At 41.1% G+C, this 72,089-nt stretch overlaps 1 protein-coding gene and 1 pseudogene across 1 annotated transcript; one reads left to right on the top strand and one right to left on the bottom strand.

Annotated features, from left to right (window-relative positions):
* Positions 1-2,114: 2,114 nt before the first annotated feature.
* Positions 2,115-3,788, bottom strand: LOC143638113 (cleavage stimulation factor subunit 2 tau variant-like; annotated as a pseudogene).
* Positions 3,789-19,494: 15,706 nt separating this feature from the next.
* Positions 19,495-24,640, top strand: LOC143638112 (spermatogenesis-associated protein 31E1-like). The gene is made up of 2 exons (XM_077105625.1): positions 19,495-23,194; positions 24,522-24,640. Exons 1-2 carry the CDS (start codon positions 19,495-19,497, stop codon positions 24,638-24,640), a joined length of 3,819 nt encoding a protein of 1,272 aa, XP_076961740.1.
* The last annotated feature ends 47,449 nt before the right edge of the window (positions 24,641-72,089 follow it).

Genomic DNA, 72,089 nt, shown 5'->3' with positions numbered 1-72,089 from the left:
TTAAAAAAAAATTTTAGTTGTAGATGAACACAATATAATACCTTTATTTTATTTATTTATTTTTATGTGGCACTGAGGATCAAACCCAGCGCCTCACACTGAGTGCTCTACAACTGAGCCACAACTCCAGCCTGCCTTTTAGTTTTTATGTGCAGTTTTCACATTGTTTTACTCAATATTTTTAAAAAGTATTTAGCATATTATAGAGACTGTAATATTGCTGCACTCTTTGTAATCTGATATAATCTGATATAATCTGATATAATCATTTTCAGAGTTATTTTTGTATATTTACAGAGACTTAAAGTGAACAGATCCACTCTCTTTACCCCCTACCTCAATTAAAATTGAAAACACAAAGACAACAAGAAATGTGATTAAGTTCTAGGAGGGAAACTCTCATCATTAAAGTGTAGGGATGAAGAAGTCAACTTCTTACACCCATTTTCTATGCTACAGAATAAACTTTATGAAACTGCAGCCAAGTATTTTTAAGAATCTTTCAATTTGCTCCAATGGATTTCTTTTTTTTTAATTGATTTTATTTTTTAAAAAAATACATGACAGAGGAATGGATTACAATTCTTATTTAACATATAGAGCACAATTTTTCATATCTTTGTATATAAAGTATGTTCATGCCAATTCATGTCTTTATACATGTACTTTTTTGCATGACAATTCTTATTACACATATATACTACAATTTTTTATATCTATGGTTGTATATAAAGTATGTAGACATTATTTGGATAATGATGTCCATCACATTCCATCATCCTTGCTAATTCTTGTCCCCTCCCTTTCCCTCCCACCCTTCCTCCCTATATAGAATTAATCTAGTCATCCCATGCTCCTCATCCTAACCCCACTATAAATAAGCCTCCTTATATCACAGTAAACATTTGGCATTTGTTTTGGGGTGTTTGGCTAACTCACTTAGCATTATCTTCTCCAATGCCATCCATTTACCTACAAATGCCATGAGTTTATTCTCTTTGATTTCTGAGTAAAATTCCATTGTGTATATATGCCACATTTTTTTTTAATTCATTCATCTGCTGAGGGTCTCTGCGTTGGCTCCACAGTCTAGCTATTGTGAATTGTGCTGCTCTAAACATTGATGTGACTGTGTCCCTGTAGCATGCTGTTTTTAAGTCCTTTGGGTATAGTTTGAGGAGAGGGATAGCTGGCTCAAAAGGTGGTTGCATTCCCAGATTTCCAAGGAATCTCCACACTGCTTTCTATATTGGCTGCACCAATTTGTAATCCCACCAGCAATGTATGAGTATACCTTTTTCCCCCACATCCTAGCCAACACTTATTGTTATTTGTCTTCATAGTAGCTGCCATACTGACAGTGAGATGTTATCTTAGAGTAGTTTTGATTTGCATTTCTCTGATTGCTAGAGATGATGAGCATTTTTTCATATATTTGTTGATTGATTGTATATCCTCTTCTGAGAAGTGTCTGTTCGGGTCCTTGGTCCATTTGTTGATTGGATTATTTGTGTTTTTTTGGTACTTAGCTTTTTTTTAGTTGTAGTTGGACACAATACCTTTATTTTATTCATTTATTTTTATGTGGTGCTGAGGATCGAACCAAGGGTCTTGCACGTGCGAGGTGAGCGCTCTACTGTTGAGCCACAACCCCAGCCCTGGTGCTTAGCTTTTTGAGTTCTTTATATATCCTAGAGATTAGTGCTCTATCTGATGTGTGAGGGGTAAAAATTTGCTCCCAGAATGTAAGCTCTCTGCTCACCTACAGATTGTTTCTTTTGCTGAAAAGAAACTTTTTAGTTTGATTCCACCCCATTTATTGATTCTTGGTTTTAATTCTTGTGCTATAGGAGTCTTATTAAGGAAATTGGGGTCTAATCCCACATGATAAAGATTAGGACCTACTTTTTCTTGTATTGGACCAAGAGTTCCCGGTTTAATTCCTATATCCTTGATCCATTTTGAGTTAAGTTTTGTGCATGGTGAGAGATAGGGGTTTAATTTCATTTTGTTGCATGTGGATTTCCAGTTTTCCCAGCACCATTTGTTGAAGGCAGACTGGTAGACTAATGGTACAGAATAGAGGACACAGAGACTAACCCAAAAAATTACAACTACCTTATATCAGACAAAGTTGCCAAAAGCATGCACTGAAGAAAAACATGCACTGGAGAAAAGATAGCTCCAATGGATTTCTGGATTTGCTCCTTTAAAATCAGGATATTCTGCTTTTGCTCAGGTGGCAGTATGGCAATCTGATCTGCAGTCAGCTGAAGAAGCTGCATGATCAAAGTTGCTTTGTATTGATCCTCTGGAGTTACCTGGCTCTACTCAGAACTAAAACTTCTTGGCTGGCCTCCACCTTGCTTGCTTGCCCCCTGAATACCTGCTCCCTGAATTCTTCCCCCTTGTATGCTTGCCCCTGTGCATGCCACCTCCAGGATTTCCTACTCCTAAAATGCTTGGGACCTGTCTGAGTCCGTCAGGGTCCCTATATTAATAGGACAAGGACCCTGGTTTCCACCAGTCCTGGGGCCTCTTGCATTAGGCCCAGGGCGTCTCAGCTCTAATCCTCTTGCTTCCAGCCCTATGGCTTCCATGGCCAGCTTTCCACTGCTCTTGTCTCCATTACTCTTGTATCTAAGACTTCTGTTTCCATGGCTCAAGCCTCATCCCTTGAGAACCTCTGCCTCCTCTACTATCCATAGATAGACCCCTTCAATCTATCATGGGTCCTGTATGCTCTCCAATTAGTAATCTGGGATCTGATAATGGCCCTTCTCTCACATCATGAGAGGAAGGACCACAGGTGTCATGACCAGAGTAACTGTGCATGTGGGGACCCTGATGAGGTGAACTCAGATAACCCCTAGGTTCTACTTCTCCAGTAACTAAATGCAGAGTCCCTCCATGTGGGTCATTTGGAGCACCTCCTGACAGTCCTTGAGGAGGTAGGCTTCCACCAGTCATGGGTCCCTGAGGCACAGAAGCTCTAGGATCTGACATCTGTACTTGTCCCTGTTCTAAGAGCACTGGGCCAACTCCTGGTATTCCTTGTGCCTGCATTGCTTTTCCAGGAGTGAAGGAACCAGGGCCAGTTCCAGGAACTCCTGCTGGTATTGGCCCTGGAGCTAGAATTCCACTCCGGATAGGAGTCTGCATCAGAGGAGAAATGTTCTTAATGAGTCTTCCAGCCATGTATTGAGGCTAAGGAGCTGGAGGATACTGTTCATTGAGTATAACATTAGGTCCTGGATACAGCCCAGGGTAAGGACCAGCACCAGGGCTGGACACAAGACTGAGATTTGCCTGGGATCAGTAGTGTGACATATACCTTGTAATACCGAATTTTCAGAGCAATTGCAGGATCCATGATTCACATCATTACTTGTGCCTGCAGCGCATAAGCCTGTTGTGGATTTTGAAATAATCTGTTTGGAACTTCTTGGTGATTACTCTGGACACAGGGCTTCATCTGCCTCATTAGCTCAAACATCTGCTCTGGGTGAAGACTAGCAACTGCTTTGGTATTTGATTCAGGAGCATTTTCTGGATCAAAGGGGTCTCCATAGGGTGAGTCAATAATGGGTGCTGAAGCCATAACCTTTGGGTTTTTCCCATCTCTCTATCACATATTAGATGGAAACTGACAACAGAACCTACCTCTGAGAAAATTCCTTTAACTGCTTCTCAGTTGCTTCATCCAGTTTATTACCCATAAACACTGATCACAAAGACCAATACATTGCAGGGTTGCTCACCACCACACTAGACACGATTCCAGTCATGCACACAGCTGATAGCAAATTCTTCTATGAGTCGCTCCAGGTATGTTTCAAATTTACAAGTATTTTTTCCACTTTTTAACCCCTGAAGCACCTTTCTGTCATGTGGACAGGTCAGGGCTCGTTACCCTGGAGAATCTCTGGCCTCCGTTCGTATACATTTATATTCCCTCTTCTTTGTGTTAATAAGTGTTCACCCATCAATGAGGTCTGGGCTGATCTGCTTTCTGTCTAGTCATCATCATCCAAGCCCAAAGGCCTGGACTGTACCTTGGGTGGAGATCAGGTACTGCTGCCACAGGCAGAGTAGGTGAAACAGATACTGCATTAGTCCAACACCTTCATTTTATTGATGAACCTCAAGAAAAGCACCATATACTGAAGAAGAGCAAGGACCCTAATTTGAATGATCACAGTGCTTTTGATAGAACCCAAGTTATTGTAGAAAATACAGTAGGGAGATATGAACACAATGATTAAAAACCTAATGTCACATTTGAATCCTAAAGGTTCTGGGAATGAAGATATGGTTCTAGAGCAAAAGAAGTTGTAGAATTCACTTTTTGTTGTCTTTTAATGCTTTCTGTGAGATAGGACTCACAGTTGGCCTTTTTTTGTTGTTAAGTTTAATTTTATTTCCTGTGCAGTTTGCACTGCTTTGTGACTTTCCATTTAAGACATACAAGATATGCATGTTATTTTGTATGTCTTAAGTGGAAAGATGCATGGAATAATAAAAAATATAAACCACAGATATCCCCAAATGCCTAAGGAATAAAATATTGCCCTTTCATTGGAGGGGCTAAGGAATCCTCCACAAATCACATCTGATTAGTATTCTATTTTCTTTATGCTTTTACCAAATGTAATGTATTCATAAACAATGTATTTCATTTCGTCTCATTCTGAACTTCAGATAAAGATTACCATGCTGTAAAATGTTACTAAAACCTGCTTCTCATAGCTTAAAAGTGTGTTGACATGATTTGTTCTTATGGTGCTTAGTTGGACACTGAGTATGATAATCTAGCATGTTTCAGAGTTGTAACTTCCTACTTGATTGAACCAGTTGTAGTTTTGCATTTTTTCTATAACTAAATGCAGCAATTTGTCTGAGCCATATGTCCAGCAGTGAAGCTCCTTTATTAATGGTTTGAAATCTTTAGCCAAGGCCAGGTTAAGACAGTGTTTTCTGATTGTGATGATACTGACCCATAGCTCTATCACAGTTAACTACAGTAGATTCACATCACCTTTTCTGGATATTGGCTAATTTTTAAATTTGGGCTATTTTTTAAATTTCTCATTTTTGATTAATTTTTATTTCCAAATGAAGAATTAAAATTAAAAAATCAGTTAGCAATAACTGTCAATAATATAAAAGAAGCATAAGTGGTTTGTTAAGGAGCTGGGAAGCCCCCTGTAGAGTTTCTTTGAGTTGAGATGAGTGACAGCAGAGGAAGCAGTCTCTAGCTCTATGATTTCTTTCTGAATCATTTCTTTTTAAATACTAGAACTATATAAAGAAGCTCCTCAATTTATGGTAGAACTGTGTACCAAAATAAAACTTCATAAGTTGAAAATATCATGTTGAAAACACATTTAATACACTTAATCTACCAAATGTTACATCTTAGCTTCACCTATCTTAAATGTGCTTAGAACACTTACATCAGCCTACACTTGAGTAAAATCAACTAACACAAAACCTATTTTGTAATAAGATGCTGAATATTTCTTGTAATTTATGGAATACTATACTGAATGTAAAAACAAACAAACAAAACCAACAACTCAGAATGGTTGTATGGGTACACTTTGGAGTCAATTCAAAGTTGAAAATAGTAAGTCAAATCATCAAAAATCAGAAATTCTCTATATTCTTCTCCAATGAGTTAAGAAATCAATATAAAAAAACTCAGGCAGAGTGGGAGTTATAGACAAGGAGAATCAAGGAGCAAATTTTGCTTTAGCTATGAAAAGAGAATGGCTACTCATAGGGTTTATTTATCCTGTGACTGGAGTAGATTTATCACATTTAAACTATAAACTATGCCAAGACAGAGAAGAAAATTAAAATAAACAAATCTGAGAAGGATCCACCTTTGCATAAATTACACAAATATTTTTAAATTATAAAAAATTAAGACATTTATGAGTTTTTAAAATGTGTTTCATTAATGAAAAAAATGTGTGAATTTATACAGAAAGTTTGTTAATTTTAGTCCGAGATAGAGCATTTCTAACCCTCATTGTGAGGCTTCCTACTGTCTTCTGAGCTATCATTTCAAAACAACCCAAACCCAGTGTATGAGAACTAGCACCAAGGTGGCATGAAATCAGAAAGAGACATAGATTGATCCAGGATTGCAGAGTGCATTTTATTGGGAATTTCTGACAAAACTGTGGTCCTGGATGGCAGCAAGATTGGTTGTATTCCCACAATTTGGGTGTGAAGTAGAGGTGTATATAGGGTTTGGTACAAAAGTGAATGTTTTAGCAGAAATGTAGGTTTGTCAGAGCCAGGCATATTCCTGGAGCAAGGGTCTGGTTGTAAAGCTCTATGTATCATTCTGATGGTTTTGTCTACTTATACTATGCTGGGAACCTCTACAGGAGTAACTAACAAGGGCTATCCTGGGGAATCATGGCAGTTAGGACTCAAGGTGACTGCAGTCATGTCAAGCTAAGTGTAAATGTTTCACCTTTCATGGCTGGCTCTTACAATCTCATGTGCCTCTCTTTTGTGATGTCACCTGAGCCTTTGAGAGGTTTTAGCATTATGTAAATAGCATGCTACAAGGCCATCTGACCAGCTTGTAAGCAAAGCTGATAGCAGCAGTAGAAGCACATGCACAAAATGAAACAGAAGAAATATTGAAATAGTAACAACCTGGGTTTTGTCCCCTAGGAGTCCCAGGAACCAAATAAATGACTTATCATCTCTCTTCCAGAGGGAACAGAATCAGACAAGGCCTTAATTTGGGCTTTCATGTGGGATGTGAGGTGCTTGACATCAGGGGAGCAAAAACTCTTTGTTTTGATAAAAGCATAGGTACCAAAGAAGAAAGCAAGAACAGCGAAAGACTGCAAATATAGATGAAAAAGTAAATGCTGAATAAGGACTTGCAAAGGTAAATCTGCCATCCAGCAAGATGGCACTGATGGGCTTGGCACAGTGGTGCACACCTGTGATCCTAACAGCTCAGGAGGCTGAGGTAGGAGGACCACAAGTTCAAAGCCAGCCTCAGCAACAGGCGAGGTGCTAAGCAACTCAATGAAACACTGTCTCTAAATAGAATTCACAATAGGGCTGGGGATGTGGCTCAATGGTTGAGTGCCCCTGAGTTTAATTCCCAGTATCAAAAATAAAAAAATGAATAAATAAAATAAAAAGATGGCTCTGGTGGTATCATCTCAGTTACACATCATAGCAGCAGCAACTGGAGCTAATGTTGACCAACAGGCAGGGTCTGTGAGTGATTACTAAATCTGAAATTGAATGGCATGCCAGACCAGGAGATCAACTGTAGTGCCCCAAGGTATTTTAAATTTTTTTAAGTCCACTCAGGGGAATGAACTGTGACCACAAGTCCAAAATCCAACAGAACCAACAGGGAACAAGTTAGGAAGGCTGGTGGCTTTTGACATTCTTGCAAGAAATTGCTAACCCATCCCCAGGTAAACAAGTCCCTTGAACTCCAATTGAATTGTCCTCTATCCTGGATTTAATGAATGCAGTATGTAAAACACCAGCTCTGCCTGGGTATCCACTCTAGCAGTATAACATTGGGATGCACAGCTTCGACATGCACAGCTTGTAACAGGGGCCAGAGCACCCAGGTGTTCATAAGGGGATGACATACCAGCCTTTTGAGTTCTTAAATTTATTTACACGTCTCCAAAGACTCTAGCCCAGATGGCCAGGGTGGGTTTGCTTAGTATGGCCCATATCTATTACTTTAATTAGCCCTTTTCTCTCTCCACCAACCCTTCTTCCTCCCTGAGGGTTACATGAAAGATGAAAGTGCCATGACATATCATGTGCTTAGTTTCATAGGTGAATGAGGGGCCAAAACTCCAAACCTTAATTCTTATGTGCTGGCAAAAGATAGAGTCAGACATGAAAAGCCAAGCAAGAGAATTTGATTATAAATGAAAGTAAGTGTCAAACAGGGCACTAGTAGGTCATCCCTGAGCAGAGAATGACACAAGGAACTTAATGGCAAACTTATGTTTACCATGAGAACTGGGATCCACTTTCTGCACTCTTCACCAATCAGATATTTAACTTCTCCTTCATTTTGGGTGGGGGAATTTTTTGACCCTAATTGGTACTTTCCAGAACTGTCACAGACAACAATCCCATGGGGTGGGGGGTGGGGGGCTTCATCTACAAATCAATCCAATGTTAATGTGGGTGCTGGGGTCAATAATCTGGCAAAATTTATCTTAGTGCACTTGCTCTGCTAATGAAATTTCCCTTCTGAAATACATGGAGAAATCTATGACCATTAACCCCAGCCTTACAATGATCCCAGTAGACCCTGTCAGGAGTTAGTTCCATTGATTTTTCTTCCTGATATTTTTCTTAACTGGCTCCATTTATTTCTGCCTGTTTATTCTCAGGTTGTTTTGTACAAATTACTTAATTATTTATTAAAGGCAATTCAAAGAAACCCTGTACCCCTGCTACATTATTGGACTTCTACCTAACACTTAGGGATGCTCGTGAAAAGCATGGTCTACAAATGGGTATCCTAGTCACTGTCAAGCCAGTATGGATATCCATATATTACATCAACTTCTCAAGACCTTTGCTAGTGATGGTTTGATTAACTCTCTTACTAGAGAAACCTTGAAAAAATTCATCAGCTCCTAAGGCATATTTATGTCATTTACTGTTTGTCAAAGTGTCAGTATAATCAATATACCAGTCCCACACTGGTTGCAAAGCTCACTGTTTCTGTTCCTGTCTGTACTTGGGTGAAAAGATGGTTTGAGGGTAGGAGTATACCTGCCAGTGGGTCATAGCCACCTCTTCAGCTGTGTTCCATCCTACTTTAGCACTTTGATATAAACTTTCTATGTACCACAGTACCAGGCCCACTGCCTATATTGGGGCCAGGATGCACACCTTAATCAAAGCATTTGTCTCCATATTTCCAGGGATAAATATCTGAATATGAGTAGGTTCATGATATACAGTGAACTATATACCTTTCATGTAGCTCTTTCCAAATTTGTTGCCCACTCATGGCTCCCCAAAGAGGATTTACTAGTATAAAACTCTTCCATTTACCTTCATTCCATCCACAATGTAAAGGCTCAGTACACTGCCCCATTGGGCCACACAAATAAATAAAATTATGTATTTTAAATAGGTACAGTATGCACAGTTTACTGTAATTGTACTTTAATAAATCTGTTAAAATAGAATTAAATAAATAAGATAGTATACAGAATGGAAGAAAATATATTTGCAATTTATATTTGATAAATGATGGGTACAACTAAATATCAAAGAAGCAACTTAGTCTGAAAAATAAATTGAACAAAAATTTTTCCAGAGAAGATGTTCAACTGCCAATAAACACAAGAAAACATTAGTAGTCATTAGGGAAAAGCAAATCAAAAACTCAGGGTACATGGCTATTGTAAACTATGTGGAAAATTAAAAATCATGGTAGGACTTAAGTTGTGGCTCAGTGGTAGAGTGCTCACCTAGCATGCAGGAGGCACTGGGTTCAAGCCTCAGCACCACATAAATGTAAAATAAAGATATTGTGTCCACCTAAAATTTAAGAATAAATATTTTTTAAAAATCATGGTAATATGGAAAAATGGGATCCTGTTGTTTTCTGCTGAAAATGGAAATTGTGTAACTACCCTGCAAAATATTAAGCATAAAATTATCATGTTATCCAGCAAATCCACTTCTAGGCATTTACCCAAGAACACTGAGCTCAGTGACTCTCACACACCAGTGTTCATAATAGCATTATTCATATTAGCCAGAAGATGAAAATAACCCAAATGTCCCCAGATAGGTGGATGAATAAGCAATATGTTTTATATACACGTAATGTATCATTCAGCTGTGAAAAGGAATGAAGTTTGGATGTACGCAGAACATTAATGAACTTAAAAACATAATGTTAAGTGCTAACTATGCATAGAAAGACAAGTATTAAACAATTCTACTTAAAGGAGATATGTAGAATAGAAAATTTCATAAATACATAAACTACAACAGAAATTGGCAGAAGTTCAAGGAGAGGAGGGATGTGGATGAATTTTTTTAATTGTATAGAATCTTTGCTTAAAAAATGAAAAAAAAATTAGGAATGGTTAATACTGAGTATTGTTCAGCACTGTGAAATCAATTAATGTGACAGAATTGTATACTTAAAATCATTAAAATAGCATTTTATTTTATGTGTATTTTTCAACAAAACTCCCATTATGATATGTTTTTAGTATCAAAACACCATCAATTCAATATCATTTAAGGTTATTAAGTATTTTTCTTAACTCCTTTCCTTTATAAACATGGTGATTGTCATTCTTCTCTGACCTCTCTTTTCTTCCTCACCCCCAGTTTTTTTAATGATGAATTTTCCTATTCTAAGTAAGCACAAGCTGCCCCAAGACCTAATGGTATTTCATAACGAAAAATCTGAAAGAAGAAATTTCAAAGCAGACCCTTCTGAATAGGTTGAAAGGGCACCAGTTTTGAGTGTCACAAACTATTTCAACCTAAGTGTGTACTTAATGGTAATCCCACAGTTCTCTGCAGAAACCTGAGCCTCCGCATGCTTGCCTCCAAGAACCATAGATTAACACAAGGCAGTGAGTTGCATAACAAGGTATGGTATGGCACCCATTTTTTTAACTTGTTATGCAACTCACTGATCATATGACCTTGGGAAGGTCCTCTAACATCAAGGCACTTGGGTCTCACCTGATGAGATGTGCCATGACCTAAGGAACTGAGGGCATCTTGATGCAATTTCAGTTGCTTTAGAATATACCAGTGAATAGCTGTGCTGTCATTTTTTCATTGTAATGAGTTATATTGCTTGGGTTAGTCAATTTTTTATCACTGTGATCCAAATACCTGACAAGAACAACTTCAGGAGGAAAAGTTTTTTTGTTTGGGGGGGATCATAGTTACAGGGGTTCAATTTTTGGTCAGCTGACTCTATTGCTGTGGACCCAAAGTGAAGAGCATAACAGATAAAAACTTCTCAGCTCATGGCAGCCATGAAGGAGAGAGAGAGAGAGAGAAAGGGTAGTGGATAGAAAACAAAGAACAAACAGCCATGGACAAAATACAACTCTAAGGATGCGCCCAGTGATCAGTGACCTACTTCCTTTGGCCACATTTGACCTGTCTATAGTTACCCCAGTAATTCAATCAAATTATTATTCCATCAAGTGGATCAACTCATTGATTATGGTCCTGCTCTCATAATCAAATGATTTCACTTCTGGACAGTCCTGAATTAACACAGGAGGTTTTCAGGTGACACCTCATATCCAAATCACAATATTACCAATAGATGGGGCTGGAGTTGTAGCTCAGTGGTACAGTGCTTGCCTAGCATGTGTGGGGCACTGGGTTCAATTCTTAGTGCAGTATATAAATAAAGGTTTATCAACAACTAAAAATAATTCAAATAATATTACTATTAGAAATATTTATGTTACAGGTCTTCTTTCCTTATTACAGAAGCCCACTTAGAAATAGACCCTGATGCTAAGCAGGTTTGGGCAAGTTATGTGCTTCTAATTTGTGGATCTCTCTCCCTCCAACCCCCTTTCTCTATTATATGTTTGCTGTAAGATGTTTCACTCAAAGTAAATCTAAAGTATTTGTTTCCTCACAGTGAGCACTGTGTTTCAGCAAGACAGGTTCATTTTCTTGGACTTTGTACTCATTTAATTTGCTTTGCCTTTAGTCTCAGTGAAATAAATTGCAGCAGAGTTGACCCAATCCTTCTTGTGTTCACTTAACAAGCATACACTGGGCAGCTGCTAGATACGAAAAATTGCTATGGTACGTACACAGATTAGTTAAATTTACAAACAACATTAATTTTTAAAAATGCTGTATAACTCCCAACACATTATCTAGGAGAAAACTCAGGCACATATAGAGAAAACTCAAGCAGGCCAATGATTATGAGGGACTTAAAGGATTTTTCAGGAGTTCGTGGAACATGAAGAAGGAGATTGCTTTTCAGAGTCCTTAGAAGTGATTTTCTAAAGTCACTATATAAATGTTGTGAGAGTACTATCAAATATGGACTAAGGTAAGCTCACTTAGTTACATCCTATACTTATATACAGTAAGCAATTATGTAGTGCATAGTATTTCTTATACAGGAGTTTCTATTTTTTTAATCACCATTTAGCTCACTAAGTGAAACTTGAAAGCAGCTTTTGGTACAAGAGCAGCCAGATTCATGGCATAATTATCATCACTGGGGGTGTGTGGCTTTTATCCCTTTAGTGGGCTTGTCTTGATGCCTCAGAGAAGGCAAAAGAGCTCTGCATCCTTCCTTCAGTCTCAATGCTGAGATCCCTAACAATTCTAGAGCAGGGTAAAAGAGAAGATTTTCTAAAAAGAACAATTCACTAACACAGAAATGTTAATTTAAGATAAAGTAATGGTCTTTCAAATTTACAACTACACCCAATATTTATAAATAAAAGTCAATAAAAATAATACAACATATTTTATCTTAGCTGGGGCATTTAAGTAGAGCAAAATCTAACATGAGCTTATACAAGCTACTATAAAGAATTTAAATATCAAAATTGACTTCCTTTTAAATCCTATTCAAATTATCAGTGCTGAAGGCAAACCTACACAGAAACCACCATTGTGGTTCAGTTAACCATTGCTTCACAAGAATCCATCTCAAAACATAGTGACTTCAAACACTACTATTTTAATGCTTGAGATTCTCTGGTTTGATTGTGGTTTATTCAGCTAGTATTGCCATTCAGGGAGTTACATTTAGCTGATGAATTGACTTAACCAAGAATGTTTAAAATGGTTTCCCCCACATATCAGGGTTCTCAAAAGGGTACTGGAAGGTTGATGCCTGTGCTTCCTATGCTCACTCATCCTCCACTAGGCTAGACTGAGCTTCAGTGGATGATAGGTGTATTCTGAGAGAGCAAGCCCAATGTGTAAACTCTTTTGTAGCCTCTCTTATATTACAAGCTATGATGGACCATTGACCAAATCAAATCATGGGGCCAAATTGGAAATCATTGTTAGGAAACCACCTAAAGGTGTATTTACTGGAGAGTGTAATTCATTGGGATGTCATCATTGTATAGCCCATCACAATCTCCTTATATGTGCAAGATACCCACAAGAGGATAAGGGTCATGTCATGCTTCCTTCTTGTTTTTAGACATTTTTAAGGGGGTTGAAACACTAACAGCATATCAAACCATAACCTTAATGTTCTACCTCTGTTTACTTTGGAAACTTCAGTAGCTTCTTCTTTAATGTGGTCTTTCTGAGCCATTTTCTTTACTTTTGTTCTGGGAACTAGGTAGTCTCCATCTTCAGAACTACTTCTCTTCCTTGTTCCTGTTATGACTCTAGGTAAGCTGGACACTTCTCTTTCCTGTTTTTTTTTTCCTCTTTGTTGCCAGTTGTATTTGGAGTTCAGATGTTTCAACTTCAGAGTCCTTGGACATGAATCCTTGATCTTTCATTTTACACATGATTATGTTGCTTGTGTCTGTATTTAACTCTTTGATCTGGACATTGTCTTCCTTCTTTTTCTTTTTAGATGTTTATGGACCTTTATTTCACTCATTTATTTATATGTGATGCTGAGAATTGAACCCAGTGCCTCACACATGCTAGGCAAGTGCTCTACCACTGAGCCACAACCCCAGCCCTTGTCTTTCTCTTTCATTCAACCTTGCTTCTTTTGTTTTCTTCTAAACAAGTTATCATTAATGTTAGTTTAGTTTAACCTATTTCAATATTAAATAAACAGCAGCACTTTGGTTGGAATAGGCTTGATTTTCACTGTTTTGGCAAGTATACAAGGTTTTCTTGGTGCTGCTTTGGTTAGGATGTTGAGAAACTGAAATGATTGCAAAAAATTCTCCTACTTGTGATCTTGTTACATCTTTTGATTTTTTTTCTCTCCTTAGGATCTGGAGGCACCACAATAATTTTTGCTGCTTGTTCTTTTGATTTGAATTCCACAAAGTCCAATTACTTTGCATCTCCAGTAGATTTATAATGTGGGATACTTACATAAATCATATTGCCACATTTACCAAATACTCTATCATTCTAGCTGTGATTAGCCATTTGGGAAGTAAATCTTGTAATAAATTAGAAGTAACTTTTGTATGTAAGGTTTTACTAGCTGTAGCCTAAGATTTTCATAATTTCTATAACTTACTTAGAATGTCAATAATTTTAAATTTAGTACAAAAAAGCAAATAAAATGAAAAGAAAAAACAATATAATAAATAGATCTCTAGACAGGCTAACAAACTAAATAAGTACAACTCAAGAATAACAAAAAATTAAGGAAGCATCATTAATACTGAATCCTATGGACATCAACCAGATAATAAAGGAACAGTCTGAACAACCCTTTGCCCACAAATTTAATGAACAACACAAAGTGGACTAGTTTCTTGAAAGACAAATCTGCCAAAATTCACACAAAAGAATAGACAATCTGAACAGAATTATGACTATTGAAGAAATTGAATCGATACATTAAAAACCTTACAAAGCCAGGCACAATGGTACATGCATGTAATCCCAGCAGCTTGGGAGGCTGAAGCAGGAGGATCTTAGGTTCAAAGCCAATCTCAGCAAAAGTGAGGCACTAAGAAACTCAGTGAGACCCTGTCTCTAAATTAAATACAAAATAGGGCTGGGGATGTGGGTCAGTGGCTGAGTGTCCCTGAGTTCAATTCCCAGTACCAAAATAAATAATCTTCTAAAACAGAAATACTCAGGCCCAGATAGTTTTCTGGTTAATCCTAACAAAAAAAAATTAAGGAATAAATTCTCTATAATCTCTTTCAGAAAGTAGAAGCACATGAACAATATTTTAACTCATTCTATTGGGTCTGTATTACTCAAATGACAAAATGAGACAGAAATAGTATAAAATACTACAGACCAATATCTTTCAAAAAGAGATGCAAAAGGATTAAAATATAGACAAACATTCTTCAACAATTAATATAAAGAATTATATAGTAAAACCAACTGGGATTTATCTCTGTGTCAACCCTCATAAATTAATTAATTAATGTAATCTCATTTTAAAAGACTGAAGATGGAAAATTATATAGATTTGGAAGGGAGAAATTAAACTATCTTTGCAGGTACCAGGATTGTCTAGGTAGAAAATTAAACACAATCAATAAGAAAACACATTGGATGAATAAGTAATTACACAAAGTTGCAAGAGAGAAGATTAATGTAGAAAAATCTGTCTCTTCATCACATGCCAGCAATGAATAAGTAGAAGACAATTTTTTAATTATTATTTTTATTATCCTCCAAATTAAATATTCAGAAAGAAAACTAACAAAATATTTATAGGACCAATATGAGGAAAACTTTGAAGCTGTGATAGAATAAATCAAGGAAGATCTAAATGAATGGGAAGGTATTTGACAACATGGATAGAAAAACTGAACATTATTAAGATGTCACTTCTTCCCAATTTGCTCTCTATATTAAATGTGATCCAAACAAACTTCCAACAAGTTCATTTGTGAAGATAAAAAAAACAATTTTAAAGTTTATAAGGAGAGACAAAAATCTCGGAAGAGTTAAAACAATACTGGGGATAAACAAAGCTGGAGGGTGGACAGTACTTGACTTCAAGACCTACTGTGGAGCAATGGTTATCAGGACAGTGGGATAATGGAGAAAGAATAGACAAATAGGTGAGTGAGCAGATTGGAGAGACCAGAAACAGATCCGATCCACATCAGTCCAGTTAATTGATGTATATTCAAGGAGCAAAGGCAACACAGCAGCATGGAGCAGAGATCCTTCCAACAAGTGGTGCTGCATGACCTGGACATCCCCATCACCACGGCTACTGACACACGTGGAAGGAGAGATCAGAGAGAAAGGAGGGAGAAGGGGGAAGAAACACTTGTAAAATAAGGGCTGGAAACTTATCAAATTTATACACACACACACACACACACACACACAACCCCACATATATATGTTTGTGTGTGTGTGTGTGTGTGTGTGTGTGTGTCCTCTAGATTCAATGCTTTGCCTTTGTAAAATAAAAACAAATAGATTCATTCCTAAGCACATCACAAACTGTGAAAAGGCAAAATCTCTCTTTAGATATCTCTTAGAAGCAGCAGAGGAAAACTTCTGGACCACAGTAAGGTTATCAGTTGACTCCCAATCAGAAACAATGGAAGGAGGTAGTGGGGTGGCATAATCAAAGGAAGCCAGGAAGGATCACCTTGAGATTCCATAACCAGAAAATATGTCCTTTAATAATGAAGAAAAATAAAGATACTCTCAAATAAAGAGAGCATGAAAAAAATTTGCTGCCAGCAAAATAAATCCTCTAGATGAAGATAATAAAATAAATTTGAAAATTTTTATTTAAAATTTATATAACTAAATAAAAATAGAAATGATTTTAATTCTATGTTGAGTTGATACAAGGCAAGAATATATTATATGGAAAAGTTGGAATTTAAAAGAGAGGTGATCCTGAAAATAATAATCCCTGAGATATAAAAATTACAGAGATAAAACAAATTTCCAAAAGCCATGAAATTAATGGAGCTCAAGCAGAGATCTACAAGGAAGTGGGTCATGTCTGGGTTCTGGGGGGAAAGAATATGGAATGGACAAAAGGCTCCTCTGACAGGGTGAGTAGGTGAAGTTGAAAGGAAAGATCTAGAAGGCACAGGAGGGTGGAGGAAATGCTTGGCCAGAGGGTGGGGCAGAGGTGTGGTGCTGCCTCTTCTTCTTGCTACTCCCCTTCTCTCAGGATCCCTTTGTGATGAGAAGGCACAGCCCTGTGACACAGGCCAGGGCACTACTCCTTACTGCTGAAGCAAACTCTCAGGGCTCATTTGTCCAAACAGGACAGTGTGATTCAGATGATGGAGAATCCTTTCTTTCCTCTGAATAGCATTAGTGCCTCATGGATGAACTCCAGATTCACCCCCTGGGAAATGGATATGATCCTTGCCTTTGTGTGTGGACTGGGGCTCTTTCTTCTCTTATTGCCCTTCCTCCAGAGTGATCCATTCTTCCCACCACCAAGGAAAAAGAAAAAACTCAAGAAGGTAAGAAACCCTCAGACCAGACTCAACAAAAACTAGATTCTGTTTTGTCTACTCTTCTTTCCATTTTTTCCAAAATAAATAGATGCACTTCAAAAAAGATAAAACTCAGGACAGAACAGATCATCATTCTGGGACAGATGGTTCAGGTCAGAGAAAGACTCTCCCTAGATATAAGCAAAAATAACCAACATGATTTCAGCCCCATAATGAAAATACAAATAACCAGGATGGAAGCAGACCTCAAATGAATCAGAAAGCTGTCCTGTATGCTGAAGCACAGTCAATCCATCAGGCACTGGGAGGGCTCATTTTCTAGGTACAAAAATGACCCATGGGTTACAGAAGGAGTCTGAGTTCTATAGTTTACAATGAGGGTGAATTAATCACTGGAAACTGTGAATGGCCCTTCAGACAGTCATGGAATTAGTTGTGCAGGTTAAAATTTTAACTCGGGAAGGCAGGTGTAAAAAGTTTGAAACCCTTTGTTACTGGCAGACACAGGAGTTCATATCCTTCCCATTGCTGTTCTTTTTCCTGTGAGATTCATTGATTCCCAGATAGCTATTTACTGTGCCTCCTCTCAGAACTCATTTGCAATGGTGGAAGGTTAAAGTCCAGAGCCCAGCCTTTCCTCTGTGTTGAGCTGAGGTGAGGGCTGTGCTGAGCCCTGAGGACTCCATCACCCACTGGAGAAACCTCTGGCCTCAGGTAGCAGAACCCTGTGCCGCAGCTGAGAAGAGCCTCTGTAAATAAGCCTGTTCCTGAGCCTGATCAGTGATTACACCAGGGCATGCATTGTGTAGTTCATGTAGAAAATACCAGAGAAGAAAAATGAAGCGTTGTGCCACTTTTAAAATGTTCTCTGAACAAAGAGAACTAGCTAACTGTAGAACGTGATGCTGTTCAGAAAAAAAATGGAATGTCTGCAGCTGATGTAGGAGTGCGGAAGGAGAACTGGGCCACAGCCTCTTTTTCTTTCTTGTTGGTTAGCACCTGAAGGTGAAAAAGAAAAGGAAGAAGAGCAACATTCTGAAAGGTAAGGCCCTGCCCTTCCACTCCAGAGGGGACTTGTGGTCACCTGTCCCAAAGAGACCAGAGCCATGTCCCAGAGGAAATCAGTTGCAAAGATTTGAGAAGGAGGGTCCTGGAAAGGAAATCATCATACCAGACACACTTCTCAGGTCCTGCGCTGGGAATGAAGCTGTGGTGGGCAAGGAGTGGGTGATGTCCAGTAGGGAGGTATGGGCACTATTGGAGCCATGCTATCTGTGATCCTGCCAGTGAGGAGAATCAATCAGGGCCAAGTTCTGTTTCCCCAGGGGTGAAGACTGAACACTCAAGAAATGCAGAGGCAAACATAGAAAGCAAGTTTTACTTAAAGGATAGAATAGAGACAGACTTCTCCACAGAAAAGGGGCCCCAGGGCTGGGTATTCAAAAAAGTGGGGGTGTCTTGTCCCTTTTGTACACTTTAGAATTCCTCTGTTCTCATAACTTCCTTTTTCCCTTATCTTGCCTCTCCTCTCCCATCCTGCATACATGACCCAAAGGTGGGCCCAATGATGAAATGATCCAGGCAGGAAGGGAACAGCACAGGAGGCATCAATTAACAACTCCTACAACTCCCTGCAGGGAGGAACAATTCCTGGGGCAGTTAACCTAGCAACAGGTTGGAGGAGAAGGGGGAAGGAAACATGGGAGGAGGAGGGGGAAAGATCATTAGATTTCCGGTACTTTTTACTAACCCCCATCTTCCTGATTGGAACAGTCATTTATATTGACAATGACTTCCTTTTGTTCCCATGCTTCATGTGGATAAGGGGGTGGGACTTCCTGGTCAAAGTGTAGACAAGCTTTCAATTCCCTAAGAAACTTTCCTCTTTGAAATTGTCCAATCTTTCTCCCAATACTGTGGTTATTAGTACAACGGAGGCTAGTGGAGATGGAAGTAAACGACAAAATGCTGCCTCCTCCATGTTCTTTGCTATCCATGTCACTTGTCATGTAGACTTGAACAGTGGTGCCTTGCAACCAGAGTCTACTCTCTTTATCTGCCCCATATGGACATTCCACTCATCCTCACTTCTCCACAATAACCAGGTCTTTATTATCAGATTATAGTGATTGCTGGAAGAAAGAGGAAGAGCCTGAAGATCTGCTTTCACTTCTACAAAAGTGAGTAACTTTCCACTTCATCCTGAGTCCTTCCTACTACTACCTGTGACATCATCCAGCAACACAAAGCTCTCATAGGGGAGGAAGGAGCCTCAGGTGGGGCAGTATATGTCTAAAGCTCTGGAGTTACGGGACAGCAAGGGCTTTGTGATATTAGTGAGTGGGGCAGTGAGGAGCCATAGATGACAGGTGTTTACCCCTGCACCACCTGCCCTACCTCCTGTGCCCATCTGCTCCTGGCTGAAGCCTGTGCCTCTATCTTTTGCAGCCACCTACAGAAGCTCCAGGATGACAGCAGCTTTCATCAGCTCATAAAAGGAGATTACCCAGATAAGTCAGCTGGAGTCCACAAATCACGTACACTGCCTGTGGAGGATACTTTGGCCACTGCCTTCTTCCCTTTGGCTTCCCTGATTTCTTTGAGCAAGCGCCCTCTGCTTCTGGCCTCTACTTCCTCACCAGACCTAATGACTTCCTCCAATACACTTGAGTCTCACTCATCCCTGAGTGCCTCTAAATCACGAGAGTCTATGATTCCTCTAGAACAATGTTCACCTCAGCCACACAGAATTTCCTCTCCCCAATCTCATTCTCCTGATCACATGGCCCATTGTGCATCTCTGCCAGACCCCAGCCTGAATTCTTCTCAGTGTGACTCAATGACACTTTCACCGGGAACCAACCCACAGAGCTCCTCTCCACCCAAAAACTATTGGTTGCCTTCTCCTGTCCCACTGCTATCTCCTGTCTCATCGCCTTCTCCTGGCCCATCATCCTCTCCTGTTCCATTGCCATCTCCTGTCCCACTGCCATCTCCTCTCCCAGCAATTTCAGGCCATATTCTCTCCACCTGTCCCATCTCATCCCTCTCCTGGTGGCAGATGACTGCCAGAGTCTGTGACCTCTCCCACTCCCCACACAGTGAATCCAAGAGAGATCATGCTTCTCACCCACCAGAGGACTCACTCTGGGGAAACCACCCACACTCTCAGGTAGAGACTGAAGGGACCTCTTTCATTAACCCCAATATCCAGAAACTGTTGGAGATACTTATCAGCAAGAGAGCAGAAAGGAAAATTTGTAATGTGAAGACAAAAAATGAAACAGTCTACTCCCTGAATTCTCAAGGAAGCAAAGTAAAGTCACTGGGCAGGGAGCAGAATACTACCATCTGGAACACAAAAGGCAAGTCAGAGAAGCTTTCTGATTCTCAGCAGCTCTTTTACACTAGGGTCCTGAGGGACCATTTACAGAAGAAATGCAGCCAGTTCTTTTGGGGCCTCCCCATTCTGCACAGTGAGTCCCTGGTGGCTACTGTCAGAATGTCTGGGCCCTCAGCAGACTTTTCCTCGATTGCATTCAACGAAGTGCCTAATTACATTCCAGTGCAGGTGCAGACTACACCTGGACCACTCTTTTCCTCTCAGTTGCTCCACCCTCTTGTTCAACTCCAGCCTGTGATTCCATCCTTATCCTGGTCACAGTCCCCATCACTGGCTCAGATCCACCATCAGGAACATCTCACATTGTCTCTCCCAAGCATGCCATGCCATTTTCAATTGAATACTGCCTCTGGATTTCCATGCCCCACAAACCAAGAGGGGACCCAGTTGCTTTCCTCTTCTTCTCTTCAACACCTAGAATACCATATTTTAAGAAAACAAGTACAAAGTAGAGAGGCTTTACCTTATTTGGTCCAAAAGTCTCAGAACATCTTTAGCAATCTCATCTCTGAGAACAGGGCCTCCTGTGACCACAAGTCCATCAACAAGCCCCCAGGGAATTTCCTCAGCCTTGAGCTTCAGGAGAAACTGGAACAACATCTTCAAAAGAGGTTCATGCTACACCAGTATGGACTACCACCCAAGAGGAACCCATTTCTAAATCTGAAGGAGTCCTGGGACAACATCTCAAGGAGAGGTCAGGCAAAGGAAAATAGTGAGTCTTCCTGGAACCCTGTGTTTCTAAACAACAGAAGCCCTGCTATACAGAAGACTAGTTCAAAAAGACCAGAGACAATTCAGGAGGACATGATTCCTGTGGGTGTTTGGCATTCCAAGCTTGGCATATATCATGTCTCTGGCCCACCTGGAAATTCAAAAACCGACAAAAAAACTGGGGATGAAACATCCTTAAAAGGTGGGGAAGCCTTCAGGAACACCTCCCAAGAGATCTCCCTCCTTGATGCTGGCACTCAGCAGGCGTTAGAGGCACATGTTACAAGTCTAAGAGCGAAGCACAGGTGGGACCTACCCCTCAAGGTCCTTAAGCACGTAAATATTTTGAAGATGAGAAACTCTGAGGCTTCACTACCCCCACAGCCTTCCCTTTCCTCTTCAGTTTCCTGTGACTCCAGAGTTGACTCCATTGCCCATGATGCCAGGGTCCTGGGAAAACCCATTCAGAAAGGTACAGGATTGAAGAAGATAGCACAAACTTCAGTTCCCACCCAGAAGAGTCCTTTCTCTGGCCCATCTTTTGAGTCCCTGAGCAGAACTACATCCAGTGACAACTATGGGCTCTCAGATGCTCCTTCAACTGTACACAAGGGCAGCCTGCCCTCTCAGCCCCACACTTATATTCTCGTGGGCAGAACCTGGCACAATGATGCTGTCCTGAGATCTGGAAGAAACAGCCTAAAACCAAGTCTAGGCCTAGAAATGGGCAGACATGAGTCCCTGGAGAGTAGTGTGAGCTCACAAGTCTCATGCCATAGCGTGTCATCACTTCAGGTAGGGCCCCAATTTTTAAAAGGTGAAGTCAGAAAGATAGAGGATGATGAAGAGGAGTCTTCTGACTGGGGAATCACCAAGAAAATCAGAAAGACATCAAACTTCCTAAATGTTGATATTCATCTGAAGAATTTAAAATCTCAGTGGATCAGTAAAACACCATCCTCTTTCATAAGTTCTATTTCTCAGGGCCAAGAATACTCATGCCTAAAGGCACAGACTAAACCAGAGAAGCAGCCTCAAGAACGGACTACTGACATCATCCTGCAAGACTGTGCCACTGACATGTTTCATGAGGACTGTGGCCCCAAGGCGCTCTGGGCTGCAAATATCCTAACTTCAGAGGAGAGATGGTCCAGCTCCTTAAGCATGACCAGTAGAAGTGCATCAATTTCTCAGGATCTGTATGGACTCTTAACCAGTGAAGAGAGCAGTAAGGAACTCCAGGAGCCCAAGATTACTGAGCTCCAGGATCCTTGGAAGAGCAGGAGAAATAAGTTTAGAGCAACTTCCAAGAATAAGGACAGTGTGAAACCCAGGTCAAAAGCACAGGAAGAAAGGCTTGCAGGAGGGAGGCCCTTATGTGCAAGAGAAATGGGTCCTTCTACCCTAGTCAGGAAGATAGGAGACACTGTGAGTGACAAGTCCTCCCAGGCTCCTTCAAAGAGGAACTTCAGGGATAGAATAAAGAACTTTCTGCAGAATGTTTTTTGCAGTAATACCAAAGGGCAGGCAAACTCCCTACCCAAAATTATGACCCCCTCAACTTCTGACCAAAGCCAAGGGTCAGTCACTGGCCGACTGCTTACAGACAACAGGGCATCAGAAACCCAGGCACTCATTTCAACTTTTGGGTGGATCATAGAGCAGAAAATGAGGTTTCATTATGAACATTCTGCCTTAAAGACAAAAAAAGTTAAAGAGGAATACCAGGCCCCTATGGGTAGACAATCCCATTATTCTAGGAGTCCCATTATTCTGGAGCAAGGGAGAGTGATAGGAGCTATGCCTCCTGGTCACCAGGCCAACCCTAGCGACCACATCCATCCTCTGAACAAGTGGATCAGAAACAAGGACAACAAGCAGGCCTTGCTTCTCAAAGAGTCTGTACCTCTGCCCAGCCTCTACACACAGAGGACCAGGGTGGCAGGTATGTTGGAACACAATGTCCACTGTCCAAGGCACTGTGCTCTTCAGAGACATTTGTTGTCTCATCAACATCAACATGCTTCTGACTCCTGTCCTGCTGGGAAGAAATTTTTCATATAATATTGATTATATTCAGAAAAACTGTCCCCATGTGAGACCTTTGTTTGAGACTGGCTTCTTCCTAATGTGGTGACAATGACTTAATAATACTGCTTTTTTAATCAGAGAGGCTTCTGTCTGTGTTGTGCTGGGTCATAGGGAAGAAGGTCATGTCTGTTTTTTATTAGAATAGATTCTAGAAGAGACTGGACATGCAGGGAGGTGACAGTGGCAATGAGTACCCAAATCTCATGCCAGATCCCCTCATTATACCTTAATAATTTATGACTTGATCACTACAAAAATAACAGAACACATTTTGGGACTGGTCAAGATGGGCAACTTCATGAGAACCCCACCCTAATGTTTGAATCACCCTTTCCCTTTATTCTGAAATTTGTGAGGCTATAGGGATTGGTGTGCAGTGTTACCATGAGACTTAATAGCTTCCCATGCTACAAATGGGCCCAGAAAATTTGGGAAAAGATACAGTTTCCTGGATCTGAATTCAGAGATGCTTAGAGAGTCCTGCCTTATGGATGTCTTGAGGAACAGAGGACACCTGCCCTTGGAACCCCTCGCCTTTGGAGGCTAACATGGAGATCGGCCTTGCCAGCTCCTTCTAGCTCAGGTTGCATGCCATGGCCATGTCACCTGCTTCTGTTCCTACCTTCCTCACTCTCTAGGGCAGTGACCAGAATGGAAATTGTTTGGTGGGAACATTAAGTTGGCTGTTGAATCTATGTCACATGCAGCTCACCACCTCTCTGCCCCCAACCCCCAGATGGCACAAATGTGTATTCAATAACTATGTGACAGTGGGGCATAGTGGGTAGAGTGGGATGTGGAGAATTGAAATGGAGCCAAAGAAAGAGGCAGAGTAACATGGGGATACCACAGATGGTGTGGTGGATGGAAAGCCTCTGCTATCCCAGTACCAGAAATCATGGATTCACCATGGCCTCACCACTCTGTACCATGCTCTGGCTTCCAGACCACAGATCTAGAGATGCCTCTTTAGCAATGACACAGGCAATAGAGGAAGCAAACCCTTTGGTAAGGCAGATTCATTTTCTGACATTATATTTAATGGGACCGCATGGCTTTGCCTCTTTAATTATATAAGGAATGAGTTGACAATTTGAGTAGTCAGGACTAGGGAACTCTAGCTGTGACTCCCAGTTTGGTGACCATTATGCATACACATGACTCTAACTCTTATTCTGCAGTAAAAAGTCCAAAGGGGAGCCTGGGGTCACAAAGCAAATTCTCTAGGCTTCCAGAACTTATTTGTCCACAGACTACAGAAGAGATGGTTCAGTTAGAACTTGTCATAGCAGGGCAGTGACTTGTCCAAAATGTGGGAGCAAGCTGGGCAGGGGGCAAGCAGGAGTCTTTTCTGCCCCCACTGTGCTTCCAGCACAGGCTTATTCTTCCCAGGATCTGTTCACATGGGAAAGCAGGCAGGCCTCACAGGAGGAAGAGGAGAAGCTGTGTCTGCAGAATGTTTGATGCTATGACCCACCTGGGGAAGGCAGCAGCCCCACTCCAGGGCACTCTGCCCTGTTTTTCCCTTATGCAGAGTCCTGTACCATGAAGTGCCATCAAGGCAGACGACACAGGCATGGTCTTGCTCTAATGCCTGAAAGTACTCCACATGTAAAGCCAGGCAGTCCCTCTCAGGGTGAGCACAGACCCACAGGCCACCCCTGATTCAGGTCCTGTGCCTTGATCATACAGATCCAGAGCCCCACAGAGGGCCCTTCAGAGATCCAATAAAAAGACTGCCACAGAGACCATCAGAGAACCTCCACCATAGCAGTTATGGAAACACAAGGCCCTCCCTCAGAAATAACACCAACTTCATGGTCCTCACACAACAACCCTTCTCTGCCACATGGTCCTCATGCAGTGATCTCACAGAACCCCTGACAGACTTCCCAGAGGAACCTCTGACAGATATTTGTACCAAGAGAGGCCTCAGAGACCTAACATAGTCTCCCACAACAACCTTTCACTGCCACATGGTCCTCATGCATTGATTTCTCACAGAGACCTCCCACAGAGTTCCAGACCTTGGGGAACAATCACCACAGAGATGTCCTACAGATTTCCTCTTGGGTACTGAGAGTGTTACCCAGGCCAGAGGATAGCCAGGGTCCAGGTGAGCTGGATTCAGTTGCTTACCCAATCACATTAGGAAGAAATTACACAAAAAGGAAAAAATAATTGAAAACAGTTTGGCCAAATCTGAGAAAAGAGCTTATCTACCTTTGCTGCCCTACAGAAAATGTAACAATTTATAGGAAAAAGGAGCCAGGAAATATGCATATACCCAGACTGCAGGCCAGGGAAGTGTCATGATTTTATTTCTACCTTTGTAGACAGCAGGACTTTAAGGGACAGCAATTTTAGCTTCCATTCTCTTCATAAGATGATGGCTTCTAGGAATCTGGGACAGAGAAGTTAGTTTTACCAGAAAATGAATAATAAGTAGGAAAAATAGTATTTAATGGTACTTGGGGCTTCTAATTTTATTTTATTTTTTTTAAAGAGAGAGAGAGAGAGAGAGAGAGAGAGAGAGAGAGAGAGAGAATTTTTTTTTTAATGTTTATTTTTTAGTTTTCGGCAGACACAACATCTTTGTTTGTATGTGGTGCTGAGGATCGAACCCGGGCCACACGCATGCCAGGCGAGCGCGCTACCTTTTGAGCCACAACCCCAGCCCAACTTCTAATTTTAAATGGGTCCCATTACAACAAGGATATATGTGGGGGTGGTTGGATTTGAATCCAGGGATGCTGAACTACTGAGGCACAGCCACAGCCTTTATCGGCCTTTTTCCATTTGAGACATGGGCTCACTAAGTCTTTTTTTTCTTTTAGATTTTCATTTTGAAACATTTTTATTTTTTCATTTTGAAACAAGTTCTCATTAAGTTGCTCAAGACTTTGAGAAGTTGCTGAGGCTGGGTTTGAATTATGATCCTTCTGCCTCAGCCTCCAGAACCACTGGGTCTTCCTCCTGATTTTAAAGGAAATTTTTCTAATATTTTTTCATTGAGTAGTCACATGCTGGTATCCATTTTCAGCAGCCAGAACAATCCAACCATTAACTTTTCTTGACTTTTGCAAGCCAGTGTTAAAATACAATCATTATTTTAACATTAAATTATATGAATATATAATTAAGCTAATCATATTAAAAACAATGGCAAGAAGTAATCAAATGCACTATTTAGTTTATTTTATGATATTTTGCTATTTCCCATGCACTTTAGGCTATTTACATAATTTCTATGAAGCCAGTGGAAATACTATATAGAGATTTACTGCACATCTTTTTCCAGCCCAGTTCTAGTTAAGAGATGCCTTACTATTCAGGCTTTTCAAACTTTCTGAGGGCTGCCAATGGGGCTCTGTGAGTAATTTCTATACTTCTGTTCTTAGCATGAGAAAATTAGGAGGAAGAATAGGAAACGAGGATGAAAAAAACACTTGGGTTTTTTTTCTTTCAAAAGGACCCCTTACACCAGGAGTTCATGTGTGAGAAGGCCAGGACAAGGTTACTGTTAAACATAAGGATCACCATCTTCTAACATGTGCAGGAAGGTAGGGCTGATTATTATGATTTTTTGGAGGTATATTAATCCATTTATGCTACTTGGGGGTCACTGAGTAAATAACTTTTTCTATTACACCAATAACAGTCCAATATTTAGTTAATACACTTAAATAATTACATTAGTTAAAACACATTAAATTCCAGTGTCATACAATCCACCCTTTTCTAACCTCCCAAAACCCAGAATAATTTAAAATTCAATGTGTTTTATTGTTTTTAAAGTAATTTTCTGGTTCAATACAGAGAACATATTTATTAATCAAAGTTGTTTCCACATTTTATATTTTGTTTTATATGTTTGGTTTTAGTCATGTATTTTATTTACATACATATTTATTTTTTTCAATTGATTTATGAAAACTAATAAAATATTTCTTAGAAAAATATTTACAACAAACCAAAGAAAGGGCTCTTTGAAAGGTATTGAGAGGACTTTATAGAGAATTCTGGGCAGGTTTATGTATGTCCAAGAACCAAAATGAGTGAAGCAATGCCCAAGGAGCTGAGCACCATGGCCTGTGATCTTGCCACTACATTTTTCAGTGTATTTACTAGAAGAACTGGTTATTGTGGAGACAGTAATGGCTTAGTAGTATTATTAAAGAAAGAATTAAACACTCCTAGAGTCTATTTTTGAAATCTCTTCTCCTTTTATTCTAGAGTTCCCATTGTTAGGGGACAGACAGATATGAATGATGGGAACACAAGGAGGGAAATAATTCTATAAAATGGGTAATGATAATTATATGCTTTATTTTCCAAGAAGAAATTTACCTGCAGCCCTGACTGGCCTAAGTGAACAGGATATGTACATTCCTCAGCAAACTACTTATTATCTGCAGAAGAAATGCAAGCCTGGGAAAAATGTCAATAAGAGAAGCCCAAGTTACCCTGAAAGGGGAGACTTTTTGTGACCCTTTTCATACACCAGATCCCAAAACTCGGGGAGATAAGGATGGTATCCTCCTAACCATAAAATCTGTAAAAATTTATGGTTAAGAATCAAATGAGAGCTAAGTGTGCCTGTAATCCCAGCAACTCAAGAGCCTGAGACAGGAGAATTATGAGTTCAAAACCAGCCTCACCAATGGCAAGACGGCGAGGTGCTTAGCAGCTCAGTGAGACCCTGTCTCTAAATAAAATACAAAATAGGGCTGGGGATTTGGCTTAGTGGTTGAGTGTCCCTGAGTTCTATCTCCACTACCAAAAGAAAAATTCAATGAGAACCATGTAGGCATGGGCCAAATGAAATACTGTTGTCATGGCAGTGGAGACTTGAAAGTCTGATGTCATCTTCATTTCAATCAAGTCAAGAGGTGGATCTAAACTTAAGACTCTCTGGAAACTTCTCTGAGGTCCCCGATAAAACTGGAGTGCAAGAGAGGCACACTGTTCCTCAATCCTTTGAGAGTGTCCCTTTCCCATTCCTTCTAACAAACTCATTCCTGTTACTCAGAAATCTTTTGCAAGAATCAGGGTTTGAATGGGAGGGGGGAGTTCATGTTGCTTCAGTTTCCTGAAAGGCCCCAGCTCTGTGACACCATTTAAAGTCTGAGGTTGCTGAAGTTGTGTTTTCAATATACAGATTAAAAAATGGCCCTGATATTAGAATATACCTTAACTTTTTTGTACAAAGAGGCAAATTGCTGAAAAGTTAACATGTTAAGATACCTGAAATAAAACTTTTCAAAACTTATGGATTTTAAGCAGTAAAGCCTATAACTGCTTGAGAAAAATGATGCCATTAGATATAAATTTAAATACCTAAAAAATTGGATTTGAATGGTTTTTCGATTGATATTTCTTAATTTCAAATAGTTAATATTTTCCATACAAAAGCATATTGCTGAAATTTCTGCATTCAAGATAAGAACATGCTATAGTATTCAACTTCATTTTTCTTCTCCAAAAATCTCCTTAAGAAATTTTGTGTTCCACAGTTATCCAAGCGAAAGTTGAAAAGCAAAAATAAACACCCAGAAAACTGCATCCAAAAGAAACAACGTGAGCCTTGCATTCCACATTTTGCTTGTGCAAGGAATCCCTTGTTATGCAGTTATTGTTGCTCTAGGGACCTTGGATCAAGTTGGCTCATAGCATTTACAGAGGCTGCTGCCTTCCAACCTCAACTGTGGTGCACATGCAGGCTTGGTGAAGAGAACCATGTTCTTGGCAGAGGTTGGTTGAAATTGACTAGAGAAATCATATTACGTTTTTTTTTTTCTTTTCTGCTCCCCACAAATGCTTGCATACTCATTTCCAGACCGGGACTGCTCTTTTCATAACTCAGTTGCTAAAATCCTGGGCTGTAAATCTAAAAGTGTCAACCTGCTTGCAAGACTCTATCAGAGAGAGTGAACATTTTCAACTGCTTTGATTGCAACACAATCAAAATTAGCATTTAGAATATAGATCATTTATTTATACAACATAAAGTCAACAGAAACAAAAGGAACTGATAAGATTGTTCTGTTTTCTTGTAATTGTCAGTCTTTCCCATGCTGAGCCGTTGAATTTGTTTCCTCAGAACATAGACTGCATCCATCTGTTGGCGGAACAGGAAAATTAAATGTTGTTGGTGGACCAGGAAAATTAAAATAATTATTCATTATTCCTAATGAATTCATGGATGAGCATTTTAGAAACTATTTTTAGCATTAAGCTACTTATTTCTCAATTCCATACAGTTACTAGTATAAAGTACTTTATATTTTTTAGAGAGATAAATAAATAAAAATGATTATATTGGGGGAAATGTTTAGATTTGTCCTTAACATATTAAGTGGGGGCTGGGCTGTGGCACAGTGGTAGATCACTTGCCTGGCATGTGCGAGGTATTGGGTTCAATTCTCAGCACCACATACAAATAAAATAATAATAAAATAAAGGCCCATTAACAACTAAAAAAAAATTTTAAAAAGATACTAAATGGCTTATTTTCAAAATGAGACTTTATTTGAACTCTGCAATTTTCTAAGTAATATATAATACAAAATTTACTGTTTTTTAATTCAAATACTTTTTAAAATATTAAAATAATAAATTATAATATCTAAAGATATGTCAAGTCTTAATATAAATCAGAACTATAAATCAAAATTTTGAGGAAAAAACCTTATAAAAGTAAAATTTTCCTGATATTTTTTATAAAACATATTTTTTTCTATTCACAAGGAGGATCCTGATGAAGTTGACCTGTTTCAGATAATGGATTTATTCAAATCACAATAAAGGGGCTTGCAAATGAGATTTGTGTAAAGGTGCATGAATTACAGGGACATTTTTGTCTCTAAATGCAAAATCCATAATTCTATTTATTTGTTCTAAAAGTTTTTAGCATATAAGGGCAAAGGGATGTTCTATTTTAAAGTCACCACATTTTTTTCTCATTTTAAAAAAATTTTGACCAAATGGCCCTGCAAATGCACTATGGATATTGAGGGCTGTGCACAGGCCAAAGCTAATATAATCCACACAAAACATGTGCATGTGTTAGTGCACAGAGCTTTGTCTTGGTAGACATGTACCTTTATTTAATCAAAGCTTGTCTGGAATGTACAATGGTAGCACATGGGAAGAAATCCTCCAACATAACACAGCTTGGACAGAGTCTGCCATGAAATTGCCACATGGGAGCTCTTTTGTGATTTTCTTACATTCCTTTTCCAGCTTCAGAGTCTCTAAGTACCTGTACACAGCTCAAATTGACAAAAGAGACAAACAAAATAAATCAGTCCAGTTTTCAATATTGCCAGCAAACTTTAGAGGGGCAGTATTAAGTATGATTTTTGTCTACCAACTATGCCAAATTACAGAATGACCCCCAGAATTTGTTCTTTATTTGACCCAGTAGTATCTTTCAGATGAGTGAACTTCTTTCAGGAGTGCCCAGATTTCTTAGTGCTGTACCTGATTCTTTGCAGGATGGTATTTGAATGGAATTTTGTGATGGGCGGAGACATCCTGTTATGTGTCAGCTCTTCAGGTTGGTCTTTGACTGCTAAGGCAGTTTGTCTGATCTTAACTCTGAAGATGATTAGGCATCTGCCTGTGAGTTCTGTTGGATTTCCTCATTAAAGTCTTTGGTAAGACCATGTTCCCAGTCATTATGCCCTGTTGAATGTGTTGCATGTCACTTCTTGCTGGTGGCGTAGCTCACTGAAGTCTGACTGTGAGTCTTGTTTCTGGTCTAAGCAGTCAGGCTGGGCCTTGGTTCCAAGTTTCATTTGCTCATGTTAAGTCAAGTCAATCTTTAAACTCACATATTTGTCTCACTTTGATGACCTATTGGGAATTCTGAGTCACAATGCAAGAGAAAGAGTATTTGTTGGTTTTGTCCTGGCAATTTGGACTCAGAAATGACCTATCAATTCCACCTCCAATTTATCTTTCAGAACTAATTACATAACCCTACAAACCAGAGGGCATGGAAGTATAATCCTGTCAGGAACTATAGTCTCTGCTTTACCATGGTTCAGAAATTCTCCCTCCAGAACTTCTACTTCCCAGGGCCCAGGAGACTCCTGACTGAGATCAAGGGTTCTGCCAGAGAACCAGCCTCAAGATCTGGCCATTGGTGTTATCCTTCAAGACTGTGTCCCTGAAGTATTCCTTCAGGACTGAGGTGCTCCTGGTCACAGACATCCTGTCTTCCCAGGACTCTCTTCAGCTTCCTAAGCATATCCAGTAGCAGCTTGTTCATGGATCAGGGGCTATAGGGTCTCAAGCAGCAAAGAGAACATCGAGAACCTGCATGATCCACAAGCGCTCCTAGACCCATGGAAGAACAAGAAGAAAAAATTTGGTCCGATAAGAGAGAGGGCTGTTTGTGGCCAAGTTCAGGCATGAGGAAGGAAGGTTTGAAGAAGAGAAGCCCTCCCATGCTGGGGGATGGCCCCCTGCCCAGATCAGGGAGGTAGGAGACGCAGTGTGGGACAAGTGCTCCCAGGCTCCTTCCAGAGAAAGGATTGGCTCCTTCAGAGAGGCACTTCAGGAACAGGATAAGGAACTTTCTGCAATGCATTATCCTCAATAAAGGAAAAGAGATGGCATATTTCTTGCAAAAAGTCAAGACCCCATCAGTCATTTTCCAAGCTAGCAGCAGTAACACAAACACAAAGCACCTAAAGAAAACACTGATAGTTCACGGCATGATGCAGCAACAGAGGTATGCAAAGTATCTCCACTGCACATTCCTAATCATAAGACAGAAAGTTCTGGGTGGCCATGTGTTTGATACCTTGGAGCATTTTCCTCAAACTAATAACAACTATACTGTTGGCTAGTGCCCCTAATTGTTATGGTCAAAGTAGACTAAAGAAAGGATAAACTCAGGGATTTGAATTCCCAGGTCAATTCTCACACAAATGACCACAAAGATTCTACATCTGCCCTGGAAGAAACCCTCATTCCCTGTAATCACAGAACTGAGATTGCCAAAAAGTAAACCCAGAATCACATCCTGTGAGTGGCTGAATCATGATGCACATTAAATTCCCAACATTGTAGAGTGTCTGCTATGAAGGCATTGATTAGGGCCAGGGGTGGGGGTGGGGGTGGTCCATAAATTGAAATGGCACTGTTGGAAAGATCTTGATGACATTTGAGAGATGGAACACCTGAATTCCCAGTTCTCTTTGCCATTAGGAGCAGCTGCTCCACCCCCATCTGAGTTAACCCAGCTTTGCCTGAGGGACACCAGTCACCTGCCCTGAGGCAGCCTCCATGCAAGAAACTACTTATGCTCCTCAGGACCCACTCTCATTGCCCTTTTTGCTTTTAGGCCTACAACCATACTCAAGTTCCAATAGACCTTAAAATTGTGGTTCATAGTAGATCCTTGAGGAAGTACACTCCACAAAGGCTACATGATTTTTTTTTCATTTTATATAGACATAAAAATGAGGGAATATGTGTGGCAGTGGACGTATGAGACAACAGTGGAAGAAACACAAAGTTGGATGAGACCAAATGTACTGATTGAGGCCCACTAAGTAGGGATTCTGCTTTTAATATTTCATCTCAGTACTAGCACAGGATCTCATTATTTGGTTTGCTGACTGAAATGTGGACCAAAAAGTGACCTAAATTCAATTATTCCTCTTGGAATGACATAGAAGAAATAATCCAAAGGTTAAGGAAGATATAACTTAGAATGACCTTGTCCTTAGTATCTGCTCACCTACTCTAAAACAAAGTACAGAGAATACATCTTTCACAGTGATTTTGAGAAATAAATTTGTACAAAGTCCCAGGACCCTTAAAAATATCATTGATCAATTTTACTATAGGTCAGAAATTAAATGGGAACTGCTGCCACTAAATTAGAAAACTTAAAGCATATAGTAGGAAAAAGTTGATCCTGGGGTGGTAGGGGAAAAATAGCAGCACTCAGGTGATTATGATTACCATGAGGATAGTGAGACCAAAGGATCAATTGAGACCTATAGCACTGGTTACTTGATTACTGAGTTTCTAGGAATTAAATAGATGGCAAGTCTACTAAATTCTTACCGAATCTGCATAGCATAAGAGTTCTAGATCAAGTGAACAGAAGTCAAACTTGAATCACAAAAAGAGTTGAATATCTTCCCTTAATCAATTCCCAGACTGGAGCCAATTTGCAGAACAGAAAGCCTTGAATGTAGAGAAGGCTGGGTTCCCTTGTGGAAAAACCCTCTACACTGCCAACATGTAAATGATTAATCTTTATCCCAGACTTATTCCAAGAGACCTACCACTTCTTACCAGGATGACTGTGCACTGAAGATACTAGAAATAACCAGGTGTTAGGGAGATTATGGGACATGCCTCTGAACTGACACTGATTCCAGCAAACCCAAAACACTGCTATGACCCAAAAGGTAGGATAGGGGCTGGCTGATGGAGGTCAGGTGATCAATGGAATTTTAACTCAAATGCATCTCACAGTTGGCTTAGAGGTCCCTGATCCCACCTGCTGTTAGTTCACCTATTCTTTAATTCATCATTGAAATAAACATATTTAGCAGCTGTGGATTCCCCTCGTTGGTTCCCTGACCCTTGGAGTGGGGGCTATTATGGTGGAAAAGGTGAAGTGGAAGATACTAGAACTGTCTCTACCCAGAAAAATATTAAATTGAATACAATACTGCATTCCTGGAGGGATTGGAAAAAAATAGCACCACCATCAAGGACTTGAAGGATACAGGGGGTATGATTCCCACTGTATCCCATTCAACATTCCTATGTGGCTTGTGCAAAAAACAGATGTATCTTAGAGAATGACAGTACATTACCATAAGCTTAAGAAGGTGGTGACTTCAGTTACAGCTGTTCTACCAGATGTGGTTTTATTTCATGAGCAAATTAGCACATCCCCCCATACCTGGCATCAGCAGGCAAGGCCAACAATATACTTTCCTTGTCTTACCTCAGCAGCCTTATGTCATAAATCAACTCATGGGGATCTTGATCTATTTTCCTTTCCAAACGGTGATCTAGAGCTTCTCAGTGGACTCTGTTTTCAGTGTTTCAGGTGATGCTATCCATGAAGCCTGAGATATTCAAAAGGGACTTATAACATAGTCATATCATTTAAATTTATGTATTTATTTTGATACTGGGGATTGAACCTAGGGGCATTTAACACTGAACTACATCCCCAGCCATTTTTCTATATTTTACTTAGAGACAGGGCCTCACTAAATTGCTTAGGGCCTTGCTAAATTGCTGAGGCTGGCTTTGAACTTGTAATCCTCCTGCCTCAGCTTTCCAAGCTGCTGGGATTAGCAACTTTCTTTCTATCTGTCAGGAGAAAAGGTCAGAGCTTATTACCCTCAAGAATCCATGGCCTAAAAAAAATCCATGGCCTCAGTTCCTACACATTTGTATTTCCTCTTATTTGGACTAAAAACTCTTCATACCCCACCATGAGGTCTAGTATAATCCACTTTTTGTCTAGTCACCATCACCCAAGTCCAAGCACCTAGAACGTACCCTGGGTGGAGACCAGGTGCTGCAGCAAGGGGCAGAATGGGAGAAAGGAAAACTGCCTCAGTCCAACACCTTCAATTTACTGGCAAACATCAAGAAGAAGCAAGTACCATGTACTGAAGAAGAGCCAGAGCCCCAGTTTAAATGATCACAGTGCTTTTGTTAAAACCCAAGATGTTTCAGTCAGTAAAGTAGGGAGGTATCAGCAAAGCTTCTCAAAATCAAATATCACATTTGAATCCTAAAGGTGCTGAGAATGAAGACATGACTCCAGAGCACAACACAGTGATAGGATTCATGTTTTTTTCTCTGTTCTCTTTTTATGCTTTGTATGACACAGGACTCACTGTAGGCTTTTATTTATTCATTTTTGTCATGTCCACTTTTATTTCCTGTGCATTTTTTGCACTTCATTTTTATTTTGCATTTAGAATAGAAAATACCATGTTAACTTATAGGAAAGATGCAAGAAATAATAAAAAGATGAACCCTACCCACATCCCAACATGTCTAGGTTAGGAAATACTACCCCTCTCTTTGTAGGTGCTTCACAACCCTATACAATCATATCTGTTCAATATTGTCACTGATTTAATTATGTTTTTATCAAAATAAATGTAGTTTTGAATCTCAGCTAAAGGTCACCAGGCCATACAATGCCACTGAAAACTGCTTCTCATAACTTAAAAGAGTGTTGAGGGGTTGGGGCTGTAGCTCAGTGGGAGGGCATTTTTCTAGTATATGTGATGCTCTGTGTTCAATTTTTAGCACCACATAAATATAAACAAATAAAATAAAGGCATGCTATCACTTTGTAACTACAAAAAAAAAATCTTTTTAAAAAAATGTGTTGGCATGATTTGTTCTTATGGTGTTTACTTGTGCTTCATTTATTTTAACTTGAGTATGATAATCCAGCACTTTACAGTTTTAACTTTCTACTTGAGTAAAATTTGAGTGAACTAGGTGTAATCTCCACCCATCCTACCCCTGCCTTTTGTTTGTTTGTTTGTTCTGGGGATTGAACCCAGGGGTGCTTAACCACTGAGACACAATCTGCAGCCTTTTTTTAGTTTTTTATTTTGAAACAGGGACTCACTAAGTTAGTGAGGCTGGCTTTGAACTAATGATCCTCTTGCCTCAGCCTCTGGAGCCACTTGGATTACATGCATGCACCACCACATCTGGCTCCATTTATTTGTTATAACCAAATGTATGGGTTTGTCTGGGCTATGTGTCCAGCAGCAGGGCCACTCTAACAAGGGGCTTGTCATCTCTGAGGTAATGATGTTGGTCCATATCTCCACCACAGTTAGAACTATAGTAGCATCAAATCTGTACCATTTCTGAATATTGGTCCATTTTTAAATTTCAGTGGCTTGGGTAAATAGAAAATCCTTTAGTATTTTGGATTAATTATTATTTCCAAATTAAGACATAAAAAAGCACAAAAATATTGTGTACTGATGAAGGTCTCCTTCCATCTTCTGTGCAATTCCCCTTCTCCCTCCCATTCTCTCCCACCTTTCTTCCCTGTTTAGTGGTAATCTTCTTCTCATGCTCTTCCTCCCTACTCTGCTTTGAGTCACCTCCTTCATATCAGAGAAGACATTCAGCATTTGTTTTTTAGGTATTGGCTAACTTCACTTAGCATAATCTGCTCTAATTCCATCTATTTATATATATGGCTGTATAACCAATGTGATCCTGCAATCTGTACACATGGAAAAATGAGAACTCATACCCTATTTGAATCAAATGTATGATATGTCAAGATCATTTTATTGTCTTGAGCAACTAATAAAAAAGCACAAAAATTTAAGTGAACAGTAATTTCCAATAATATAAAACAGGCAGAGGTGATAATGAGCTTAGAGGCCCACTCTAGAGGTTCCTGTGAGTTGAAATATGACAGCAGAAGGAGTGGTCTCTGGTTCTATAATTTCCTTACAAATGATTTCTTTTTAAACACTGGGATTATAAACAGGTGCTCCTCAACTTATGATAGGTTTACACCAAAATACACCATAAGTTTAAAATGCATTTAATATACCATCATACATCACAGACTAGCCTCACCCACCTTAAATGTGCTCAAAACAATTATAGTAGTCTATAGTTGGGCAAAATAGTCCAACATAAAGCTTATATATTTTATAATATGGTGCTGAATATCTCATGGAATTTATTCAATACCATACTAGAAAAGAAATACAGGATGGTTGTAAGGGTCCACTGTCACACAACCGAATATGAAAAAAATAGTTAAGTCAAATCATCATAATTTTATCTGGTGAGTAAGAGGGCAACAAACAAGACTCTCAGCAAGAGGCAGGAGACTTAGACAAAAAGAATCAGGGAGAAAACGTTGATTTGACTACAGAAGTGTAATGGGTAGAAAGTCTACTCAGGGTCTAATTACCTATAATTGGGGCCTGAACTAATTTGCATTATGAGAGGAAGTTTATGTCAGATTTAAAGTTAAACGATGTCAAAATAGAGAACAAAACAAAGCAAATACACCTGAGGAGGATGAGCTTTGCTTATCTTTCACAAATATTCTGGACATAAGAAAAATGTATTTCTTTATATATGAGTTTTAAGAAAAGTGCTCCACTGAATGAAAAATCTGTGTGAATTTATATGACAACAGCTGTATGTGAGCCCAACATGGAACACCTCCAGCCCTCTTCTGAACCTGTAGCACAGAACAACCCAGCCCCAATATATGGGATCCAGCATCAAGTGTAAAGAAATTAAAAAAAAAAAAAAAAAAGACAGAAGCAAGGTGCAGAGGCAAAAGAGTTGCTTGTCCAAGCTGTTGGCTTTATTTACACTATTAGTTTCCATTAGGTCAATGGCACCACTCAAACATTATTGTTTATTACATCACTAAGTATATTACAGTAGGTTACAATGTAAGCTGTTTTTGTTTATGATTAGATATGTGCTCTGGCCAAGCATGCATTGGTTATCTTGGGACAAACTACAGAATGTTCTAGCTGTGGGAAACAAGATGCCTATTATTCTCTGGGAATTTGCTCACCAGAGAAACACTGTCCTGTATATTCTCACAGTCAGAACCCTTACAATCAAGATGCTATGAGACAAAAAGAAGACACAAACAGATCTAGGATTCCAGAGTTCAGTTTATTGGGGGGACTTACTGACATACATGTGTGGTTCTGGGTGGCAGCAAGAGCAATTGCATTCCCAAAATTTTGGTCAGGACAAAAGGTGTATATTATATACAGGTTTGGTCAAAACTGACTTCATCCTGGCTGCAATGTAGCTGGTTCATATTAAATTAATCTCAAAAGAGTTGATCACATTCCTAGTGCTAAGTTCCATTCATAATCCATACACTACTCTAATGATTTTATCTATTTATAATTTGCTGGGAAACAATGCAGGAGAAACAAACTGGGGTTACTCTGGGTTAATCATGGTGGTTACACTTAAGATGGCTGCAGTCATGTCGAGCTGAATGCATACATTCCATCCCTTGTAATTGGCTCTTACAATCTCACATGCCCCTTCTTCCATGATGTGCCCTAAGCCTCTGAGGGGTTTTAGCATTGTGTAGACAGCATGCCAAAAGGCAACCCATCCAGTTTATAAGCATAAACCAGGGCACCAGTAGGGGCACATGCACAAACAAGAGGCAGATAACAATTATGCATATGATCATAAAAATCAATTTTCCCCACCAGGAGACCCAGGAAACAAATCAATGACTTAACTTGCTCCTAATCAGGGGACAGAAATATATAAGACATTACTTTGTGTTTTAATTTATAACTTGAGGTTTGTGACTGTACACACAATATGCTGTCTTTATAACAGCAAATGTTCCACAGAAAATAGAAAAACAGTGCAGTTATGGATGGAAAAATAAATGTTGAGTAGGGACTTGTCAAGGTTAATCTGCACCTTCCAACAAGAAAGTACTGGTGGTATCATTTCTGTTTTAGGACATGGCAACGACACATGGCAAGATGCTGTAGAGCATCCCAAACATTGACCAATAGTACAGAGTCCATGAGTGACTCTAAAAGTGGATAGTGAGGGACATGTGAGACTAGGAGGTTAAGTTCAGCTCCCTAATATTTTTCTTTAACCCATTAGGGCATGATCACAGGTCCAGAGCCCAACTAGGCCAACAGAAATCCACTTAGGAGGGCTGGAGATTCCTCACACTATGGTAAGAAATAACCAACCCATTTGTGGGAGACAAGCCACTTGAGCCCCCATGGAATTGTTCCCATCCTGGACTTAATCTTACTGGGTGCAAAACCCCAGAGCTCTTTGTCTTCACATCAATTCTTGCAGTATACCATCTGGATGCACAGGTTGGACATGCATGATCTTTGGGGCAGGGGCCAGAGCTCCCAGGTGCTCATGAGAAGGCATCCAAGACTTATGGGCATTTAAATTAACATTTCTTTTTTTTCTTTTTTTCTTTGTTCTTTTTATGTCTACATGGCAGTAGAGTGTATTTTGGCATATTACACATACATTTCTCTAAAGATTCAAGTCCAACTGGCTAAGGTGGGTTTGCCTAATAGGGTCAATAGCTAATGCTTGAATAAGACTTGCTCTCTCTCCACCAAACTTGCTTGCCTTAGAGTTATATAGCAGACGGAAATTTCCTGATGTATCTTGTCCTTGGGAACAATGCTGAAAAGCATGTCTGTGAACTGGGTGTCCTGATACTGACAATCCAGCATCGATACCCATATATCATGTTAGTTTCTCAAGACCTTTGAAAGTGGTGTGCTGGGAGCCATCAGCCAAGTAGGTATGACAATCTCCTTGCCAGCTTACTCCCATGCTGTCTAGTGGAAGGACTTCTGAAAGGTGACCTTGCTCAAGGACCAGGGCGGTTTAGCATAATAGGAGATTAGGGTGTTCCCCCTTTAGAATAGGGCAGTTTAGCATAATAGGAGATTAGGGTGTTCCCCCTTTAGAATAGGGCGTATCCTGCTGCTGAGTTCCTCTTGAGTTCTTAGGGTCAGACAGTATATTTTGGGAGACAGAAGCCCAGTGGAGGTGTGGATTTGGGCAGAAGTGGATTTGGGCAGAGAACGAGGATTCCCCCAGAACGTGTTTGTAGACGGCCGGTGTGAGTTCGGGAATAAAGAATTGCTGTTTGAATCTACAAGCTGTGTGGAGACTCGTGATTTGTGCCCAGCCAGAGACTGCAGCAGTGGTGGTTTGAATAGCTCTCTTGTTAGGGAAAGCTACACAGAGTTAGGCATATTTGTGTCCTTTATAGTTTGGCAAAAGGCTGATATGATCAATCTGCCAGTCCCACACTAGTTGGACTGTTCAGTGTATTTTTTCTTGAATATGGCTAAAAAAAGGGCTGGAGCCAGGAGCACATCTCTCAGAGATATGTGACCGAGAGCAAGTCATTATGTTTTAGAGATAATCGTGTCACTTAAGCATTGTTCCATTCCATTTTGCACTTTCTAAATTACTTTCTCTGTACCCTCCACATCAAGTCCACTGCCTGGGTCCTGGCCAGAGACTGCACCATAGTTAAAGCATCCAGCTCCACATTTCCAGGGCCAAATGTGAGTACATCATACATAATCAATTTTTCCAGTTTCATATCACATTTGTTGCCACATGTTGGCTTCCAAGAAACGCTTTCCCAGTAAAGATGGCAACTGTGCCATCTACAGTGTGAGGCCATGGTAAACTGTCCGGTTAGTACAAATATCCAGTAACCAACTCACAGGTACCATAAGCTGTAATGCATAATTCTATCTTCTGGATGCTCATATTTTCTCAGGCCTAATGCTAGAAAGTATGAATAACAAGTTGTATTGAAAAACCAGTACAAATTCTTGACTTTTTCCATGATGGACCCATCTGTATACCAACAATTTTCAAGCATGAGGATACCTCTCACACACTTGTAAGATCAGTGACACTGGGGCAGTCACTTGTGGTAAAGGCACTACTCAACAAGCTGTTGGTGAGAACTCTATCGCTGTAATATACATGCCATTTATTTAGGGGCCTGTGCTAAAGGAGATTGATGCTGGTGAAATAGGTCAACCACCCACCTTTATAGGTAGGCCATTTCACATTATATCCAGTAAGTTTTTAGACAGTGGCTCCACCTGTGGTAGGTCATTTTGCACCCCTAACAAATGTTGTTGTCAAGGGTTGCATCTACTAGTTTCAGCTCCCTTCCCACCTATGGACAAAATCCTAGAAGTACATTTTCCATTGTTGTTCTTTCCAGAAGCTAAGTTCATCCCATCTGCTGTACAGGTGACATCTAACCACATTGGCAGCTCTGGTTGAGAGACCCAGAGATTGCACCTGGGCTATCAAATTTGCCTTTTCAAATACTCTCTGCTGGGAAATACCCAAGTTCCATTCAGCTCCCTTCTTCATTAGCCCATGTAGTAGGCTTGGATATTGATTTGGATGAGGAGTAAGCATGCTATTAATCCAGGCCCCTAAAAAGACCCTTCTATCTTCTTTAATGCATGGGTGATGAAAAAGGTTTTCACTTTATTTCTCACCATGACTGGAATCAAATGGGTCTTACCTCACCAGACCACCCCATGAACTTCACAGGGCCTTTGATTTTGTTGAGGTTGACAGCCCATCTCCTAGCATGTACAAGTTGTTCTACTACATCCTATAACAGAGGATGATCCTTTCAGTTAGCAGGATATCATTGATATAATGGAACTAGTTAACATGAGTAGAGAATGAGAATAGATCAAGGTTTCAGGCTTCATAACATAACAGATGTACAGATATCCCAGAGGCTGTACCTGGAATGTCCACTGCCTTTCCCAATAATTGAGTGTGAACTGGTCTTATAAGTCCAGTTTCAAAGGGTTGTTGAAAACAGCATTAGCTAAGTCCAGAACACCATGCTCAGAGCCAAGAGGGTGTATTTAATAATTATAGGTTTTCATTTTGCAAGATGAAAAAGTTCTGAAGATTCATTCAGAACACTTTGAATATACTTAACATGGTAGAACTGTATTTTGAAGTGGTTAAGAGATTTAAAGAGGCAAAAACAACAAAAAAATAGATTTAATAACTTAAATATGTTCAGTATATGCAGTTTATGGCAAGTCAATTGTACTTAATAAATCAGTTAAAAATAAAATTAAGTAAATAAAAAAAGCAATCCACAGAGTGAAAGAAGATATTTGCAATCCAAATTTGATGAAAAATTCTTACTGAGTTCTTATAACTCAACAACTAGGAAGCAACACAATTTGAAAATGGACAAACAATAGGCATTTTCCCAAAGAAGATGTACAAATAGTCAATAATCACATGAAAACATCACTGTCCTGAGGGAAAAGCAAATCACCGGTTGGTGGTATCACTTTACATGCATTTGTTTTAATGGCTATTTTAAGCTCAACCCAGATGTGGTTTCTGCCTTTAAATATCCTAAAATGCTCAGGCTCGGGGCTGCTCTTTGCAGAGACAGTCAGTTCTGTGGAGAGAAGTTGGTGGCTGGACAGCTAAATATTCTTCAATTTGGACAAAAATAAAAGAAAAAGAAAAAGAAATTTTTTTCTAGTGGGAATTTAAATTAATCAACTACTACACAAAACCATATAATAGTTACTCAAAATATTAAGGTGGAATTATTACATGATTAAGCAAATCCACTTGTAGGTTCCAAGAGAATTGGAAGGAGAGAATAAAACCAACACCTGCACACCAATGTTTATGGCACCTTTATTCACATTAGCCAAGTGGTGCAAATAACCCAAAATTCCTTCCATCTTCCGTGCAATTCCCCTTCTCCCTCCCATTCCCTCCCACCTCTCTTCCCTGTTTAGTGGAAATCTTCTTCTCATACTCTTCCTCCCTACTCTATTTTGAGTCACCCCCCTTATATCAAAGAAGACTGCAATCTGTACACGTGGAAAAATAAGAATTCATACCCCATTTGAATCAAATGTATGATATGTCAAGATCATTGTATTGTCTTCAGCAACCAATAAAAAAATCCAAAAAAAACCCCCGAAATTCCCTACATAAACCCATGAATAAGCAACATGTTGCATGTTCATGCCAAGTTGTATCATTCAGTCTTAAAAAGGAATAAAGCTTTGAAAAATGCAATAATGTAGATGAATTGGAAAAACATTATTCTAAGTGTTAAACCAGAAAAAAAAGTATGATTTCACATATCAGGTCCTATGAACAGGCAATTCCATAGAGACAGACAGTGAAGTAGAGGTTACCAGCAGTTGGAGAAGAGAGGGAATGGGACATTCTTGTATAACTGCATGGGAATTTTGTTTGGAAAATTGGAAAGCACTGGAAATGGAAAATAGCCATGGTGCACAACACTGTGAAAGTATTTAATACCATTTAATTGTGCACTTCAAATGGTTAAAAGGATAAGTTTTATTTTATGTTACATTTTCCAATAAAACCCCAATCATGATATGCTTTAAAACAGCTCAAGAGAAAAATATTTAATATTAATTTCATAGTATTTAAGATGATGCATTCAGGCACACAAGGCAGCTGCTACATGTGAGAAATGGCTCTGGGGTATAGAAAGCTGAGCTCAATTACTACAATATATGAATTTAGCCAAGTACAGTGATGGTGGTGCACAATTGTAATCCTAATGACTAGGGAGTCTGAGGCAAGAGGATCACAAGTTCGAGGTCAGCCTCAGCAATGTAGCAAGACCCTCAACAATTTAGCAGGACACTGTCTCAAAAAACAAAAAGTACTAAAAAGGTCAAAGGATGTAGCTCAATGGTCAACCATAAATGGTTCAATCCTCAAACATCGATATACATTTGTTTATATTTATATGTAAATTTATAACATACTTTTTAATAATCCCTCAAAATTCAACATTTAGGAGAAAACTGGTTAAGTATGCCAAGACAACTTAACCAGCAGATGATCCTGAATGACAAAGGATTTGCATGAGGTTATGGAAAAAGAACAAGGTGAGATTGTTTTTCAGGGTTCTCAGAAGGCTTTTTTAAATGATATTATTCTTTTTAGTTATATATGAGAGAAGAATGTTTTTTGACAGACATACAGAGAGCATACCTTTCCATTCTTGTGGTTGTATGAGATGTGGAGTCAACACTGGTTGTGTATTCATATATGAACATAGGAAAGTAATGTCTGATTCATTCAACTGTCTTTCCTATTTCCATCCCCTCTCATGTCCCTTCATTCCCCTTTGTCTAATCCAAAGAATTTCTATTCTTCTGTCTCCTCTCCTTACTATGTGTTAGCATCCACATATCAGAGAGAAAATTTGGACTTTGATTTTTAGGGGGATTGGCATATTTCATTTAGCATGATAGTCTCCCTTTTACTGGCAAATGTCATAATTCATTCTTTCTTTATGGGGGCTGAGTAAAATTCCATTGTGTATATACACCACATTTTTAGAAGGCCTCTTAAAATACTATTTCCAATGGAATTTGCACTGTTTCAAATATTGAATATTTGAAAATATTCAATAGCTGGTAGACAGGTTTGGAGAAGGAGAAGGAATAACTGGAGCCAAACTGGAGTAAAATGAGTGGCACACTTACCAAAGCAGGAGCCACAGAAAATATATATTGGTGAAAGAGTTATATACCAGAATTCACTAGTGAGAACTCCCAATGAGAAATCAGAATTTTCATAGCTTTATCAATGAAAACAGTAGACCTGAGGAGCAGGAAGACATATAAGCAGAAACAGAGACAAAGCCATAATGCAAAATAGAGACAGAGGAGATAAAACAAAGCACCCAGAATATAACTATCTCTAGCTCAAAACCTAGGACAACTAACTCTAGTGCACTGGGGAAGAAATATCACAGGACACTGACATCTGAAGATGAACATTGTAGGCCATTGAGAAGTATCTGTTTTGACTTTCAAAACTGAATGTTATCAGTAGATTATGCAGTAATGCAAATTCACATATGTGTGTCCTGTACCTATATAGAGAGCAAATGATTATTCATCACCTAGGATATCACATACAATAAGCTCTTATTCCTTCTTATCACCATTTCCTCACTGCTGAAATAAATGGCTCTTGTTCAATAGCAGCCAGATCTGGGGCATACCCAACATGGTTGGGATGGGGCTTTTCCTCCTTCTGTAGCGGGCTCCACATGCTGCCCCAAAGGAGGCAGCAGAGCTCTGCATCCATCCCTTACTTAATGCAGAGGTCCCTAGTAATTCCAGAACAGGGTAAAAAGAGCAAGAAGATGTCTACTCACTAAAGCAGAAATGTTCATTTATAATAAAAACAATCTACCTAATTCACATTGAGTCTAATATTTAGAAATAAGACAATGCAAATAAAGCAACCCATTTTAACTTATCATAAGGATTTACATTAATATCAAAATGACATTAATATTAATATGACATTAATGATATTAATATTAAAAAATGACTTAATTTTAAATCCTATTCAAATTGTCAATGTTGAAGTCATCAGTTAACTGTTGCTGCAAAACAAACACAGTTACTTCAAGCACCATCATTTTAGGACTTGTGGCTCTCTGGTTTGGTTGTAGTTTCTTGAGCTAATTTTGCCTGAACCATTCTTCAATCTATAATCAATTGATGAGTTGGCTGAACCTACCTTATAAAATAGCTTCACCCACATATTTGGGTCTTGGAAGGGTGCATAAAGGGTAGAGACCTGAGAACAATTTATTCTCCATTGTGTCAGAATGAGCTTCCACAGACAACAGCAGTCTTAAGAGACAAGCCCAACATGTAAGCTCTTTTCTAGCCTCTCTTACATTAATTCAATAAAGACCCATTTGCCAAAGCAAATAATATAGCCAAGCTTGAAGTTATTGTGACAAGGAATCACACAAGAGTGTGAGTATTTACTGGGAGATGTGGTTCACTGGGGATCATCAGTGTAGCAGTCTACTGCAATCCCCTCATATGTGCCAGATACAACTAAGAGTATCAGGATCATATTGGAAAATGGAATAAACAATGCACAAATAACACTAGGGGGATTGTCTTTCCAGTTAATCATGTCAGGAACTTAGAAATCACCATCTGGCCAGGCTTAGTGGTGCATCCTTGTAATCCCAGCTGCTCAGGAGGCTGAGACAGGAGGATCATGAGGTCAAAGCCAGCCTCAGCAATGGTGAGGGGCTAAGCACATGCCCAGCCTTATTTTTGTGTTTTATTTAGAATCAGACCCTGACTCTAAATAAAACACAAAAACAAGGCTAGGGATGTGGCTCAGTGGTTGAGTGCCCCAGTACCATAATATATATAAAAAAGTAAACAAACTGAAAAATCAACAAGTCAGATTTATCAAAGAAACTGGATCCCAGGACCAACTCTTATCCAAAAATGGTGAAACAGAAAGGCACATACAGAGATTCTTAAGTTCTTGGTGTGGAAACCCATGAGCAGAAGCTTCTTTGGAAAACAGTACTGAACTAGGAATACCTGAGCAAGTTATTGAACTCAGTGTGGATAAGGCTGATTCAGTCACTCAGGGTTCTTCATACTTTGGTGAGTTTTACCTCCAGGGATCTCAGCCAGATTCTCACAGGGCAACCAAAGCATTCTGTTCTTCTTGAGAAGTTTCAACCTTAGGAAAAATTATTTTACAAAAGAATAGCCTACTCGTGGGGATGTGGCTCAAGCGGTATCGCGCTCGCCTGGCATGCTTGCGGCCCGGGTTCGATCCTCAGCACCACATACAAACAAAGATCTTGTGCCCACTGGAAACTAAAAAATAAATATTAAAATTAAAAAAAAAAGAATAGCCTACTGAAATTTCGTCACACCTTAAATGACCCAAGATAAGATAATACCACACTCAAGCCTGCTCTAGCCCTCCACCTGGAAGAAGGAACACACTCAACACCAGCTCCCACTGCTCTTTCATATGAGAGAGAAAAACATCCAACTACAACCACCTGCAGATATCTTGCCCATGAGAGAGAGGAAAATGAGGAAACTGCTGCAGCTCCTTTCAAGAGCTCAGACTCTACTAAAAGATTAAGATCTAATCATTGGGCTAGTAATATCTTCCCTCAAAAAGCAGGGAAAATGCAAAGCAAAACTAAACATCACAATAAAACACACATATTATACTCAAATATGCAGAAAATCAAAGGGTGAGGAAGTCATTTTCTAAAGCCCAGAAAAGAATGGTCATTATTATAGTTTAGATATGGGAATGTCCCCCACAAAAGCACATGTGTTATGTAATGTAAACATATTCAGAGGTAAAAAGGTTGGATTATGAGATCTTCAGTCTTTTAAGTAGACTGCACCTTTAGATGAAATAATTTGAATGGATCACTGAGTACTAACGGCAGACAGGTGGGTGTGGCTGGAGAAACTAGGTCACAGGAGGTGCCTTTTGAGGGCATAATGCAACATTAAGAAACAGTGTATCAGGCCCCAGGCGTCCCTCCCCCCCCTTTCTCTCCGTTTATTTTTATTTATTTATTTATACCAGAGATTAAATCCAGGACACTTAACCACTGAGCTACATTTGCAGCCCTTTTATGTTTTATTTTGACACAGGGTCTCACTAAGTTGCTTAGGTCCCTAAATTGCTGAGGCTGGATTTGAACTTGCAATCCCCCATGCCTCAGCCTCTGGAGATGCTGGGATTTCAGGCATGCACCATCACACCTGGCTTTCTATGCTTCTTGTCTGCCATTAGCTGAGCAGCTTTCCTCTGCCAAGTCTTGATGTTCTATCTCACCCTGGACCCAGTGATGGAGATGGCAAAATCCAAAATAAACTTTTCTTCCTCTAAGTTATTCTTGTCAGGTATTTAATTCACAGAGACAAAAAGTTGATTAACATAGGGACTACAGTTAACATTGTGTATTTCAAAATTGCTGAAATGTAGAGTTTAAATTTTCCACAATAAAATAAGTATGAGAAGCAATGGTAGGATATAGTAATTGACCAGACATAATATATCATTACATTACATTAGGCCCATTATGCCCTATAAATATGTGTGATTATTTGTCAATAATCACTATAAACAATGAGCCTCTAGAAAATATATCAAAGAAAAAAGATGATAAAAATAAGGAAGATCAGAAGTTAAAAGGGTGGCTTCAATACAGATTCCATAGACATTAGAAAGAGTAAAAGAATACCACAAGCAATTAAATGTTCTTAAATTCAAGAAACTACAAAAAATGTACTAATTTCTTGCAAGACATATATGCTAGATTTAACACATACAAAAAGATCAACCTGAATAGAACTGTAACTTATCAAAGATACAGAACCAATAAGGCCATCCCACCAGTTCAAGATAGGTTCCTGGTGAATCTTAACAAACATTTAAGAAAGAAATTTTGTCCATTCTCTAAAATCTTTTCCAGAAGATAAAAGCAAAGAAAGCACTTTTAAACTCATTGTATCAGACCAGAACTAATGTAATAACAAAATCAGACAAAGATTATAAGAAATCTTCAGACTAAAATCTGGCATGAAGGAGAAGATAAGAAAAAATGCAATGAAGTATTAGCAAATATTACCCAGAAACAAAGCCACATTAGTATAGCCAACAGTAAAGGAGCAGAGGGGACACAGCAGCCCAGAGCAGAGATCCTTTCAGCAAGTGGTGTTGCATGACCTGGATATCCCCATCAGCATGGCTACTGACACATGTGGAAGGAGACATTCAGAGAGAAAGGAGAGAAGGAAGAAGAAAAACTCCTTATAAAATAAGGGCTAGAAACTTACCAAATTTGTTGTAAAACACAGACTTCTGGATTCAATGTTTTCTCTTTGTAAAGTAAAAATAAATCCATTCCTACACAAATCACAGATGGATATTTGGTATTCATATCACACATGAATACTTGGGTTTGCATCTGTTTGTGTTTGTCCATGTTTGTGTTTGTACAGAAATTACCCAAAATATCTTTTCCCATTGAACACTCATTGATTTTAGAAGCAAATATAATAGAAACATCCAAAAATTTCTTTGAAGTTTTTTTTTAATTTTCTGTTCCGGTTCTTCTGAATTCTTAATAATGGTATATTTAATTTAGTTATTTGTTGTTGATGTTCAAGACCCTCTAGCTGAAGATAATAAAATTAACTAGAAAAAAAATTATGAAGAAATTTTATTTAAAATTCACAAAAATAAATATGTATAAAAGAGATTTCAGTTCTATGTCTGAGTTTGTGCAAGGCAAGAAAATATTATGTGAGAAAGCTGTAACTGCAGAGAGGAGAGAATCTGAGAGTAACAATCCCTATGAAATAACAATTAGAGAAATGATCCAATTTTCCAAAAGTGTGATATCAATGAAGATAAACATATCATGTCTGGGTACTAGGCAGAAACAACAGGAAATTGATTAAGGTCTCCTCTGGCAGGATGAGCAGGTGGAGTAGGAAGAAAGAATCTAGAAGGCCCAGGAGGGTGGAGGACAAGCTCGCTGGAGGACAGGGCAGGGGTGTGGTGCAGCCTCTTCTTCTTGCACCTCCCCAGCTGTCAGTATCCCTTTGTGATGAGAGGACACAGCTCTGTGTGACACAGGCCTGGGTACTAGTCCTCATTGCTGAAGTGAACTCTTGAGATTCATTTGTTCAAACAGAACAGTGCAATTCAAATGATGGAGAATCCCCTCTTTCCTCTGAATAGTGTTAGTGCCTCATGGCTGAACCCCAGCTTCACCACCTGGGCAATGGTTATGATCCTTGCCTGTGTGTGTGGACTGGGGCTCTTTCTCCTCTTATTGCCCTGCCTCCAGGGTACTCCATCCTTCCCACCGCCAAGGAGGAAGGGAAATTTCAGGAAGGTAAGAAACCCTCAGGTCAGACCCAACAAAAAACAGATTCTCTTTTGTCTTCTCTTCTTTCCGTTTTTCCAAAATAAGTAGAGACCATTAAAAAAAAATCTCAGGACAGAACAAAGCATCACTCTGAGATAGGTGGGTCAGGGCAGAGAGAGGGTGTGCACTAGGACTTCTCCTATCTGAAGATCTCAGACCACCCTTGTGGTGAGCTGCAGATCCTAGAGTGAAGCACACACTGTGACTCAGTGGCTGAGGTCTGGACTCCTGAGAGAGCTGGGAACTTCTGGAGAAGAACAGGCCTCAAGCACTGCTCTATCAGTCCTTCTCCTGGAGGGTGTCTATAGAGCAAGCATTTCCTCTGTGTTGGGCTCTGGTCAGGGCTGAGCCCTGAGGGCCTCCATCACCTGCTGGAGAAACCTCTGGCCTCAAGAAGCACAACCCTGCCTGACAGCTGAGAAGAGCTTGTGGAAATGAGTCTGTTCCTGAGCCAAGGATCAGTAACTAAGAACATCCATGGTATAGTTTATACAGAAAATCCCCTTTTGTGCTTTCCAAAGGAAAAAAAATGAAGTTTTGCCACTTTAAAAATGTTCTCTGAATAAAAGGTTCTCCACTAGCTATAGAAAGTGATGCTGTTCAGAAACATAGAATGTTTGTAGCTGGCCTAAGAAAGCAGAGAAACTAGGCTCTAGACACCCCCCTTTTTCTTGTTGGTCAGCATCTGAAGGTGAAAAAGGGACAGAGGAAAAAGAGTGGCATTCTGATAGGTAAGGCTCTGCCCTTCCATTCCAGAGGTGACTTGCTGTCCTCTGTCCCCAAGAGACCAGAGCCATGTCCCAGATGTAACTTGCAGAAACCTGAGAGGGAGGATCCTGGAAAGAAATCATACTAGAGATACTTCCCAGGTTCTGTGCCCAGAATGAAGCTGTGGTGGGCTGGGGTGGGTGATGTCCTGTAGGGTGGTGTGGGCACTATTGGAGCCATGTTGTCTGTGATCCTGCCAATGAGGAGAATCAATCAGGGCCAAGTTCTGTTCCCCTAGGGGTAAAGTCTGAACACCCAAGAAATTCTGAGGCAAGCATAGAAAGCAAGTTTTATTTAGATTTCTCTGCAGAAAAGGGGTCCCTGACACATGTATCCAAATAAGTGGGAGTGTCTAGTCCCTTTTGTATTTTGGAATTCCTCTATCTCATGTCCTCCTTCTCCCTTTTTCTTGCCTCTCCTCTCCCATTCCGCATACATGACCCAAAGATGGGTCCAAGTGATCCAGGCAGGAAGGTAGCAGCCCAGGAGGCATTAATTAACAACTCCTACAACTCCCTGCAGGGAGGAACAATTCTAGGGCAGGCTACCTTAGCAACAAGTTGTAGAAGTAGTGGGAGGGCACAAGAGAGGAGAAGGGAGAAAGACCATTTGATTTCCTTTCTTTTTGAACCATCCCCATCTTCCCAATGAGACAGATATATTATCTACTCTAACTGCCATTTGTTCACCCTTCAACACACATACTTCATCTGGATATGGAAGTAGGACTTCCTAGTCAAAGTGTGAACAAGCTCTCATGCCCCTAAGACTGATTCCTCTTTGATATGACCCAATATTTCTCCCCATAGGGAGTACAATGGGGGCTACTGGAGGTATAAATAAATGACAAAGTGCTACCCCTGCATGTGCCTTGCTATACCTGTCATCTGTCATATGGCCCAAACACTGGTGCTGGCCCTCCAGAGTCTACTCTCCAAGTCTGCCCCACATGGACATACCACTCACCCTTCCCTTGTCCAAAATAACCCAGTCTCCATTTTCAGGTTATATTGCTGGAAGAAAGTGGAAGAGAATGAAGATCTGCTTTCACTTCTAAAAATGTGAGTAACTTTCTACTTCTTCCTGTGTCCTTCCCACTGCCTGTGATAAGATCTGACAACACAAAGCTCTCATGGGGGAGTGCAGAAGCCCTCAGTTGAAGCAGGATCTGACTAAAGCTCTGGGTTTTTGGAGAGCAAGGGCTTTAGAAACTCAGGGTGTAGGTAGCGAGGAGCCATGGACCACAGGTGCCCACTCCCTCCCCACTAGCCCTACCTCATGGCCCCATCTGATCCTGGCTGCAACCTGAGCCTCCTACTTCTTGAGCCACCTAGGGAATTGCCATGATGACAGCACTTTCACCAGCTCTTAAAAGGAGATGACCCAGATGAGATGTGTAAACCAGAGTCAGCTAGAGTGCACCAATCACGTACACTGCCTATGGAGGATGCTTTGGCCACTGCCTTCTTCCCTTTGGCTTCCTTGACTTCTTTGAGCAAGCACCATTGCTCCTGGCCTTTAATTTCTTACCAAACCTAATGACTTCCTCAGTTCAGTGTGACTGTTGAGTCACACTAAATCCTGAGTACCTCTCAGTCACCAGAGTCTGTGATTCCTCAACCTTATGAACTTTTCTTTCTCCCATCTCATGCTCCTGATCCCAGAGACCACCCTCCATCTCTGCAGGCCTCAGCCTGACTCCTCGTCAGTGTGACTCAATGACACTCTCACTAGGCATGAACCCACACAGCTCTTCTCCACCCAACAACTACTGGGTGCCTTCTCCTGGCCCATTTTCAACTCCTGTCCCAGTGTCATCTCCTGTCCCAGCAATCTCAGGCCATATTCTCCCCACCTGTTCCCACATCTCTCTCCTGGTGGCAGATGGCTGCCAGAGTCTGGGGCCTCTCCCACTCCCCACACAGTAAATCCAAGAGAGATCATGCTTTCACTCACCAGAGGATTCATTCTGGGGAACCACCCACTCTCACTGGTAGAGGCTGAAGGGACTCTTTCATTAACCCTGATGTCCAGAAACTATTGGAGATGCTGATCAGCAAGAGAGCAGAAAGGAAAATTTGTAATGTGAAGACAAAAGATGAAACAGTCTACTCTCAGGGAAGCAAAGTAAAGTCACTGGGTAGGGAGAAGGACATTACCATCCCACAACACTTCTGGAATACAAAAGGCAAGCCAGAGAAACTTTATGTTCCTCAGCAGCTCTTTTACACCAAGGTCCTGGGAGATGTTTACAGCAGAAATGCAGCCAGTTCTTTTGGGGCCTCCCTATTCTGCACAGCAAGTACCTGGTGGCTACTGTCAGAATGTCTGGGCCCTCAGCAGACTTTTCTTCAATTGCATTCAATGAAGTACCTAATTACATTCCAGGGCAGGTGCAGGCTACACTCTTCCTCTCAGATGCTCCACCGTCTTGTCCAACTCCAGCCTGTGATTCCATCCTTACCCTGGTGGCAATCCCCATCATTGGCTCATATCCTCCATCAGAAACATCTCACATCATCTCTCCCAAGCCTGCCATGTCATCTTCCTCTTAATGCTGTCTGTGGATTTCCATGCCCCATAGCCAAAAGGAGACCCAGTTGCTTTCCCCTTCTTCTCTTCAACACCTTGAATGTCAACATTTGAGGAAACAAATAGAAAGTAGAGAGGCTTTACTTTATTTGGTCCAAAAGTTTCTGAACATCTTTAGCCATCTCACTTCTGAGAACAGGGCCTCCTGTGACCACAAGCCCATCAACATGCCCCCAGGGAATTTCCTCAGCCTTGAGCTTCAGGAGAAACTAGAGCAACACCTTCGGAAGAGGTTCATGCTACATCAGTATGGACTACCACCCAATATCTACCCATTTCTGAATCTGAAAGAATCCTGGGACAACATCCCAAGGAGAGGTCAGGCAAAGGACAATTGTGAGTCTTCCTGTAACTCAGTGATTCCAGACAAGAGCAGCTCTGCTGTACGAGACTGGTTCAGAGAGGTCAGTGCTAATCCAAGAGGGCATGATTACTGTGAATGTTTGTAATTCCAGGCTTGGCACACACCATTTCTGTGTCCCACCTGAAAGTTCAAAGACTCATAGGGTAACTTGGGATGGACAAAACTTAAAAGGTTGGGGAGCCTTCAGGAACACCTCCCAGGAGATCTCCCTCCTTGATGTTGGCACTCAGCAGGTGCTGGAGGCATGTGTTACAAGTCTAAGAGTAAGGCACAGGTGGGGCCTACCCCTCAAGGTCCTTAAGCACATAAATATCTTGAAGATAAGAAACTCTGTGGCTTCATCATCTCCACAGCCTTCCCTTCCCTCTACAGCCTCCTATAACTCCAAGGTTGACTCCATTGCCCATAATGCCAGGCTCCTGGGAAAATCCATTCAGAGAGGTCCAGGGTTGAATGAGATAGCACAAACTTCAGTTCCCACCCAGAAAAGTCCTCTTTCTGGACCCTCTTTTGAGTCCCTGAGCAGAACTATATCTGATGACAACAGTGGGATTTCAGATGCTCCTTCAACTGTACACAAGGGCAGCCTGCCCTCTCAGCCCCACACTTATATTCTTGTGGGCAGAACCTGGCACAATGACACTGTCTTGGGATCTGCAAGAGATAGCTGGAACCAAGTCCAAGCCTAGAAATGGATACATGAGTCTCTGAGGAGTGGAGGTGTGAGCTCACAAGTCTCATGCCACAGCATGTTATCACTTCAGGTATTTTTAAATTTTTAAAAGCTGAAGAAATCAGAGAGCTAGAGGATGAGGAGGAGGAGTTTTCTGACTGGAGAATCAACATGAGAATCAGGAAGATGTCAGATTTCCTAAATGTTAATACTCATCTGGGAAATTTAGAATCTCAGAGGACCAGTAAAAGACCCTCCCCTTCTAGAAGTTCTAATTTACAGAGCCAAGAATACTCATGCCTGAAAGCACACACTGAGCCAGAGAACCAGCCTCAAGAACAGGCTACTGGCATCATCCTGCAAGCCTGTGCCACTGACACTTTTCATCAGAACTGTGCCCCTGAGGTGCTCCTGGCTGCAGACATCCTAGCTTCCCAGGAGAGATTGTCCAGCTCCATAAGCATGTCCAGTAGCATTTCATCAACTTCTCAGGGGCTGTATGGACTCTTGATCAGTGAAGACAGCAAAAATGCAAGATCCCTGAACTCCAGGATTCACAGAAGAGCAGGAGAAATGTAATTAGAGCAACTGCCAAGAGGGAGGACAGTGTGTGGCCCAGGTCAAAAGCACAGGAAGAAAGAATTTCAGGAGGGAGGCAATCCTGTGCAGAGGAAATGGGTTCCTCTGTCCCTCTGTCATAAAGGAAGAAGACACTGTGGGGGACAAGTCCTCCCAGGCTCTTTTAAAGAGAAAATTTGGGGACAGAATAAGAAACTTTTTACAGAATATTTTCTGCAGTAAAGCCAAAGGGCAGGCAAACTCCTTACCCAAATCATGACCCCATCAACTAATACCCAAATCTAAGGGTCACTCACAAGCCAACTGCTTATAGACAATGGGGTATCAGAAGCCCAGACACTCATGACCACCGTTGGATGGATCATAGAGCAGAAAATGAAGTTTCATCATGAACATTCTGCCTCAAAGAAAAACATAGTTAAAGAGGTACTCCAGGCCCCTATGAGTAGACAATCCCATTATTCTAGGGGTTCCTCCTCCCCAGTGATGGGTGCTATCGTTCCTGGTCACCAGGCCAGTACAAAGGACCACAGCCATCCTCTGAACAGGTGGATCAGAAACAAGGACAATAAGCAGGCCTTGCTGCTCAAGGAGTCTACATCTCTGCCCAGCCCCTGCCAGCAGAGAACCAGGGTGGCAGGTATGTTGGACCACAATGTGCACTGTCTAATGCACTATGCTCTTCAGAAATGTTTGTTGTCTCATCAGCATCAGCATGCTTTTCACTCTTGTCCTGCTGGGAAGAAGTTTTTCCCATAATAAAAACCATACTGAGAAAAACTGTCCTCATGTGAGCCCAACCTTTGTTTGATAAAGGCTTCTTCCTAATGAGGAGACAATTGCTTAATAACATTTTTTTAATCAGTGTTTTGCTGGGTCATAGGGAAGGAGGTCATGTCTGTTCTTCATTACACTGCTTTGTAGAAGAGACTGGACATGCATGGAGGTGACAGTGGCATTGAATACCCACCCTTAGGTCAGATCCCCCTGTTATGTCTTAATAATTCATTACTTGATCATTACAGAAATAATACAATGCCTTTGGGACACGTCAAGATGGGGCAATCCCACAAGGACCCCGCCCTAAAGTCTAAATAAAAGAGCCTTTCCTCCATCCTGAACTTTGTGAGGCTGTAGGGATTGGAGTACAGGGCTACCCTGGAACTTAGTAGCTTCCCATGTTCAGGAAAGTTGGGGAGAGTGGGGTAGTATCCAGACCCTGAGTTCAGAGGTGGCTGGAGAGTTCTGGCTGGTGGATACCTTGATGGGAATCAGAGGACACCTGCTCTGAGAATCCCTGCCTTATGGAGCCTAACATGGAGATGGGCCTTGCCAGCTCCTTTTAGCTCAGGGTGCATGCCATGGCCATGTCACCTGCTTCTGCTTCTGCCTTCCTCACTTTCCAGAGCAGTGTCCAGAATGGAGATTGTAGATTGGTGAGTGAATGTCTGGATGGGAACTGTAAGTTGGCTACTGAGGGCTATCACTTGCAGCTAGCCATCCCTCAAACTTCCTTACAGCTGACACAGATATGCATCCACTAACCATCTGACAGTAGGGCAGAGAGGGCAGAAAATGGGATATGGAGAATTAAAATGGAGCCAAAGAAAGAGGCAGAGTAACATGGGGATACCACAGATGGTATGGTGGATGGGAAGCCTTTATGCTATTACCAGCCACCAACCTGAGGGAGGAGACATTATGGACTCATCCTGGCCACACCCAGACCAAAAACCTGGAGAAGCCTGTTGAGCAATAACACAGCCTAGAAAGGAAGCAAACCCTCTGGTAGGGAAGATTTATTTTCTGACATTATATTGAACAGGGCTGCAAGACTTTGCCTCTTTAATTATAGAGGGATGAGTTAGCAATTGGAGTAGCCAGGACTAGGGAACTCTAGCTGTGACTTCCAGTTTGGTGACCTTTAGACATACACATGGCCCTAGCACCACTTCTGCAGTGGAAAGGCAGAGACCTAAAAAGGTCAAAGAAGTATCCTGGGGTCACAAAGCAAGATTCTCTGGGCTTCCAGAACTTATTGTCCCCAGACTAGAGAAGAAGAGGTGGTTCAGTTAGAACTTATCATGTGAGGGCAGTGACTTGTCCAAAAGGGAGGGGTAAGCTGGGTGGGGGGCAACCAGCAGACTTCTCTGACTGCACTTATCTTCCAATATAAGCTGCTTCTTCCCAGGGCCTGTCCACATGGGAAAGCAGGCAGGCCCCACAGAAGGAGAGAAAAAGCCATGTCTACTGAGTGTTTGATGCTGTGGCCCAACTGGGGAAGGGAGCAGCATGGCTCCAAGGCCCTCTGCCATTTTTGTTCCCTGATGGGGAAGCCTATACCACCAAGTGCCACTAAGACATATGACACAGGCATAGTCCTGACCTAATGCCTGAAAGTAACCCACATGTAAAGCCAGGTAGTCCCTCCCAGTGTGAGATCAGGCCCTACAAGCCAACCCTGAGCCAGGTTCTGTGCCTTTTATGATTAGAGCATACCCCAGAGTGGGCCTAGAATCAAGAAAAGACTTAGGCACAGAATGAGCTAGAAGAGAGTCAGGTCCTTGAATCTGGCTCTTCTAGGCTCTCTCAAGTGCAGAGGAGCTGAATGTGGATCCCAGGGATCCTGAGGGGGGATAATGCCACAGACAGTGATACTGATGGACAGCCAGAAGCATGAGGGAGGAAGTCCTGTTGCTCTCTGCTTCTGCCAGCTTTGTCATCTATGAGGGACAGTAATTCCAACAACCAGGAGACATCCCAGAAACCCCCACACAGACATGTCACAGAATCCTCTGTCAGACACAAGTAAGATCCCTATATACACATAGCCCTTCACAGACCCAACTTAAAGATGGCCACAGAGACCACCACAGAACTTCCAACAGGGCAGTCACAGAAACACAAGGACCTCCCTCGGATATAGCATTAACTTCAGGGTCCTCACACAGAGATCTCACAGAACCCCTCACACAGACCTCCCAGAGGAACCTCTGGCAGAGATTTGTACATGAGAGACCTCAGAGACCTAACACAGAGTCTCCCACAACAACCTTTCACTGCCACATGGTCCTCATGCAGTGATCTCTCACAGAGACCTCCCAGAGTTCTAGACCTTGGGGAAACATCTCCACAGAGATGTCCTATAGATTTCCTTAGCTAGAACCAAGAGATAGAAGAGAGACATCTCACACAAACACATTGACCTCATGGAGGGTTGTCATACAGAGACCCCTACAGAATTATTTCTCTTTTAATTTACAATTTAAATTTCCACAGGGACTCAGAACTCCCACAGGGACTGAACAGAGACCTTCCACAGGAATTTTCTACAGAAAACCCCACATCATTCTTCCTTCATGTGAAACCCCTTAGCCAACTGGAAGCACAAGGAAGACACCAACCAGACCCCTGAGACACTGTCAACATGGCCTCCCAAATGACATTCTCTGCTTGGGAAAATCCTCAGGATCTTCTGTTCCTTTGTAATGCCATTGCCTCTGAACAGAAGAACTGCAGATTCCAAGTGCAGACTTAAAAAATTCCTTCCTGTACAGGTTTTCACTAGCCTCAACTTTGACCCATAGTTTAGAGAATCACAAATTTTAAACATGAATAAAATGCAGCCAACATCCAGTTAGAGAAATCATCTTATTTGCCAGTATTAGTTATTATCTTCTCAAATGTATAAATGTCACTTTATCTCACTGGAGACAAGAACTGAATTCTGGATTGTTGACTAGTTTAGAAACATGATAAACACCTATAGCAAATGGACTATAGGAATGATATGAACCAGCAAAGAAGCATCTGAACTCACATCTACTTCCCAGAGGCTGAGCAACCACACATTATCCTAGGCATCCACACAAACACAAGGTGTGCAGAAAAGATGGAGTGGAATTCATGGAGTTACAAATGTAAAGTGAGAAAGTAGAAAACAAAAGGAAAGAAGTTTCCACTAAGAGAAGTGAGCAGTCTCTCCCCTCCACCTCCTCCCGCCCCCCCCCCCGCCACACATACAAATATACCACAAGTTGAGGAATTGCTACACACTAGGCACTATAGTTAAAGTGGATTAAATTATGAATTAAAAGAGAAATAATATTCTGCAGCACAGAAAACACAAAATTACCCCAAATCCCTCAACCATCCAGCTGCAACTACAATGAAGGACCATAACCACTGGCTTTAGCAAGGGAACTGACAGACCCTCTCTGTGATGAGACTTTGCCTTCTGCCCTCATCCCTCAGAATCATGCTCCACAGGTGCAGGCCTGGAACACATCACAGTCATCTGGGGAGACAGAGGGAATGGCTCAGTTTCCTACATCTGGAAACAGATTATAATGTCAGAAACACAAGTTGGAGAGACAGACCACATGGACGCTCTGCAATACCCTCCTCATCAATAGGCCCACATCCTTCCCTGCCCTCCCCCTTCTTTCTTTCCTTTATTGTTTATAGAGCAACCAAAATCCCAGCAGAGAAAGTCAAGTGATCCATACCTTCTTCAAAATCCTCCTGTGCAACTCACCGTGTTGGAACAACCTCAGGTTCTTACCCAGTCCCTCAAAGTCCTGCAAGATATGGTCCCTGGGGGCCTCTGTGGCCTCACTCTCACCATGACCCTCCCCCATGGCACTCAACCTATGCTGGGTTTTTTCCGGAACCATTCTGGATGCTCTTCCTTCCCAGAAACCCTGATTGATTTTCCTGTGCTTGGAATGCCCACTCCCCAGTGCTACAGGGATCCTTCCCTTCTGAATGGGCTTATCCTTGAGAGCCCATCTCAAAGAATCTACCATGTTCCCCAGGAAATCTGGGTCTGTTCTTCTTAGTCCATGCCCCTTCCTAGCCCACTGCTATCCACAGCATTTATATATTTACTCAGGTCACACCCCTTCCCCTAAGTACAAGGTCATGGAAAGCTGTGTGCCAGAATCAGGCACTTGGAATATGTCTCTAATACATGAGGGCATGAATGGATTCCATGGGAAGTGGGAACTTAGGGCCGCCGGAGGTGACCTGGATTTGTCCTTAGAAAGCAGTTAGAGACACTCTAAGAGGTGATTTCCCTGAGCCCAGAAACCTCCTCTCAGAATGGGAACATGCTGGTCTCTGGTGGCAGGAGGATAATATGATGTCTCCAGCAGTAGATTTGACAGGCTGCTGTGCAGAGGTTGCTGAATTTATGGCATCCTATATTAATCCACTGAGGAGCTACAGAGTGTTGGTAAAGAGGCCTGGAGAGCTGAAGGAACTGTGCATCTCTTTGTCATCAAGATTACCGGGGGCCTGATCCTAGTGTCCTGGCAGAGCCCAGCTTTAATGACTGAGACCCACTGCCTATCAGCCATTCTCTGTATCCATATCCTGGGCCCTTTGAGGCTGTGGTGACCATTCTAACTTTCTGTGTTCACTAAGCCCAAGATCCCAGCTACTCCCATGAGGTCCTGGTCATCCATGTGCAGGCTACTCAGGGTGGCTAAGACCAGGTGCAGAGGACCTGTAGGTGGTGGGAGCCAAAGCTCAGAGGTCAGAGTAAATTGGTGGAATCAGTCCCTGGTACAAGGCTTTGATGCATCCTAAGAGCCACATCAAGACTGGCCATGCCCTAGGCCACTACCCAGTTCCTCCTACTCTGACCTGCTCCAGTCAGGGGACAAAGGAATGGTGATGACCTGAATTCATCTGTGCCTTGAGTCCTCTGGCTCTGAGCCCAGTTCTGTCATAGCACATAATCTACTGGGGGTTCAGTATGTTCTAACGATACTGTTCTCTCCCCAGGGGCCCTAAAATCAAAAGTCAGCCCCAGGGGGATTATGAGGACCCAGACCCAAGATGTGGAAGGGTAGCTCTGCAGAGCTCCTGCTCATCAAGACAAGGACACCATGAGGGTATGGCAGACTCCTTCTGTGGGAACAGTTGAGCATGGTTTCCTTAGTTTCATTCTAGTTCACCTTAGAGAGTTCTTGGTTTCTACAGGGGCTTTTGATACACTTCTGCATCTTCAAGTAAAATCTATCCTATTCCTTATTGTCATTTCACTTTATTTTTATTCCATTTTTACAGTTCTAGAAACCTAGTGTCTTCAGAGATGCACCCTCAATAACTCTACCATTATTCTACCATTTTTCCCTCTAGAGAACGCCCAAATGTTCCAGCTACTGTTTTCCTATTATTTACTCACCCAGACTCTGTCTTTGTGTCCTGAGCCAGGGGCAGTGAGGACCTGAGCATGTGATCATGAGGCACAAGTGTCCAGTTGACCTAGAGCTACCACTGAGAGCCTCAGGCCCCATGAGCAGAGGCCTGTGCCAGAAGATTTTCCCTGGAGTGTGCATCAGGGTGCCTCAAATAGGTCAGCAGAATATGCTGAAGTTAAGTAACTACTACCAGTAACTTGAGTTCCATTGAGCTTATTTCCTATCTCCTTCCATGTAAAGGAGTATTTTAAGGAAAGCACTTCAGAGTTATAGCTGCAGCAGTTTCTGGCCTTCACAGCAAAGACGTCATTTCAAAGAAAGGTCATGAGCAATGGAGATTAGCTATGATTCATGACCAGGACAGCTGCTTTAAAATGTCAGCAAACATGCTCTACTGGAACTGAGCACAACTATCACACGATGGGAAGTTCATTTTGCAGGTGATTCTTTTGGATTTTAGCAACCCAAACTATGAGCACAGTTTAACATGTGTAAGAATCATAAACTTCCAAAGGTGTGCACAGTGTTTTATTTAGTATCAGAAACAAATACTGTAACTATTCCTATTTAATTCCTCACTGTCATTTCCACCATGAAGGAAAGTCATTTCCATGCAATTGGGCCAAGGATAATTAGATTGAGATAATCAATCAAAAACTAACTTGAATGAAAAAAAAAATCTGAACGAAATGAAGACTTAACTAGAAGCTTTTAAAATGTTCTATGAAACACGATGTTATCTGTTTTAGTCAGTTTTTTTGCTGCTGTGCCTAAAGGAACTGATCAGAACTGTAAAGGAGAAAAAGTTTATTTGTGGGTTCACAGTTTCTGGAGTCTCAGTCAATAGAAGTCTGGCTCCATTCCCTGGGGCTCAAGGTGATGCAGAATATCATGGCAGAAGAGTGTGACAGAAGAAAGCAGCTCACATGGTGATCAGAAAGCAGAGAGAGTCCACTTTTCAGATGCAAAATATATACCATACCGTATAACCACACCCCAATAAATCACTCACTCCTGCCACACTACCACTTCAGTTAACACTCAGTTAATCACTGACTGGGTTAATAATCTCACAACTCAATCATCTCTTCTGATTGTTCTTGCACTGTCTCACACATGAGCTTTTGGAGGATATCTCACATCCGAACTATAACATTTTCCTATTGCCATATCTTTTCTCCAATGCATGTTTTTGGTGCCTTTGTCTAATCTAAGATAATTGTAGTTCTGTGGGTTAGTCTCTGTGTCCTCTATTCTATACTGTCTATAAAGAACTCAAAAAGCTAAACACCAAAAATAAATAAAATAATAATACAATCAAATGGGCCAAGGACATGAACAGACACTTCTCAGAAAGGAATATTCAATCAATCAACAAATATTTGAAAAAAATGTACATCATCTCTAGCAATTAGAGAAATGCAAATCAAAACTACTCTAAGATACCATCTCACTCCAGTAAGAATGGCAGCTATTATGCAGTCAAACAATAAGTATTGACGAGGATGTGGGGGAAAAGGTACACTCATACTTTGCTGGAGGGACTAAAAATTGGTGCAGCCAATATGGAAAGCCGTATGGAGATTCCTTGGAAATCTGGGAATGGAACCACCATTTGACCCAGCTCCCTCTCCTAAGACTATACCCAAGTATAGTCTTAGAAACAGCATACTACAGGGACACAGCCAGATCAATGTTTATAGCAGCACAATTCACAATAGCTAAACTGTGGAGCCAACCTAGATGCCCTTCGGTAGATGAATGGATTAAAAAATGTGGCAATACATACACAATAAAAAAGAGAATTAAATCATAGCATTTGCAGGTAAATGGATGCAGTTGGAGAAGATAATGCTAAGTGAAGTTAGCCAATCCCAAAAAGACAAATGGCGAATGTTTTCTCTGATATAAGGTGACTGACTCCTAGTGGGTTTTGGAGAAAGGAGCATGGGCAGAGGGATAGGAGAGGAAGAGTGGGGGCAGGGGATTAGCAATGATGGTGAAATGTGATAGACATCATTATCCAAAGTACATGTATGAAGACATGAATTGGTGTGATCATACTTTATATACAAACAGATATGAAAAATTGTGTTCTATATGTTTAATAAGAATTGTGATTCATTCTGCTGTCATGTATTTAAAAAATAAAAGTAATTTAAAATTAAAAAAAAAAGAACAAGGGCCATCAAACATTGTCTCTCCAAATTCCATCAGCCATTCACTTCTGAATAGTTCCTGTTTTATTTTATGCCCTACAACCCTACAACCCAAGAAGGAGATGCAATATCCTGTTTTAATCACTATTTAACACTTAGAACATCACCTTTTAGAGAAGTAACTAAAAAGTATGAGAGCTTTACCCTATGTGAGCAAAATATCTCAGGAAATATTTAGATAACTCACAGCCAGCACATTGCCTCCCAGAAACACAAGTCCACTGCCAGACTCCCAAGTTATTTTATCAGTAATTAGCACCAGAAGAAATTGGAGTAACACCTTTGAGAAGAGGTTCACTCAGCACTGGTGTGGAGTATTCCACAAAATCCAGCTATCTTCAGACCCAATGGAGCCCAGGGTAAAATTCCCAAGCACAGATATGATAAAGAATAATTATGGGTATTTCTGGAGCTCCATGATTCTAGATATAGCAGCCAGAAGGGCAGGGAACCCAAAAATACTACAGGTAGGAAAGTACCTGGGCAATATTCTGGGACATAGTTTGAGAATGATCCTAAAACAGCTTCCCAATGAAGGTTCTAGAAGCCATCTCTGAGACAAAGTTAGGAAGAGACTTGATCACATTCTCAAAAAGTGACTCAGGAAATGATTCATGAAGAGACCGGGATAAGAGCATATAGATACCTTGCAAGTACATGCAAGGAGGAAGTTGTAGTAGATCAAAGAGGCATCTTTCCTGTGGGCAGTTGTCATTCAAGGCTTGCAACATACCATATGTCTGCACCACCTGAAAATTCAAACACTCACAAGAAATCTGGGGACAAACCATCCTAAAAAGGTAGGGAAACCTGTAGGAACACTTCTCAGGAGCCCTCCCTCCTGGGAGTACTTTCCTACCTGTACTATATCCCTCCTGGATGCTGGCACTCATCAGGTGCTGGTAGCACACATTAAAAGTCTCTGTGTGAGGCACAGAGGGACCTGCCCTTCAAGGTCCTCAAGCACATAAAGCTCTTCAAATTGAGAAAGTCTCAAGCCTCAGCCCTCCCATAGTCTTCCCTTCCCTCGTCAGCCTATTGTGATTCTAGGGCTGAATCCTTTGTCCACAATGCCAAGGTCCTGGGAGAACCCACTCAGAAAGGTCTCACCCTGAAGAATCCTCTCCCTGGATCCTCACTTGAGTCCCTGTGTAGAACTCCATCTGGTGACAACTGTGGGCCCTCAGAGGCCCTCCAACTGGACATGGGGGCAGCCTGCCTTCTCAGTGCTCCCACTTAGTATCTTGTGGGCAGAACCTGGCAAAGCAATACTGTCCTGGAGTCTGGGAGGGGCAGCATGGAGCTGTGTCCAAGCTCAGATTAGGGCAGGCATGAGCCACTGGATAGTGGGGTGTGGGCTCATAAGACCCATGCTACAACATTTCAACACTAGATCAATGTAGAATCCCAAACTTCAAAGGCCAAAGACATCAGGGAGATAGAGAAGGCAGAGTAGGAGCCCTCTGAAGAGGTAGTCACCATGAGAACGCAAAATGTCCAAAACCCAAATTGTTCATGTGAATCTGAGGAGTTCTGAGACCAGTAAATTCCCTCCCACTCTTGAAGTTCCATTTCCCAAGACCTAGAAGATTCTTGACTGAGAACAGAGGCTGATCCAGAAAACTAGCCTTAAGATGTGGCCACTAGCATCATCCTTCAAGACTGTGACACTAGTGTGTTCCTTCAGGACTGTTCTCTTGACATCCTGCCTTCCCAGAAAACTCTGTCCACCTTCCTAAACATATCCATCAGCAGTGTGTCAACATCCCAGCGGAGATGTCATCTCCTAATCAGCAAAAAGAGCAGCCATGACATGCAAGAGCCCAAGATACCAAACTTGCAGGACCCATGGAAGAACAAGAGAAACATATTTGGTTCCACTGACAAAGGAAAGGGCTGTGTGTGGCCCAGGTCAGGACAGCAGGAAGGAAGGTTTTCAGGAGAGAAGCCCTCCCATGCTGGTGGGTGTGCCTCATACCCAGGTCAAGAAAATAGTTGACACTGTGGGGACAAGTTCTCTGAGCCTCCTCCAGAGAAAGGACAGGCTCCTTCAGAGACACACTTCAGGAACAGAGTAAGAAACTTTCTGCAATGCATTCTCCTCAATAAGGGAAAAGGAATGGCATATTTCTTGAAAAAAATAAATACCCATCAGCCATTTCCCAATGCTCATGTCAGTAGTAAGCCCAAAGTTTATTTCCAAGGGGGCAGCTGATGCCCAGATACTCATAACTATTGTTCATGGATCATAGAGGAGAAAATGGAGTTTCTGCATGACCTTTCTACCTCAAAGGATAATTTCACAAAGAGTAATTCCAGACCCTGCTTGGTAGATATTCCTGTGACCATAATGGTCCCTCCCCAGAGCAAAGGGGAGTGATGTGTAATTTGGCCTGTGGTCATCAAGCTGGCCCAAGGGCCACAGCCTTCCAACCAAAAAGAGATGGATCAGTGACAAGAAGAGCAAACAGGCCATGCTACCCAGGGTGTCTGCACCACTCACCAGCCCCTGCCAGCATAAGCCTAGGGAAGCAGGTGTCTTAGGCCATCATGTCCACCATCACAGGCACAGCTATCTTCAGAGAAGTTTGTTCTCTGGTGAATATCATCATGTTTCTCACTTCTTTTCTGGTGGGAAATCTTTTCCCCAAGAAATAGTTTATTCCATGTGAAGGAAAAAGTATTTTGTCATGACCACATCCACTGTGTGCTAAGGGCTCTTCCTGCAGAGATGTCTATTTCTTCCTAATACATGCTCTTTTCATTTGAGGTAGTGTCTTCTGTCTGTGCTGTGTGGTGAGGCACAGGAAAGAGGGTCAGGATTTGCTCTTCCTCCCAGTGGTTTCTAGAAGGGAGAGGGCAAGCAGAGAGGTGAAAGCGTCATTGAGAACCACTCTCACCCAGATTCCCTCACTGTAAGATGTACTCATCATTTGATCATTACATAAACAAATAACAGAATAAAATGGAGACTTGCCATATGAGGCAACCCTAAAAAAACCACACCCAAAGATCTGGCTCAAATTTACTCCCTTCTATCTCCCTCCCTTGAACTTTGGGCATCTGTGGGGACAGGTGGCTTCACATACCACAAAATGAGCACAGGAAAGTTAGGGAGGGGCTTGGTGTGTTGGCCCTGACTTCAGAGGTGGGAGAGTCTAATCCCTCACATATTTGTGTGTGTGTGTGTGTGTGTGTGTGTATGTGTGTGTGGGGGGGGGGTCCTGGGGATTGAACCCATGGCTCTCTGCCACAGAGCTATACCCTCAGCCCTTTTAGTTTGTTTTTTGTTTGTTTGTTTGTTTGTTTTGTTTTGTTTTTGTTTGGTTTGAGGCAGGGTCTCTTTAAGCTGCTGAGACTGGCCTTAAACTTGGTATCATCCTGCCTCAGGCTCCAGAGGAGCTGAGATCATAGGTCTGCTTTAGGAACCCTGCTTTGCCTGATAGATCCTGGCATGGAAATGGGTCCCACAAGCCCCTCTCAGTTCAGTCCTATGACATGGCCATGTCACCTGCCTCTGCCCCTGCTTCTTCACACTCAAGAGCACTGGCCAGAATCAAACTTGGAGCACCCCATGTGTGGGTGTGGAAATTGTGAGTTGACTGCTAAGGGCCAAGTCTGTGGTCCACTGGCTACCACTTTGGGCCCAACTGTGGATAAAAAAACAATCTCCAGACTCCCAGAGTGGTGCATGCCTATAATCCCAGCTTAAGCAAGAGGACCATAAATTCAAAACCATCCTCAGCAACTTAGCAAGGCCCAAAGAAACTTAGAGAAATGCTGTCTCTAAATTATATATATATATATTATATATATATATATATATATATATATATATATATATATATATATATATATATATATATATTTAAAAGGGCTGGGGCTGGGGCTCAGGTGGTTAAGTGCCCCTGGGTTCAATCCCCAGTTAAAAAATATAAATAAATAAATAGATAGATAGATAAATAAATAAATAAATAACCATCTACAGTGGGGCACAGTAGGCAAAGAGTGGGATATGGAGAATCAGAAATGATGGAGCCAGGAAAGGAGTCAGAGTAGCTTGGGCTTGGCATACAGGTAGATATGAAGCACAGCAGCCTGGGAAAAGGACAAAATGGACATAAGGGGATGTGCCACTCACCCTGGTGCCATTCCAGGGCTCTCTGCCCTATTTGTTCCCTGATGGAGAATCCTATGCAGGAGATGCCATGAAGGCAAATGATATAGGCATGACCCTGCTCTGATGCCTCACATTACTACATATGTGGGGTCAGACAGTCCCTCCTGGTGCAGTCACAGGCCCTAGAGGCCACTCCTGAGCCAAGTCCTGTCTCTTCATTGATCATAAGAAACCACATGGTGGGCCCACCATCAAGAATAGACCCAGAAACCAAATGGACTAGAAGAGAATTAGTTCCTTGAATCTGGCCCTTTTGGGTCCTCTCAGAGCCCAGAGAGGCGGAGGAGCTAGCCCCAAGGATCCTGAGGAGATAATGCCACAATTAATGACGCTGTTAGACATCCAGAAGCATGAGAGAGGAAGTCACTGTGCCCTCTGCTCTTCACCTCTGTCATCTATGAAGGGCAGTAATGCCCAAAATCAGGAGATCCCACAGAGATACAATGAGACCCCCACAGAAACTTTTCACAGAATTCTCTGTCAGACACAAGTTAGACCCTTCCACATAGACCTTCAGAGACCCAAATAAAAACTGCCCCAGAGACCATCACAGAACCTCCAACACAGTGGTTACAGAAATACAAGGACCTCCCTCAGAAATAATGCCAACTTCAAGGTCTTCATACAGATATCTCACAGAACCCCTGACAAAGACTTCCCAGAGAGACCTCTGATGGAGACTTGTACCAGGGGAGACCTTACAGACCTACCCAAATCTTTCACTGACACATGGTCCTCACAGAGAACTCCCTCAGAGTTCCGGACCCTGAAGAAACATCTCCACAGAGATGTCCTACAGATTCCTCACCACAAATAACTCACCACAGAGACCACCAAGACATAGTACAGACATATCTCATAGAAACACAGAGACCTCATACAGATTTTACAGATTTTGAGAGACCTACATGAAGACATCACACAGACACTTCACAAAGCTCCCACAGAGAATTGACACCGTGACTTCCCACAGATACTTCACATCTTTTCTTCCTTCTCAGTGAATTTGAAACCACTCAGCCAACTGGAAACACAAGAGGGTCAACACAAGCCTTGTCTCCAGCCAAAACCCTGAAACACTGAGGCACTGTCAACACGGCCCCCCCAAATGGTGTTCTCTGCTTGGGAAAACCTTCAGGAACTTCTGCTCCTTTGTAATGCCATTGCCTCCTAACAGAAAAAACTGCAGATTCCATGTATAGACCTGAAAAAGTCCTTCCTTTACAGGTTTTTACTGGCCTCTGCTCTGACCCACAGTTGTTATGGACATTAATTTTAAAAAAATTAAATTTCCATAAATTACTGAGTTGTGATAGTGACCATGATTGTGAGAAAGGTGAACATTCTGATTGTCTTTATCTTGCTAACCTACTAAAATTCATGAATAAAGTGATAATGGGAAAACAAAAATAACCTAAATATATTTTATCCCACTTTATTAATGTTTATTTAATAATGCCAATGGGATTGATTCCAATTAACAAAATACTTTCCAAAAATATTTCCTGAAATAACGTAGGTAACAAATTCTAAGAAAATCATATTCATTACACATATAACAAAACTTATATGTGTAATGAATATGATTTTCTTAGAATTTTCTTTCAATAACACATCATGATCAAGTTCTCTAACAACAATTCTCATAATTAAAATTATGCAGAGGTAAGGCACATTTTTTATTTAAAAAGATTATCTGCCCTGCATCCTCCCTCCTCTTTTAGTGGTGCCATAGATTTCAAGTTTATTGAAAAATGTTTCTTTTTCCTTTACAAGAAAGAATAATGAAACCACACAGCCCAGTGAAATGGCAGTTACTCCCTTCCATTCTCTTCCATCTGATGCAGCCAAGGATACCTGCAGGAGGCTAGCACCTCCCTGGGTGTGGATGACACACTCCACATTTCCCTAGGGCAGGAGTGAGTCCTTGCACAGTTCTTTTTTGCATGAGGGGCTTTTCATGCTAAGATGATAACAACAAGCTGATGAAAGGGTGCCCCTGAAATGTCTACTTCTCTCTGTTGATTAATATTGTTCATGAGGACAACTGAAGATTTCTCATGCTTTGTTAAATAGAAAATCAGGCATCTCTCAGCTTTAGAGTGTATGTGCTAACAGAAGGTTTGTCCTTTCCACGGAGAACTGTGGATAATCCCATGGAAAGTAGAGAACAACTAACAACCACCTGCCCCAGGATCTGCTCCATGGGTGAGCAAAGTGGCCTGTTTTCTGCATTTAGAGTTAGTAGGGAAACACAAGTCCTTGCCAAGGTTCTCATGAGCATATTTGTAGGGTCAGGAGTCCTGGCTACACTCTCAGGGGGTCCATAAACCCATATGAATTGGGAGAAGAGGAAATGCTGGCAGTTTTGAGCACCCCCCCATTCCCCTCCTCCCACACCCACTGTGTGCTTCAGGGCAAGCTTCTTCTTATTTCCATATCTGAATCCTAACTACATGGAATTTTACTTAATTCATGCAAAATGGTGGGCACTGTGTCTGGTTAGTGATACCTGTGGGCCATCATTATCACCTCAGCCACAGGCTCACTATCAGTGAATCAGTTACAGACGTGCCAGTCTGGCCCCCTCTCCAGGAATATTCCAATGCACCCTGAGCATCCTACCTGAGAGAGAGGGCACCTCCAAGCAGGTCAGAATTTAGTCTCAGTCATTGTTTCAAGAGACCCCAAATCAGGATGCTCCCCAACCCAAGTACCACAGTCACAGTGCACAGAAGGTATATTCCCAGTGTGTGGAAATTCAGATGCTCTGGGGGGCCTCATGCCCTGCACCTTCATGTTTCCCATGGGCTCTGGGCCCAGGGAAATAGCTGTTATATAGTACTGCAAACGTAATAATAGCAAGGGGGAAAGTCTATGTGTTCAATACAACAAATTATTCTTTCTCAATATTTTTGATTTGAGGTTAGTTGAATCCATAGATGAGGACATCTAATAAAGAGGGTTAACAGTTGATATTATATAAATCACAGCATGTTATTAAAAAAGGATACTGCTCAGCATTTAATACAAATAAAAGCCTCTGTTCCGAACGGCTCTGCTATGACCCTCAGAGAAAGTTCCGTGCTACTGTCAGGAAAATAAATATATTTCCAAGGTCCTCTTGGAAATGCCTCATTTCTTGCAGTCATGATTAGTTTACCATTGGTCTTACTAGTCAATTGGCAGCTGAATTGCACCTGCAAGAGCAAAAAATCTATCAGAGTCCTATTCCCATCATAGTCTGTAGGTTCTTGGCAGGAACCTTCATAAGTCACAAGGTCATTCAGGTTATTCAATTACACCTAGACAATGTTATCAGAAAGTCCTATAGAGGGACACCCACAGCTGGGATCATCATTCTCTGCAAAGAGGGAATAATTTCAGAGTTCCTCCCGCTTCAGACCTTCTGCATTGAGGATGCTCCCTTCACTGCGGACCCAGAATCCACAGGGACCTGGACTGCCAAGAGCCAGGGAGGTACCCTTCATTAACAATGAGGAAGATAAGGATGCCTCTTCTGCTTGATATGCATACACAGGTCCCCACATAAGCTGCCTGAACTGCACAGCTCCTGGAACTGCTCTGGGGCCCAGGAAATGCTGCTCTACAGGAACAATCTTCAACTTTATACATTTATGGAGCCTCTAAATAAACAAAAAACTTGATATTCCCACAACAAAGTGTCATGTATTTTCTTTGTTTTGCCTTGGCCAAGTAGTAAAAATATTTATAGTAAACAGAAAGTTAAAGACTTCAAACTAAATTTATAACATTGATTTCTTAAAAGTAAGTGAATTTTAATGCAAAATTTAAGAAAGGCATAATCTCAGAATTGAAGACAGCAATTTTTTAAATATAGACACAATATTTTTTTATTTATTTTTATATGATGCTGAGGACTGACCCAGTGCCTCACATGTGCAAGGCAAGTGCTTTACCGCTGAGTTATAACCCCATCCCTGAGGATAGCACTTTTAATTGGACACATTTTACTTAAGAAAAACCTATCACATCATTCTTGCTTCTTTCATTCCCCATAGATCTGGACCCACATTGACCTTGGTTCTGTCTTGGCCAATTGGTAAAAAAAATGCAAAACAACCCCATTTTATTCAACAGTGTTGACAAGATACACTGAGTGAGATTTCATCGCATCCTTTTTGGATGATTGATGTATGTGTGGTTGCCTGATGTAGAGAGATGGGAAGCAATGTGTGTTTAAGCTTCTAGACATGTCTCCAAACTGGTCACATATTTAAAATATTTATCACTCTCACAACATGACTACAAACATCAGATTGGCTTCAGTGGATGAATTAAATCAGTACTTACCTTCAAGGAGTGACATCAACTAGGCTTGTTTTCTAGGTTATGTCACATGGATTCATAATTCATAATATTCTGCACAACCACTTTGGATTTTGAATTTATAATCTATATATGATACTAATAATGTAAACAACACTATTCACTTTTATCAAGCAATCTACCATTTGACTAGTCCTAGAGACTCTGGTTGTCCTTGGGGTATTTACTGACTGACTCATGCATGAGGTCATTTATCAACACTTGTGGAAACAAAGGCAGAATTTCTACACCCATGCCAGCCCACTCTCATCCACAGGCCCCATGAGCACCCTCTGCTACAAACACTGTGGTGGCACTGAGGTCCCTGATGCTCACCAGAGACAACCAAACTCTCCACACCTGCCTATTATGGTTGAGTAATGTGCCCCCAAATTCATAGTGGTCTCAATCACCAATACT

This window comes from Callospermophilus lateralis, chromosome 17, assembly GCF_048772815.1.
Source record: "Callospermophilus lateralis isolate mCalLat2 chromosome 17, mCalLat2.hap1, whole genome shotgun sequence".
NCBI classification, from domain to species: Eukaryota; Metazoa; Chordata; class Mammalia; order Rodentia; family Sciuridae; genus Callospermophilus; species Callospermophilus lateralis.
This window is presented reverse-complemented; position numbering and strand designations above follow the sequence as displayed.

Excerpts from the sequence above, each read along its gene's own strand:
- LOC143638112 (XM_077105625.1), top strand. The coding sequence starts at position 19,495 with ATGACAGGTGTTTACCCCTGCACCACCTGCCCTACCTCCTGTGCCCAT. Across the intron at positions 23,195-24,521 it reads ACAGAGGACCAGGGTGGCAG|TAAAAAGTCCAAAGGGGAGC; the intron begins GTATGTTGGAAC and ends CTTATTCTGCAG.